At 39.8% G+C, this 72,089-nt stretch overlaps 1 protein-coding gene across 1 annotated transcript; it reads left to right on the top strand.

Annotated features, from left to right (window-relative positions):
* The first annotated feature begins 32,788 nt into the window (after positions 1-32,788).
* LOC117375569 (C1q-related factor) lies at positions 32,789-62,025 on the top strand. The gene is made up of 2 exons (XM_033971897.2): positions 32,789-33,837; positions 61,280-62,025. Exons 1-2 carry the CDS (start codon positions 33,229-33,231, stop codon positions 61,457-61,459), a joined length of 789 nt encoding a protein of 262 aa, XP_033827788.1. The 5' UTR covers positions 32,789-33,228; the 3' UTR covers positions 61,460-62,025.
* Positions 62,026-72,089: the final 10,064 nt, after the last annotated feature.

The following is a 72,089-nucleotide window of genomic DNA, read 5'->3' as shown; positions in this document are numbered from 1 at the left end:
TTTCTGTTTATTTATGTGCAAGGGCGGTGCCAGATATTTTTGGTTGGAGGTACTATGAGGGTGTTACGTTCTTCAATGTGGGTGTATTTTATAGATGAAAAACACTTCACTTTCTACCATGTTTGCTTACTGTTTAAATGTAGCTAGCCCTGGTCGTGTCTTATTCAGAAATACAATCAATTTCCAATACACATTTGAAATAAATTACTTTAAAGTGGGACTAAACACCTAAACTCCGCCCAAAATCACATTTGATATCGAGCTGCTAAACTGGGCAGTGCCTGAAGGACTAAATAAGAGAGTATGAGGAGCAGTCTGATTGGTCTAACACTTCAAACTCCACCCCTATAGCCAGGAGTTTGTAATAAGCAACACCTATCTGTAATCAGTGCAGTCCTGTGTGATGTCACCAACTGCCTGAAATATACAGTTACCACTTTTCATACATGTTTTACCACAAAGCTGCAAATTTTGAACTACAACTGTAAACAAAAAAGCATCGGTAACAGTAGCTAGTGCTATAAAAACACGATATACACAGTTTAGTTGCAAAAAAAAAAAAGTGTTGAGTGTTTAGTTCCGCTTTTAATATGTGTTTTAGGAACAAGAGCGTCTTATGTGGATTAATGACTGAATAAATGTCTGCATTAGGATATCTCGAGGCTTAAATCCTGCTCTCCATATATCGTGCCTGCAGCTTCCCTCTGGCACCGCCCTCTCGCTCTGGCACCGTCTCTGCACCTCTGTCACCACTTTCCACTTAGCATCTGCTCATTATCATCTCGGTTTTATTTCACACTGCCCCGCTCCATTCAACACCCCACCCTCCCCTCTCACCTCACCTCCGCGCCCCCCCTCCCTCCGTCCCCGTGCCCCTCTCCACCCCATGTGACATTTATCATTTAAACTCAAAAAGTGGCATAAAACTCCTCATCCAGAATTTGACCTTTACCCCTCTGCTCCTCTCCCTGGCGTCACTGTCTTCACGGCCAATTTGACTGAAAGAGCTTAACTGCGGTAACTGCGCTGACTGAAATTAGACTTGGCCATTGCATAAGTAGAGTGTAAATAAATGTTTACGATGGCACGTTAATCGTTAGCTCGTTACCTGTATGCGATGTGCTTAATGCAGGTAAGTACTAGCAGCCGCCGTGCTAAAGGTTAATGAATGCTTACTGAATGCCACATGACATCAGCTGCTTTGGGCCATTATATATTCAGCATATTCAGGGACTGGCCTACTCATGATACAGTGTACACTTTTAGTCCACCGCCGCGCGACTACAGATATCCACTGGAGACTGTATAAATATCTCATTATGTCCGCTCCGGTTGTGAAGGACTTAGGAGTTTTAAGGCAAGACCACAACTTCTCCGTTATAGGAAAAAAAAAAACTGCTCCACAGTAACTGCCAGAGATTAGATTTTTTAACTTTTATTGCTGGGAAATTCAAATGGACAAGTTCTGATATCGTTATAATGTAGAAAAGTTTGCAAACAGGGCTGTTGAGAAAAATTTGGGGGCCCGGGGGCAAGAACACTCACTTTGGCCCTCGTTTATGTAAATAAATAAGAAGAGGGTTCAGTTTTGGTGCCTTAAGACTGTGGGACCAGGAACAATCTTATCTTGGGTCGGGTCACGGGGGCAGCAGTCTAAGCAGGGACTCCCAGACTTCCCTCACCCCAGACACGCCCTCCAGCTCCTCAAGTTGGACCTCAAGGTGTTCCCAGGCCAGCTGAGAGACCCCTGAACCCATGTAGCCACTGAATTCACATCAGTGTTTAGACAGTGTATGTATAATTGTAATTTTAGGTATTTTTGCTAAGACGGAACGCTAACATCTAAAAGTTCAAGGGGCTGTCGACTCCCCTGCTTGTAATAACGAATGCTATATAGGGTGTTTGGTCTAAAAGAGTAAAAATAGTGGTAACACCGGGCAAATTTACTGTATACTATATAAAAATCACCTGTTGAATTGGACCTAGAGGAACAGTTTTTACTTCCCATCTGAATTACATGCCCCCTTTCCTTGGTTGAGCAATTACATCCACTCAGACACAGGTTGGTGGTGCAATTTCAGCTGCCACAAATGAATGCAGTCGTTGTGTCCTTAGGCAAAACACTTAACCCGCCTCGCCCTCATTGTCTATCTACACTGGTGTATGAATATGTGTGTGAATGAAAGAGTAGGTCCTTGATGTAAAGTGCTTTGAGTGCCTTGAAGGTGGAAAAACTATATATATATATATATATATAAATCTGACCATTGACCATAGATCAGATATGATAATTATAGCTAGAATGAAACACCCCTAGGAGTCCGCTGCCTGAGAATTATTGTGATGCAAACTCTGTGTCCAGCCATTACAAATACATTTACATCTTTTTTTCTGTATCATTATATTCATCATTTTCACATAATTCCAACACTACATATCAAGATTTACTAACCTAATAACTCACTTGATAATTGAAACTTGAAAACACATTCACCCACTTAGTGTATGCTGTTGTTGTGTCCTTGGGCAAGACGCAAAACCCGCCTTGCCTTTGCTACCTGTATACTCTTATGTATGCATGTATTTGAACAGGTGAGTGGGTTCTCTATAGGTCCTATATTACACAAAATTGACTCTTGTGAGCTTTAAGCCATGTTATAATGTCGTTACCTCATCGAAAACATACGTGGAGTTATGTTTTGTTCTGAAAATAGTGTAATATGGGCCCTTTAAATGTGAAGAAATTGAGCTTTATTCATGTTACGTGTCTTTCACAAATGGCGCAGAGCAATTATGCAAACTTAATATGAAAAATGCTGTGACTTTGAACTTGGATATAGTGTATAATTTCCCCTTGCCGGTACACACTGGCCCTAAAACAAAGTGGTTTAATCAGTGGGAGCGTCCTGGCACAGCGGGACCTAAATGAGCAGGTGTGGAAACTGAGGAGAGCAGCAGACGAGTATAAAGTCTACCTGACATGTCAAAGCCACAGCCATCCAACAATCACCTTGTGAGCTGTGATCGTCCCTGGGACCGTGCAGCGGAGGCAGCAGCAGGGCGGCGCTGACACATATGGCCAATTATAGGTGGAAGTGAAGAAGATGATTGGAGCTGAAAGCCTGTTCACACGGAGCGGGTGTCCAGACGCTTTGCTGCTGGAGGCCGGACCAGGAAAATCACCCAGAATTCAACACTCCCATCTCCTGTCTCTGATGCATCCGTGCTCTAGTTAAATGTAAAGATTATGTTTTTAATATAAAGGGAGTTTAAAAAGTCAAGTTTCACTTATGAATGAAAGGGACAAACTCTGAACAAAACGTTTTTCATTTAATTTATTTGATTCTTCTATTCAAAATCAACTAAATATAAGTACGACAAAACACAGGTGCACGTCCCGAGTGAAGGTGACTAAATCTGGACTAAACTATTTATTTTTTCCCCCAGCTACATTCTCTAGATCTTCTTTTTTCACTGCTCCTACTCCTACTTTTCTCACTGCTATTACTACTATTATTACTACATTAAATAAAAGCATAAAAAATCTGGACTAGTGGGACTAAACCAGGTCTAAAAGTGCCTTCATACAATGTTCAGTCTGCTCCAGCCCTGGTTCATGTCTGGTTTACCTGAGGTGTGTGTGCAAGTGTGAAGACAACATAAAGATGCGCTATGTAAATTTTTCTGGTAGTGGGTCCGCCACCTGCTGAGATGATCCACAGCATGACATTAAACTTATCTATCTCCATGGAGACCAAACCGAGTGATTTGATTTGTGGTGGAGAGGTGACCCTACACACATTCAGCGTTAAAAGTGAGTGTCAGACTTTCTATCATCAGTTGTGGAACGTACACAAAAGTAGAAAAGTACTGTACTTAAGTAAAAAATGTAGGTAGAAGTGGATACTTACTTTACTTTAATTCACTATATTTGAGGTATCTTTCATTTTTTACTCAAATTTTTTTACAGACCTGAAAAGTAAAAGTAGTTTTTATTATTGTGAGACTGCAGAAAAGCCTGAGGGCTTTATTTTTAACAAGTTCATAGTTTGAGCAAACACAAATATACAAATAAAAACAGGTAGAAAAAAAGATAATATTTTTCTTTCTGCACAAATCTTTATCAAAATCCCCACATTTGAAGCTTTTTTAGATGTCAAACTGCAAAGAATACTTGTACTTTTTACTCTTAAAATTTTCAAACAAGTACTTTTAATACTTTTGCTTTAGTAGACTTCTTCACTGATACTTTTACTGGAGTATTTTTTAGTTCCGGTATCCGGTGTGTTTCAGCATGGGGTTCACGCACCTCTAGGGCTATGGTTAAAATGTTTGCGGATTAAAGGGCCCATATTACGCCATTTTCTGATCTATGTTTTAAATTTTAATGTTGTTTCCTCATCACAAACATATCTGGAGTTGTGTTTTGTTTCATTCACGCATGTTTAACACATACATTTTCAAATTCTTCTCGCAAATGGAAAACGCTCTGTGCCACCTTGTGATGTCATGAGGTGATACAGGAAGTGCTCCGCTGTGTTTTTAAACTCCAAACGCTTTCACTAGCACCGTTTGGATGATTTCAGCCCTGTAATTGCCAATTTCTTCTAAACTAAAGGTAAAATGTAGCTGTTAACTTGAAAACTACCACTTCATGACATCACAAGGTATCTACTTTTTGCTAAAGTATCAAAACTGAGTACTTCTTCCAGCACTGTCTCCCATAAACGTTAAATTAAGATCAGAACCAACGTGGGACTAATGTATAGATCAAGACAACTGAATAAATATCTTAACCAGCAGAAATGAAGAAAAAAAGAGCTAAACTCCTTAATCTGAACAATATACGTCGTGTTATCTGGCGCCCGTGCATTATCTGTACTTGCACCGCCGTTTGAGAACCACTGTACTGGATCAATACAGGCTCTTTACTTCCCTTTATTGCGCTGCGTCCATACGGGTTAGCAGGGGAGACGCAATATTCACTTCATAAATCATGCAGTAAAAATGTCATGGGGGTAATTGTGGTTTTCTAACACCTTTAAAGGGAGGCAGTTTTTATTAGTGGGTTAACACAGCCACACGACCCTCATTCCTCCTCATTACCAGAGCATAGAAACATCATCAAAGCTTAAAGTTGTCCACTCCTCTCTGGAACTCACCGCCCAGCACACTTCACAGGCCGTACTCACGTCCCAAAAGAGCGAAGTACGTTTTTAAAATGGTCAAATCAAAATTTATCTACGTATAAATGAAAAATCTTCCAAAACTGAGCTTGTTCCAGTTTCATAAAAGATTATTACTCCTTATAATGACAATTCGCCTTAACTATATGGAAAATGAAATTGGGTACAGACCATTTAAAAAAAAATAAAAGGTAAAGTTTTGTTATATTTGTAGGATTTTCTTAAAGCAGACCTATTCTGCAAAATCAACTTTTCAGAGCTTTAAACCGTCTTATAGCTGTTTCCCCTCATTCCCATTTTCACCGCCACCGGTATATGCCCACTGTGACGTACTTACTTCATCCTTCGTGACTTTCTTAGTTTGTCGCTTAGTCATTTTAGTACAAATAAAATCTGCTACTCGCTGGTATAATGTGCAGCTATCCATAGGACGTGCCAACTCTTGTGATGATGTTTACAGCGACGTCAGGTCCCATTGGGCACCGCAGTTTTCTAACGCAGATGTCAGTGGACTTGTTTCTTTTATTAAGTCGTTTTAGATGAATATTGCAACAAAATGACTTTTCTTTCCTCTCAGATTAAGAGTTTAGTGCTTCGCTCACTCATTCTGCAAAAATCTGTTTTCAGTCCCCTGCGGTATACCGTATTTTCTGGACTATAAGTTGCTAAAAATGCATAATAATGAAGAAAAGAACATATATAACTCGCACTAGACTATAAGTCCGATTTTTGGGGGGAAATTTGACAAAATCTGAGACCAACAACCTTTTAAATTTAAAGGCAAGGTATAACAATAACAATAAAGTAGAGAACAACAGGCTGAATAGCAGTACAGCACGCTAACCTAACACATTACTATATTATATTATATTATATTATATTATATTATATTATATTTGTTCAGCTATATGAAGCATAGACAGAACTGAATACGTGTCTGGTATGTTAACATAAAATATTAAAAGATAATCAGATCAGTAAAGCATAAAAAAAACAAGCTGTCAGTGTGACAATAACAAAGATGTGAAATTATATATTTTAATAAATTCATATGTATGTTGCATCTGAGTATAAGTCGCACACCCAGCCAAACTATGAAAAAAAAGTGTAACTTATAGTCCGGAAAATACGATAATATTTTTTCTTCCTTTTTTCCTTGTAAGAAGCCATATTTGTTTGGCAAGTGAACATCTGGATATCTACTTTTGATACAAGATTTAGCGCCGGCGCAAGATGAGTCAACTTCAGGGGACAAATTTCATGATGTGGTAAATAAATAAACACTTAATTTAAATATCATTAGAGCCAATTAAATCATTGTATGTTGCCATGACAGCAGTAAACGTAGCAGTTCATGCACTTGAGTCTGAACAGTGGACTACTTTCCCTACAGAAATCAGCAGTTCATTTCATAATTTATTTAGTATTTTTTTTACATTTTGCAGCTGTTTAATGTGTTCTATTGATATTGATTTGGTTGGCTTTACTTCTCTAAACTCCAAGTATAAACAGCAGTCGTTTTAATATAACACAGCTCGGAGCAGTTGCCTCATTAAAGCACCATTTCCTCAAAGTCCTTCTCTCTCTCTTTTCTGGGTCCTCTTTAATCTACCATCAATGAATTTCAATTGGCCGATAATTTCCCACCAGGATCCCAGGAGTTACAGCATTTTTGTCACATCTTTTAGTGATTAAACAGATCGATTTCAGTTCTCCGTTGGCGATTAATCCCGCGGGGTTAGAGAGATTAGAGGAAGCAGACGTGGGGGGTTCTGATAATGGATTCACACAGCACACCTTTCGTTCATAGGGCTAATAAGAGCAGATAGACCGGCAGATCTACAGCGCTGGGAAAAGCACCTGTAGCATTATAACAAAAATGAGTGTGTTTCAGCATGGGGTTCACGCACCTCTAGGGCTATGGTTAAAATGTTTGCGGATTAAAGGGCCCATATTACGCCATTTTCTGATCTATGTTTTAAATTTTAATGTTGTTTCCGCATCACAAACATATCTGGAGTTGTGTTTTGTTTCATTCACGCATGTTTAACACATAAATTCGCAAATTCTTCTCGCAAATGGAAAACGCTCTGTGCCACCTTGTGATGTCATGAGGTGATACAGGAAGTGCTCCGCTGTGTTTTTAAACTCCAAACGCTTTCACTAGCACCGTTTGGATGATTTCAGCCCTGTAATTGCCAATTTCTTCTAAACTAAAGGTAAAATGTAGCTGTTAACTTGAAAACTACCACTTCATGACATCACAAGGTGGAACAGAGCTTTCGAGGTGTAGACAGAGTGATAATAAAAACTTACCTGAAGTGGTGAGTGAAACAAAACACAACTTCAGGTAAGTTTTTGAGGAGGTTACAACATTTTAACAGTCAATTTTGCAGAATATATGACCTTTAACATACAGATAGCTTATAACTTAAAATAATTGAAGTTATAATTGTCAGTGTACTTTTGTATTAATGGTTAAAAAATACTGGTACATAGGGGAGCTCAGAGAACACTTTGGGTGCAGCTGAGACAAAAAAGGTTGGAAAACAGTAACCACTGCACCAACTATTCTGGAGGAGGATCTGCCACCTACAGTATATCATCATGAAGTCTGGAGTGTTCCACTATATGTCAGTACAAGTACAGGCCATTTTAATACCAAAAAACTTTTAATCCAGTCCAACCCAACTTTATTTCCAATGCACTTTAAAAACAACACAGCTGACCAAAGTGCAGTACAAAACCATAATTATAAAAGACAATAAAAGCAGACAGAAATTGCAAGAATACAGACACATAAAAACTCACTGTACACTATAAAAGTCAACATTAATCACACTGAAACGCTGAAGAGAACAGGTGAGTTTTAAGAGCTGCTTTAAAAACAGAAAGTGTCTCAGCCCGTCAGCAAAAGAGCAGTCCCTTCTAAGTTTTCTCTTTGATTTACTAATGACACACTATGGAAAATCCCCAACAAAGCAATAACATTCCCATAGAGACAAGCAGATGGCAGACCCTCCACCAGAGAAGTTACGTAGTGCACCTTTAAAGGAAAACATCACATTTAACTGTGTTGTTTGTGTCTCAACGACTCTGATAAATAAAAAAGATAACACAGCATAACAACTTTATACAACTGACCATTAGGATCAGAGCTACTTTCATGAATTTACTGATATTTGATTGGTTAGAATATTTTCGACCCTGCATCAAGATGGGGAGAGTTCAAGTATCTCGGTGTCTTGTTCACGAGTGAGGGAAGGATAGTGCGTGAGATTGACAGGATCGGTGCAACGTCTAAAGTTGCTGTATCTGACTGTCGTGGTGAAGAAGGAGCTGAGTCGAAAGGCAAAGATCTTGATTTACCGCTCAATCTATGTTCCTGCCCTCACCTGTGGTCATGAGCCTTGAGTAATGACCAAAAGGGAAAGGACAAGATCACAGATACAGGCAGTCAAAATGAGTTTCCTCTGCAGGGTGGCTGGTCAGTCGCTCCTTTAGAGGTAGGGGAGGAGCTTAGAGTAGAGACGCTGGTCCTCTACGTCTAAGTGGCTCGGGGGTCTGTTCCGGATGCCAACTGGACGCCTCCCTGGAGAGGTGTTCCGGGCATGTCCCACAGGCAGGATCAAGACCCAGGACACCCTGCAGGGACTATGTCTCTCGACTGGCCTGGGAACGCCTTGGGATCCCGCCGGAAGAGCTGGATGAAGTGTGTATGAAGAGGGAAGTCCGGGACTCCCTGCTCAGACCCAGCTCTCGATAAAGCCGACAAAAATGGATGGATGAACATTTTCGAATATTGGAAATACGATTGATAAAAATAAAATAAATATTGCCCTAAATGCTCCTTTGTGTACAGCATGTTTAGATAAAAATAGTCAACATCTGCCTCACTCATAGCTGTGTGTATCTTGTGTGTATCTTGGTGCTAATCTTATAATAATCCTCTCAAGGTCCAGTCTCTTGTATGATTGATCATAGTCATTATTAGTCAACAGGACGGGTATAAACAGAGCCCTCTACTGCTACTGAAGTGTCCCAGCTGCATAGAACCAAAATAACTACACATATAACATCTAACGGCTCCACTGTTGGACATGTGACTCCTAATTTACACACACCTGCACCTTTTGTGTTATGAGGCAGAAAGTACACAGCAAAAAACAAGTTCATAAATCAATAAATCCACTTCAGTGAGATTGGAGAGAAGACACTATGGAGCCTGTAATCTGTGTAATATTAGAGTAACTGCCATCAAGTCAATACTAAAGGCTAGTATTACCATCGAACTCGAACCCATTACTGTCACTCTTTAAATATTACAACCATTCACTTATTTGTAATGATACGTAATTAACCCCATGTCAAATAAACTGTTTTTACTACAGCTGATAGTGATAGTTGAGACCTAGAGCAAAGATGTGTCTGGTTAGATCTGGTTAGACTGTATATAAATGTACGTAGCTAACCTGCTAGATGCCGTGTTCCACATAGGAAGTGAACATGGGTGCACTTCTGACTTTCCTCGCTTTCTACATAATTTCACGTAGGTAGCTGGAGGTGTTTATTCAAAGTTATACTACAGGAAATGTAAAGGTGAAGTTGTACAATTTAGAAATAATGCAATGTAAGGGAGAAGGAACAGTCTAGGCAGGTATTTTAGCTCCAACCACTAATTGGACAAGCATGAACGCATGAAATACCAAGACAAAAACAAAATCTAAGCAGATAATTTGCAGTGTGTCTCAGCCTTAAAGGAGACATGTTGTACCTTTCTAGGACTTAGTGATAAACTATGACAGGCGTAGATCATTATTTTATATATATATATATATATATATATATATATATATATATATATATATATATATATATATATATATATATATATATATATATATATATATGGGCTGAGATGTCTGATGTTTTCCCTCAGATCTGCTGTAGTTTGGGGATTACTGCTCTAAGTACTTCGATGACCATGGGCACCATTGATGCCTTCACCTTTCAGACCCTCTCCAGCTCTATCAGCACTCAAGGAAGAGCCAGAGATTGTATGTATATATACGCCCGCACCGCCTGTTTAGCAGGAAGTGGGCTCTTAGCAACGCTGTCAATCAAACCCTTTGCTAACGCTAGTGGGAGCGATCTCTGGGAAAGAAGGCGCCTGATTTGTCTGTTGTTAATGTTCATATCTTGATTTAGAGAAAAAATAGTGAAGTAAAAATACCAGTGAGGACATTTTAAGACCAATAATGACAAATCTACAGCAGTAGTTACAGAGAGAGTCAACAATTTTTCAATTTAAAGTGAAGTCAGAGTCAACGGAGCCAGAAGTGTGACAGCTAGAAGGTTAGCTATGTCCATTTACATATGCAGTCTATGTCAAAAACAAACATTTTTCGAGCACTATACAGGGTTAACACTCTTAGACATGCTAAAAAGTACACAGAGATGCTTAAAGTACATAAACATTGATTCTGCACAATATTCCCTCTGAACAGAGCAAGGACAAGTCTTCTTCTTAATCACGATGAAACCTGGTGGACACTGTTAAACCCTAACCCCTACCTCCTAACCCTACAGTGGTCCGGTTCCCTCAGCAGCTGGAGGCGAATGTGAAGCCTGTGACTCTATATGTACCACGGGAATTCTGTGTCACTGCCCTATATGAGCGACAAACATGCTCTAAATCTGCCTTAAAAGACTGGATGGAGCAATTCTGGAGGCTACAGCGGCAAAGGCGAAAAAAAAAAAACATGTTATTGAAGCTTTTTAAACACATGTATGGCCCAGAGGAGGATCAGAAGCCCCCAATCACATCCTGAGGTCAAGCGTGCCACGGGGAGGGGCAGTCAGGGTCATTGCACAAGCCGTAGACTCATTTCATTCTGAGTGTATGGACAAAACGCCTACAGTAACATATCACAGAGGAGAGAGAAAGCAGACCTAAGTCCTCCCCTGGTCTCTCGTGGGATGCTGATGAAATGTTGCATCTTTTGACTCTTTTTCCGTTGTGCTTCTTTAGTTTTTTTTTTTTATGTTTACCTCTTACTTGTAAAACTTCATCCAGGAATCTGTCTATGTGACCTACCTAAGACCTATAGCTGCTTTGCCTCAGCTATGGAAAATTACATCGCAAGGAACGGTTTTGGTCAGAAGTGATTAATGCATGTCAGTATATTATTGAAATTTAAAGCAACACCGTGTAACTTTCTGGAGGCAGCACATCACCTGCATAATTCCACTGAAACAGAAAGTTAAAACGTCAAACATTCTTCATAAAGATAGATATTATGCCATATTGTGCCAAAAAAAATCTATGGAGATGAGCAGGTTACATGTCAGGTTTGTGGAGATATAAGATCGCCTACAGTAAGAATCATAGACTGTATGTATAAATGGACATAGCTAACGTGCTAGCTGCTGCGTTCCAAATAGTTTCAATAGAAGTAATCATGGACACGCTTCCGACTCCATTGACTCCAATTCGCTTTCTATTGAAAAACCTCTCTCTGTAACTGTTGAGACAAATCAGGTGCCTTCTCTCGCGCAGGTCGCTCCCGCTAGCATTAGCAACAGGTTTGATTGAAAGCGTTGCAGGTGGGAAGGGGCATTGCCTTCAACAGCTTTGCTCCGGATTGGCTCTTTGGTTGCTATGATACTCATGGTTAGAATTCCAAATATGGAACTCGACTCCAAATTAGCCACTGTAACTGTTAGCCTCGATGAGCTACATTAGACTGGAGCCGAACACTATGGGTGACGTCACACTCCTTAGTTCACTTCTTTACACAGTCTATGTGCCATACTGTGTAATATTACAGCCAAAAGAACATTGTTTCTATGGCGATGAGCAGGTTGCCAGGTTTGTGGAGATGTAAGGTAAGGACACGTGTTTTTTTTAATGATTTTCAGTGCAGTAAAAACAGGAAAACACATGCAAAACACATTTATTTTGGTCTGAAAAGTTATGAAATGGGGCTTTAAGATTATTGATTAGAGGATTGTTCTTGTAGCTAAAATATATAATTGGCGTGGTGTCCTGGATTCAGCCAATTTATAGAGCAACAGTAGCTCAGTTGGTAAAGTGTCCACTGATATGAAGGTTGTTGGTTCAAAATTTGCGTACACTGGTGTATGAATGTGTCTGTGAGCGGTTCCTTGGCTTTGAAGTAGTACCAAGTTCACCCAAATCCACCCACACTATGATTAACTGTAACAGCAACTCAACCTATTCTTACACAGTCCATCATAACAGCTGGTCCAACATGAAATTTCACCATTAATAACCCAAGGGCATTACAGGCAGAAACAAAACACTACACATTCATTTTTAATCTTATTAGATAAAGCTGAAACAATACAGGTTAATTTATCTTTAAATCTTAGGACTAATGTTAGCAATATACATGTGATGTGTTATATGTAAAACCGTTTATTTATGATCTCAGCCGTGTGAAAGTCCGATTGCCCTGTCACACTGTTCTCCTACACAAACCATGATCAACTATTTCCTACTGTCCTGTGACCGGCAAGATTCACTACTTATCATGATGCATTGTGGGGATTTTTCATAATGTTGGAATAGCTCTGTCTGTGTAAAGATTATTGAGGAGATCTGGACACAACCTTTGTTTTGCCTTCTGCCACACCAGTTTCACTTTCCAGCTTTTTGAAATATATTTTTTTTGGACCTCGCCAACCTGAAATGGTATTGTAATTTTTCTTCATAAGGGTCAATGTAGAAGTTGCTATGGTGACGATATAGTAAATGGTAACATTTTGTTTGACCTTCAAGGCACTCAAAGCACTTTACATCCACTCAGTCATTCACACACTGGGTTAAGTGTCTTGCCCAAGGACACAATGACAGTATTCACTTGTATGAGCTGGAACTGCATCAGTGGATCTAACCGCTCAACCATTGATGTTCATGTCAAGAGCAGGATTCGAACCAGCAACCTTCAGATCAGAGGACGACCATTCCACCAACTGAGCCACTGTCATCCCGATACGAGCAAAATGAGGTCATGTGTTTATTTGAAAATACATATTACATGTGTTTAAATATTCAGTAGATAGCATTATTATTTTGGCCACAAGGCACGATTTTTTTCCTATGTTTTCATGACAAATCCCCTCTAACGGCAAAGCATGTTTTCTTGTTGTCATCCATCTGCATAGTGTAGAGAGTAGTGACAGGTCAAGAGAGGGTTATGCAAAAACAAACCCACCCCGAGGCAGAGCTGAGGCCGTCACTGTGACAGAACTGTGAAGTCACCGGATACAAAACGTTCTGCCCCACGTCCCCAGAACAAGGAGTTCCACAACAGCCCCAAAAATACCCCAGTTTAGTGACAGGACTGCCCCAACATGAGGTGGATAAAGTACTCTATTTTGTACTTAAGTTAAAGTATTTAAATACCCATTTAAAAATTGACTTTAAGAGTAAAAAGTTAAAGAGTCCCACACTGTCCCAACATGTGCAGGACATGTGCACTATCCGTTGGTTTCAGACTAATCATTAGTTTTCAGAATGATGAATTGTAGGACCATTGCCATAGCGATAAACAATTGCGCAATTTTCTGTTCTATGTTTTAGTGTTGTTTCCTCATCACAAACATCCATGGAGTTTTTTGTTTTGTTTCAATCACACAAATCCTGCATATTTGGGCTGAGTTTTTCTCTCAAACAGAAAACCACCATCTAAGTTCTTCCACCTTGTGATGTCATGTGGTGATACAAGAAGTGCTCCACTGTGTTTTTAAACTCCACACAACTTCACTAGAAAAATATGGATAATTTCAGCCCTGGAACTGCCCATCTCTACTGAACAAAAGTTAAAAGGTAGATGTTAGCTGAAAACTGGCACTTCATGACATCACAAGGTGGAATACAGCATTCTGGGCTTTGGAGATGTAGACAGGCTAATAATAAAGTGTTACTCAAACATGTGTGAATGAACTTAAACACAACTCCAGGTATGTTTTTGAGGAGGTAACAACATTATAACATGGTTTAAAGCTCACAAGAGTCAGTTTTGTGTAATATAGGATCTTAAGATCTTAAGAACAGATAAAGAGGTAAAAAGTCTACTCAAGTAAAAATTATTTAAGTACCTGTTTAAAAATGTACTTTAAGAGTAAAAATTAAAAGTATTTCACGCAACTGTTGTTCATTTGTTAAAGCGTAAATGTAGTGATATTGATTAAAAAATGACATATTTTGGTCAACAGTAACAATATGAATCAATTTCATATATTTTCTTATTCATTTTGTGTATTTATGTTTGTTGGCTCAAAGCTAAGTATACTGAGACGAGGGGGCGTTCTTGCTAATAAACTGTTAGATCTGTAAGATGAAAGCAAAAAGTAAAAGGATGTGAAATTCAATCAACAAAATAATTAACTGCCTGCTTTTTCACTTTAGTTTAAATAAATCTTTCAATGGGTCTGAAAGACGTATTGGGGATACACTGCCAGACAGCCTCTGTGCAATTTACCAGTTTAGTAACCACTTTGCAGAAGTAGGACCTGAAAATATGTCCAACTAGACCCGAGGTTAGCATCACTTCTCTCCTCTTTGTTGACCACTGGGCATTTGTAACAAAAAAATAAATAAAAATAAACCAATAAATTCTAAACCATTTGCTTTGGAGCACAGACTGTATAAAGAGGTGGACTAAGTGAGTGTGATGTCACCCACAGGATTCAGCTCCAGTCAAATAAAGCTCATCGAGGCTAAAAGTTACTGGGGCGAATTTAGAGCCAGGTACCATATTTTGGACCCGCAACCGTGAGTATTATAGCAACCAAAGAGCCAATCCAGAGTGAGACTGCTGAAGGTAATGATCCTTCTCCTGCACCACTAGTTTGGCAGGGAGCGAGTGCTTAGCAACACAATCAAACCTGTTGCTAATGCTAGTGGGAGTGGGAAAAGAAGGCACCTGATTTGTCTGTTATTAATGTTCATATCTTAATTTTATGGACAAAATAGTGAAAGATCATGTAGAGTGGGTTAAAACCAATATTTTAAGGTCAGAATGACGAATTTGACAGCAACAGTTATGGAGAGAGGAGCGACGGATTTTCAATAAAAAGTGAATTGGAGCTGATTCAATGGAGCTGGACGCACGCCCACACTTCCTATGTGGAACGCAGCGGCTAGCAGGTTAGCTATGTCCATTTATATATACAGTCTATGCTTTGGAAAAGTTGAAAAAGTTAAAATAAGGTCGATATTTCATCTTTTATGGAGATAAAATATTTTCCCAGAGCAGGAAATCCTCATTCACATCTTCTACACCATTTCAAATTTATGACAAAACCACGTATTCAAAGTTCAAATAAATAAGCTCCACATATTAACCTCAATGCCAACATCTTTACAAACTCCCTCCCTCTTCCTCCCTCTTCCTCTCTCCCTCTTTCTCATGAGTCTTGGAACGAGGCAAGTGATTTTTTTGGGAATCCAGTCCAAGGTGAATTGGGTGGCACACCTGTGACGTCAGCCCGGGCCTTTTACGGAGGCTAATTATGGGTCTAGCTCGTGGGGATTTGTGTCTCTCTGGAGCGCGTGTGGAGGGGTGAGCGGGGCTGCTGACTCCTTCAAAACCTGTCTGTCTGAAGCAGTTGGCCCTATATAAATATAAAAAACAGGTACACAGTGGCTCATAGAAAACCTGCGCTGGCGGCCTTATTTCTGTAGTGCGGTTCGTCTCCAGGTAGAGAGGGGAGAGTTTTCCCTGAGTGCAGAAGCCATTAGTCAGAATGGAAGTGATTTATGGCTTGTCTCCTTGCAGAATTTAAATTAACTGCCACGGTGTTGAGAGGGTGCAGCGGGGAGGCAGGGCTGCTTTTTGGGCATCACCCCTTTGCCCCCTCCCGCACACATCCTCCCCTCTACCCCCCTTCTCTCTCGTATTTCATTTTATTTCTCTCTTCACCTCTCTGTCTCGTCCCCTCCCTCTCTTTATATACGTGCTTCCCTCTCTCTCTTTCTCACCCTCTTTTTCTCTATATATATCTCTCGCTCTCTCTCTTTTTACCTATCTCTCAGTTTCCCTTTCCATCTTATCCTCCCTCTCTCTTCCTCTCTCACTTTCTCTCTTTTCACTTCCCTCTCTTCATATGTGTTTTTCCCTCTCTCTCTTTCCAAGCCTATCTTTCTCTATATATATCTATATCTCTCCCTCTTTCTATCTACCTCTCTGTTTTCCGGTCCTTCTTATCCTTCCCCTCTCTTTCTTTAGCTATCTCGCTTTCTCTTTTTTTCTCCCTCTCTCTGTCTATCTACCTCTCGTTTCCCTTTCCATCTTATCCTCGCTCTCTCTTTTCCTTCTCTCACTCTCTCTCTTTTTCTGCCTCTGTTTCTATCTACCTCTGTTTTACTCACCACCTTATCCTCCCTCTCTCTTTCTATCTATCTTTCCCCCCTCTTTCCTTCTTCCATCTCCCTCTCTTTCTCCCCTTCCTCCCTCTTTCATTTGTTCTTTCTTTCTTTCTCTCTCTTGCCTCTTTCTCCCTCTCTCCTTTTTCCATCTCCCTCTCACTCCCTCTCTCTTATTCTCTCTTTTCCCCCTCTCCTTTCCTCCCCCTTTCTTTCTTTCTTTCTTTCTTTCATTCTCTCTCATCTCTTTTTTCTTTTCTCTTCATCCTCCATCTCCCTATCTCTCTCCATCTCTCTCTCCCCTTCCTCCCTCTTTCACACTTTTTCTCTCACTTCTTTCTCCTTCTCCCTCCTTCTTTCATCTCCCTCTCGCTTCCTCTCTCTCCCCTCTCTCTCTCTCTCTCTCTCTCTCTCTCTCTATCTCTCTTTCTGCCCTTCCTCCACCCACCTCCTCTCTCTCCCCCTCTCTCCTTCCTCCCCTCGCTCACTCCTCGTCTCCCTCCTTCTTTCATCTCCCTCTCACGTCCTCTCCCCTCCCTCTCTTACTCTCAGTTCCTCCTCCACCCCCCTCCTCTCTCCCCCCTTCCTCTCTCTCTCTCTCTCTCTCTCCTTCTCTCAGTCCTTCTTCCACCCCCCTCCTCTCTCTCCCCCTCTCTCCTTCCTCCCCTCACTCTCTCCTCGTCTCCCTCCATCTCACCGGAGAGATTTGGACCATTTTCCAGATCCAGGTGTGTTGTCAGCTGGTCAAGCTTGCTCGCCCATCTCAGAAGACTTCATCGGGGAAATCGTGTTCTTGCCAGAGTTTTTTTTCTCTTTTTTCAGTATTTCGGGGGTAAAATAGTGTGAAGCTGACAAATATAAACAAGGTGAAGGTCAGGCGCTGGGAGGGGGCTGTCTTACTCACCGTTTGGCTCTGCTTGTGCGGGTGAAGGTTTGAACCAAAACAATAAACGCTTTTATCAAGTGTGTGAAGGAGCTCTCTGTGTGATCTGTGTTTCAAATCTACTGCATATCTAAAATACATATACACGATATTTTATTCATGTATAATAATTAGTTTTATATAAAGTGCAAAGGTCATCAATGAGAAATAAATAAGTGACAATAGCTGATCAATAAACCTTTGGGAAGCATTAATTATGGACTTCCCTCACCCCAGACACTTCCTCCAGCTCCTCCAGGCCAGCTGAGCGACATAAGCTGTGTCCCAACTCAGCAGCTACACACTTCGTCGGCTGCGTTTGAAGGACACTTACATCACTTCCTGTGCGACAAGGCCTGTCCCATTTCACGCACCCCAAGAAAACGGCCCATAAATGTGCCCCGCGTTTCCACCGAGATCGGTCATGAACGACGGGTACATCCCAGCAGACTTTGTGCCCTTCTATATCCCGTCATGTGTCACTTCTTCTATGGGAGAAAAATGGAGTCAGCAGCCGTCACGGTTGCTAGGCAACGTAACGTAAGTGCACAGATGGTTGATGTACGTTCCGTGTCATAGACCTGCCCTTTACGGTCCAATGAGACTACACGGAGGAGCACACCTCGTCGACCGGGCCCTTCGAAGTGTGCAGCCGTTGAATTGGGACACAGTCATAGTCCTGGGTCTCCTCCCCAGTGTGACATGAAGTATAGCCATGTCTCGCAATATGGCATTAACTAAAAGCAAATCTGACTAAAAACAAGTTGAAAGAGACGTAATAAGTATCATGTTATAAGCATAATCATTATCAGTGAGAACTTATGTCAGGATTCATTTATTCAAAACAACACAGACTTTGGTAATGGAAAAATGTCCATGGCAACCGTAGTTTTTTTGACGTTCCATCCCGAAATATTGCTTTCATTTTCCACAGTATGACATTAAACCTATCTATTGCCATAGAGACAAGCAGACAACTCCACTAGACCAAATTACAGGTCTAATTTATGGAGGAGAGACCCTGCTCAAGCAAAAAGCAAGATGTTTAATGCCATACTGTGGAACATTCCAGGCGAAGCGATAACATCCCCATTAAGACAAGCACCACAAATTTCACGTGGTGCACCTTTAAATGTCCACGTTAACCCAGCAATGATTTAAAAGAGCCGAGGTTTGACGAAAATCTGCCATAAGCCGCAATGTAAATATTCCGTATAGTGCGCATAAACTGTCTCCGTGGCGACGATTAATAATGAATGTGTAGGCAAATGTAGGGAAACGGCATTACTAATCACAGGCTTCTCATTATCTCAGGAAGTGCGCTCTCCGCTCCCAGATCCATATTAATGATTTTCATATTGATGATGTTTTGTAGCCATGTCCCGGGCCAGTGTGATGTACAGTAAATCAAGGCCAGTACAGTGTCACAAACGCAGCTCTGTGGACCGGAAGAAGCCCCTAAGACATTCACTGCACGCTCCCTCCCCGCGCATGAGGAACACTTCATATACATAAATACGTTGCATAATCGCGGCCGTGGCGTGATCCCTGTCGTGCGAGGCGGTCTGCAGGGTGGGCGTGTGGAGGTCAGGGCACCCATGGGACCCTCAGAGAGAAGGCAGAAGGACTGAGGATAAATGCATATGACAAGTCGCATTTATGTGACAGATATATACTTAGGGCGGGGGACATACTTTGTACAGCTTCAAGTTTCTGAGAGACGATGTGACTGGCGCAGTTTTGCTATATATGAAAATAAATATAATACTTGTTTTTTCTTAATTCTGGGCCCTCGGTAAAAAACATGTTGGGGGCTTGTACTACATATTGTCTGACGCCTCTGGGATGAAGTACTGAATTTGTTACTTAAGTAGAAGTACACATATAGAGATAAAAAGTTACATAAGTAAAAGTACCCGTTTAAAAATGTACTTTAAAGTAAAAGTTTCACACAGATTTAGATAGTTTTGTTAAAGTGTTAATATTTATGAAAAAAAAAGATACATATTTTGGTCAACAGTAGCAATACAAATCAGTTTCTTCATTTTTCTTTAATTTTGTGTATTTATTTTTATTTGCTCAAAGCTGAAGCTTGAACTCGAAAACTTTAGTCAAGATATTACTATGAAAATGGTAAAAGTAACCCCTCAAATCATATTAAAAATACTTTTTACTTTTCAGACCAGTTCAAAAATGCAGTGGAGTAGAAAGTACAGATACTGCTCTCAAATGTAGTGAAGTAAAAGTAAAACATATCCACTGCAAAATGTACTTAAGTAAAGTAGAGATAAATATAGTGATATAGAAATATAGTGAAGTAAAAGTACTTACTTACTACTCAGATACATAAAACCTCTGCTTAAGTACAACACTTTACTACTTATATTTCAGTACTTTTCACCACTGTTTGCCTTGAATGTTCCACAGTATGACATTAACTCTCTCTATCGCTATGGACACAAGATGGTAACACCAGAAAGTGACACTAAGTTACAGGTCAGATCTGTGGAGAGGTGACCCCATCCATAGCAAGAATGTCATTTTCAAGGTGTTTTTGTTCAATAAAACACATGCAATTGAATAAAAACAGGATCGATTAGTTAAAAGCCACACTGTGAAACATTCCAAGCAACACAATAACAGGTAGGTGATGGACCGTGCACCAGAAAAGTTACGTAGTCCACTTTTAATTGCCCACATTCGACCCGTGCCTGCATACACACACATACGTTTGCGCTGGCTGTTGGCTGGCTGTTCTGCAGACTCAGTGAGCTCCTGGTGCACTATGCCGTTATTTCATTAGGCATCTGCTGCTTGCATATTCACTTGACCTTCCGAGAGGTTTAGCTAAAATCCTAAGGTAGAAAAGAACACACAATCGCTAACATTATTTGGGTTTAGGGGACCTTGCATTTATAAATCTTGAGTAGTTAATTAAAACTTTTTGGAGGAGAAGGTTGAACTTGAGATGGTTTGCCATATAGATGTACATACAAACAACAACAATAACAAACAAATGCTTTAATTACACGAACATAATACACCGCGGGTTTACTGTGACCTCAAAAGCTTCTTATTCAATATATCTGTACTGAAAGAGACTCATTTTGCTCAAATCTACAGAAACAAAAATCAGGTACAGGGCCAACTTCAATCAATAACATGCAATTTTCAAGAGACTGACCAACAATGGGCCGGTCTGGATCTCGGTTTTGTTGCGTTTTCCATTCATCTAATTTTTATTTGTAAGTTTTATTCGTTTAGTAAAGAATTTGTGGACAAAGTTGGTCTATTGGGGATGATGATATCACATATTTCGAGATAGACAAAACAGATGGTTCACATTTCATTAGTCACAAGATTCTAACAAGCAGTGATTCTGTTTACTGTTCTGAAGTCAAAAGAGCGATTAGTCATTCAAAACAGGGAAAAAAAAACAATTTTAATCACTCACGGAATAAAAAAAAGTTGAGCAAAAATATAAATAACTGTGTAATCTTTCTAACAGGGGGATTAAGTCATATTTCGGCACTTTTGTTGCAAACTTAACACTCCTGGAAAAATGTATTTGTTCATATTTATACATAACATTTGAACCTCCTACAAGAACTTTATAGGCACTTTTTTTGGTAAATGGTCACGATCACGTTTTTTATATAGCGCTTTTCCACCGTCAAAGCATTTTACATTCATACACCAGAGTATTCAGACACTGCGGATGAGGTGGGTTAAGTGTCTTGCCCAATGACACAACAGTAGTATTCATCTGTGGGAGCTGGAATCGCACCACCAACCTGTGGGTCAGTGAATCAGCCTGCTCAACCAATAATCAGCGGGATTCGAACCGGCAATCTTCGGACCAATGGACAAACTATCACCCCGCAATTGAACACATTTTGATGGATTGATTATGAAGTAGGCCATTCCACAGATCTCACAGATGAATGCTGTTGTCGGGTCCTTGTGCAAGACACTTAACCCACCTCACCCCCTGTGTTTGTGTAAACTGTTATGAATATGTGTGTGAATGAGTGAGTGGTTCCTTGATATAAAGTGACTTAAAGGTGGAACAGGGTCGGTTCAGCCTATAAGGTCCCCAAAGCCACTAGAGGGCCCCCAAGAGCTCATACTGAAGAAAATAGAATATGTACAGTCAAACTAGAAACACTTTTGAATGACTGTTTTACAAGTTAGATTAAAATATTCCAGTGTTTTGGTCATATAAATAGAAACAAAATTGGACAAAGTGATGAGAGCAGAGTCACCAATAGCTGAACCCAGGTACATCTACTGCCTAGGGCCCCCTGAAAGCTAGAACCGGCCCTGAGGTGGAAAAACGTTACACAAAAATCTGACTATTTACCAAAGTAAGATTTATTTTTTTGAGGCACTCTATTAATCACCCACTACTGCCCATACTGTTTGTTGCTTCCCTTCAGAAAACCAGCGTGTCTCTCTCTCACGTTGCATTACAGTAGCAGTAGTACTATAGGAGTGCATATATTTGACTGTAGGCAGTACTCCATAGGGACACACTGCTGCTCTACAGTGGGTCTGAGGAGCAGCACAGAGCCTCTGGGGGACAGAGACCACGGAGCAGGCGGAGATTTGACAGGCGCTGCCCACCACATGAAGAGAACCAGCCCACCCCCCTCCCTCCCTCTGGACAGACCTCCCCCTACTCACAATGGAGTGTGACTATAAGACTGAAAGCTCAATACAACAGACAAGACAGCGTGCACAAAGGGGGGCTGGTTTAACAACTTGTGCAAGTATTTAAAATAAAAGTGTCATATGGTGAGCTGGTAAACATGTCCGAAACCCCTTCAACACAGACACGCCAAATAAAATGTTGAAAGATCTGAATTTTTTACACATGAGACCTAATTAACGGCAACATTAGATTATGGGTAACACAGATAAAGAGCATGTTTTCACTTAAAGCTGCACTATGTAACTTTTCTGGTGGAGACAAGCAGGTGACACCACAAGCACAAGATACAGGCAAGATCTGTGGGGAGACAACACTGCTCAGAGTATGTTTTCTAAGTTGTCTCAGTAGTGATTTAGCACTAAAAAGAATAAATGTGACTTATGGCAATGTAACATCTCCATGGAAACAAGGAAGACAAGTTACATAGTGCATATTTGAAGGGCCCATATTACGCTATTTTCTGATCTATGTTATAATGTTGTTTCCTCATCACAAACAGACCTGGAGTTGTGTTTTGTTTCATTCACACATGTTTAACACTTAAATCCTGCATATTTAGGCTGAATTCTTCTCTCAAACAGAAAACACTCTGTTCCACCTTGTGATGTCATCATGTGGTAAAACAGGAAGTGCTCTACTGTGTTAAACTTTACACCTTCGCTAGAATCATTTGGATGATTTCAGCCCTGGAATGATCAATCTCTAGTAAACTAAAATAGCTGTTGAACTTGAAAAATATCACTTCATGACATCACAAGGTGGAACAGAGCATCTTGAGGTTTGGAGATGTAGACAGACTACTGATAAAATAATAATAAAGGATTACTCAAACATGTATGAATGAAACAAAACACAACTCCAGGTATGTTTTTGAGGAAGTAATAGCATTCTAAAATGGTTTCAAGCTCACAAGGGTAAATTTTGTGTAATATAGAACCTTTAACCAAAATAGTTTACGCAATTAATATGTTTTCATTTGACAATATTGACCGTGTTGATTTTAAATACACTTCACATGGCTCACAGTACGACAGACAGTACAGCTAACATTCTGAGTTACCCAGTCTGATACCCAGCAGTTACTTAACACAATTTAACCTTGCTAAATATGAGATAATCACGAGCTCCAGAGCCAGACTCCGCCTGAAGGTATGTGAGAGGAAGATGAATTTAGAGGTCATGTGGCGAGTCTACTGTGGTCCAGCAGAGGTCAGAGGTCGTTCTCTCATTTGACCCCCGAATGGAGCAGAACAAACTAGAGCTGCATGGGCTGGGACGGGAACACAGAGCACACGAGCCTCAACTTTATGTGGATCATTCAAACAGTTAGCAGTTAGCTGAAGCTGCAGTGAATTAGTGAGCAGGAAGGAATCCCATTACTGCTTTGTCAAATATCTATGAAGGTAAATCTTGTTTCACAGAAATAATTAACTCCTCAAAGGGCAAGGCAAGGCAAATAACATTAATACTTCAGACTGACTGAGTTTTATGAACAATTAAATACAATAAAACTGAACAGAGTTTGTAAATATAGAGTAATAATGTTTGCATGCTTTCTTCTTGAGTGTAAGTACGTATTTTATTTAAAGTTTATTTAAACTGAAATAACAGTTGTGGCAAAATCATCACTGAATATTGCAATAGCATGGTGAATTACAGTATATAAGTATTGGGAACTACACAAAGAGATTATCATTTGCTGCTTCTTATATTCAGCCAGGAGAAAAACACGGCAGTAAGTTATTGAATCTAGTAAAAACTGCAGTGAGCGATACATTAGAGACACAAAACAGCCACCAACACCGTCACAAGAGCAGCTCAGGACCCCAATCTGCTGTGCATTTACATCTCAAAGACACTAACCACTGCTTTGACAATAGTGAGGTACAGATCTTAGCCAAAGAAGATAAATGGTTTGAGAGGGAAGATAAAGAGGCATTTTTTTTTGTTAGGAAAGACAATTCATCTTTGAACAGAAATGGGGGAATTAGACTTCATTTATCTCCTATTAGAGGACCCATTAGGCGCCTAAATGATTATGCAAAATATGACTCAGGCACAGCTCACATTTAGTTCAATAAACCCAGCTAACAAACTATTATACAAAGAGATGTGCTAGTTTCTGTACAGTTAGCTCCTCCCATCAGATAAATATAAGGCAATCATTATATAAGGAAACATTTTGTCCAGTTGACAGAATTAAAATTGTCTTTTGGATCTTAATCGTTGCCATCTTGTTAGATTTGTTCAAACTGGGGTATTGGGTCACAACAGTATAGTATGTAAAAGTTTTAACAAAGTTCATAGCCAGAAACAAATTATCATGACATGACATAACATTCCCAATACAGATCTCAACATGACCTTATTTGACATCAATGCAGTTGCTAACTTTAATTGAAGCTAACATTACTGCATCCGTATATAATAACAGATTACGTATGACCACAGAGAATACTCTACAAACCCTGCTCCATGGCTTGAAGTGTTGCTGTTGCAGACTTTGGTAAACAGGACAAACATGGTGGCGTAATAGAGCCGTGTGGAGCTTTAGTGAAGAGGCAGCTGGGGGTATTTCAGTGCTCTCCCTCTCCTCCCGTGTCCTTCGCTGCTCCGACTCTCACCTGGATTCCCGGAGCTTTAAAGTCTACGTCAGCACGAAATCAGTGGTGCAGAGCGGCTTAAAGCAAATACATATTAATTTCCCCCCACACAGACGGTATATAAACGAAAAACAACTTCTCCCCAGGCTCGGATGTCCTCTCCTCTACCTTTTCCTCACTTCTTCAAACAAGGCCACACAGCGTACTACGGGTACTTCTCATGAACAATGTTATGGTTCATGCAAAATGCCAGATATCTTTCATTTCAATTCATATCATCCTCCACTGTATTTTAAAAAGCTACAAAATAGATAGATAACTGTTTTGGTTTTCTATTATTGTGCAGCATAACACACACAATTGAAATGTTAAAGTTAGCTTAGGGTAAAACTTGAACTTTAACATCCACATCAAATCAATAACATCTGCAGCTTTTTACAATTTTAAAAATACTGCAAAAATCAAAGTTATACTGTCAAAACCAGACTTGAACAGACTTGCATCCACACGATAATGCAAACAGGGATGTCTCCAGTAGGTTAGACTACTGTAACGGCCTGCTCACTGGCCTCTCCAAACAAGCCTTAACACAGCTGCAGTACATCCAGAACACTGCTGCTCGGGTCCTGACTAGAACCAGGAAGTACTTCACACATGTGCCCTGTGCTCAGGTCTCTGGCTCCTGTGGTTCAGAGAATAGACTTTAAAGCAGCTCTGTCTGTGTACAAATCTCTCCATGGACCAGCACCAAAGAACATCTCCCACATGTTAGAGCCACATGAACCATCTCACACTCTGAGGACTTCAGGGACTGACCTCCTGCTGGTGAACAGAGTCAGGACTAAACATGGAGAATCAGTCTTTCAGTTTTATGCAGCTAAAACCTGGAACAGTCTTCCTGAAGATGTGAGACAGGCCTCTACTTTGACAATATTTAAATCCAAGCTCCAAACTGTTCTGTTTAGCTGTGCATATGACTGAAAGGGTTTTACTTTGCACTCTTCTCTTTGAATGTAAATTTTATGATTAGTTATGATTTCATTTGTTTGTATTGTGATTTTAACGTCTTTCCTATTCTGTAAAGCACTTTGAATTACTCCGTGTACCAATTGTGCTGTAGAGATAAACCAGCCTTGTCTTGCCTTAAGATATAAAAATAAGTGCATTTATATAACCTGAACGTCAGAATGCTACGTGTGACACATTAACAATCTGGGACGGCTCTCGCTGAAGTGATCGGGAAAAGGAGGAACAACCAGAGGAATATTTGAAGCCGAGGTACCAGTGTGAGCGGGGGGCCGGGTGGATTCTCATGAGGTTGTGAACTCAAATATTGTGAGAAACCATCTTGCTGGTAGGGTTAACTTGTGTTTCAATGAGGATGTCACCCAAGTTTCATCTGGACAAGAAGGGAGATGAGCCTGAAGCATACTAATCACTAATGTATGGTCTTTAAAAATTGGGGGGTCCCTTCTGGCTGTCGGGGCTCTGCGGATTTGCACAGTCTGCCAGTGCAAAGAAATTGTACCAAAGCATGTGCAAACACTGATAATCTTGCATTCTCCTCTCTTCCTCTTCTTTATTTTGCTGTGTACCTCCATCTTCACTCCCTCCTCAGCTCGGCAGTAGCTCAGTGGGTGCAGGCAGCAGCGGCGGTGGCTTGATCCTGGCACTTATGAAAGGAGCTCTTTGATAAGCGTCGGCCAGGGGCAACACAAGGGAAGCAATCACACTCGTGAACTACATCCACAGATGAGCCTCCTGCGCTGTTTGCCGGTGCGTTTGTGGGGTTGTTGTGTTCCTTTGACCCGCTAAACTTTCCTCTTTATGAAAAAATGCAATCCTCAGATGGGCTTTTTCTTTGCTAAGTCGTCCCGCGGTTTGTGGATTTTTCCCAGTGCACTTCTGAAAGAGTCAGAAACACAGTTGTTCTGCCAAGCTGCCTGTGTGTAACCAGGGAGAACAACAAAGTGATTAAAAGGGGTTACGGGATAGAGCTGACATCTGGAGACAGGGGCATGCAGCCATTGGTTTCCTGTACTTGTCTTCACTTCTACACACTCCGCAAAGCTTTATAAAAAGAAAATAATAATAATGATAATAATAAAACTGCTACTGCCGTTTGACATGCTGTTCTCTCTTCTAAGGTCACAATAAAATATATTTTCTTATTTGTACTGTTATGGAAATCCTTACTACAGTGTTTTATCTCATTTGTACTTTGGTATATAGGCTGGTGTGTGCGATGGGTGCTGGTCTGCAGACCTGTTAGTCTCAGCATCTTAAGGGTTCAACTATATCTTATCCATTTTAGGTACTACATAACTACACACATTACTATAGGAGGGCCATTAAAGGTTGAATCGTTATGGCTAAAACTGGAGACAATAGTTGTTTACAGTTTCAGTGTAGTTAGCTCCTCCCTTCAAATAGATATAAATCAGTGTCCACCAGCATTCTGACCAGAACTGAAGAAGCGGCTTGGATGAGCAGCCAAACGTCTACACTCCTACAACGATTTGTCCAGTTGACAGATTTAAACTTTGTCTTTTGCTACACATAACTACACCTTATTCAGCATTAATAAAACATGCAAAATACTTTTAAAAGAACAATTCAGGCTTAATAACTACTTAACTAAGGGTGTTAAGTAATTACTAAGTCATTCTTAATTAATATTACAGTATCTAAGCTGGTAGAGTGTTCGTCCACTGATCGATGTTATAATTTGATATGATGGTTTGGGAAGTGTTTGAAGTGCAGGGCAATAAAAAGTATAAAATAAACATTGGATCAATGTTTACCTGAATGATTTTATGTATTACAATGAAGATCATGCAACAGAATATGTAGTTTAAATTTTCCCAGGATTGTTACATCACAGGTAGAAACCCTGCACAGTTTTTGAGTCCATAAATCATCACTAGAATCATTTCTGCCGTCAAATCGGTTTCATTACAACTACAGGCTTTAATTAACTTTTAGTCACTTTTGCAGAACTGTCACAAAAAGCAATAATGTCCTTTGAACATTTTTTGCCAATATTTCAATTTCTCCAGGCTTGGGACAGGCAGAAAAAGAGCATAGCTATGACTGTGTTTCATTAAAGCTTATTCTGCAAAATCATAAATAATTGTTTCCCCTTCTCATTTACCCTTTCAAAGTTGTTTTTGGAGTGATTTGTGCATGTTTGAGCAATCTTTAACCTCTTATTTTCAAGACGCCATATTGCCAATCAATCCCCATTTTCACCGCCACCGTTACCCGCCCACGGTGACGTACTTACTTCATTCTTCAGTTTTATTTTCTTAATCGAAAACATTAGTATTTGACAGCGTCGCGTAGTCATTTTGGTACAAATGAAAAAAAAATATATATACACTACTCGCTAACCTATCCATCGAAGGCGCCGACAGCTCCACGGCTCTTTGTTGTGACGACGTTCCCATCGGCCACTGCAGTTTTCTAACACAGACACCAACAGAATATTGCAATTTAAAATGTGGAGAACAACTATAGACAGACACAAGCATAATATGTCGTCTTTAACACAAGCCTAATCTTTTTTTTACAACCCCTTTTAGACATCAGGTGCCAAAAAGACCAAAAAGACACAACTCAAAAAGGATGCCGGGACATTTTAAAGGTTGAAATCTCAAAACAACCTTCTTCCTCACAAATACATCTTTTGCTTTGTATAAATCCATGCCATTATTTAACCTCGCAAACTAGCTCCATCATCTTAATGCCTTCTGCCATTACAGTCATTACAAATCCTATTATGCTCCTCAAACAAAATGAGCGAGCCTTAGCCGTAATGTATATCTCATAATGCTTGTGTCCCTATCACACCTTTAGCCACTATCCCTGTTTGTCTTTATCACTGTGGTTCGTAGATTTACAGATTTGGGGCACAGTGATCTGAATGGCACTTACCGCCTCCTGCAGGTGCGAGGAACAAACAGCGCCCCCTTAAATAAACCCCCAGAACCAATTTAGGGTGTGTGTACCTGTCTGTATAAGCAAACTTCAACAAAAACTAAACACGCAAACATGCATCCGAACAGCACCTGGTGTGCCACTTATCCGAGCATGTATACTTCCCATGAACACACAGAGCGGTTATGAATTAGACAGCCAACTGGTGGTGCCATAAGTTTGTCAAATGAACTTTAATGATGACAAAGAGACAGAAATGCCCAGAAATAAGACGTGATGGTGAAAAATCGCGGTGTGTCCGGCTCATTGATCCATCTCAATCCGTCAGTAAAGCCCCAGTTTGAGGTGTGCCAGGAATAGGCCCGTCATGTAACACAACCAGGCGACACCAGCTGAATTCACTAATTAGCACGAGTTTAAACCCAGACAGAGCTGTTCATTAGAAACAGCTGACAGAAATAAATGTGTGCCGTCCCAAAAGCTGTTTGTACAAAATGTGCTCCTGACAACTTATATAAATATGCCTAGTCTCTTGTATGTGAGAAATATCTGTGCCGCAATGAGAAGCTGTGAGGTTCAAGTCCCCGGCATGATCTGTATATATGGAGATGACATATAGGTTGGTAAGGCCTGTATATAAGAAATATCTGGTCTGCAACGAGAAGATGTGAGGTTCAAGTCCCCGACATAAACTGTATATGGAGATGATTGATTTCTTCTTGTTGTAAGGTCTGGTGTGTATACAAGAAATATTTACACTGCAACGAGAAGGCGTGAGGTTCAAGTCTCTGGCATAATCTGTGTATATGGAGATGATTGGTTTCTTTTTGTTATAAGGTCTTTATACAAGAAATATCTGCACTGCAATGAGACGGTTTGAGGTTTGATGTGTATATATAGAGATGATATGTAGGTTAGCTTCTTATTGTTGTAAGGGTTGTATACAAGAAATATCTGCCCTGCAACGAGAAGGTGTGAGGTTCAATTCCCAACCATAATCTGTGTATATGGAGATGATTGGTTTCTTCTTGTTGTAAGGTCTAGTTTGTATACAAGAAATATTTACACTGCAACGAGAAAGGGTGAGGTTCAAGTCCTGGACATGATTTGTATTTATGGAGATGACATATAGGTTGATTTCTTTTTGTAATAAGGTCTATATACAAGAAATATCTACACTGCAACAAGAAGGTGTAAGGTTCAATTCCCCAACATGATCTGTATATATACTCGTATATGTATCTATATATGGAGACGATAACGATATATAATCTCGATGATCGCCAATAAAGATAATCGTCTTTATATCTCCAGAATGTGCAGAAAAACACTACTTCTCCTTGATGATCCTTTTTTGCTCATTGTTGTTTTCACTTATAACCAAGTACAGTACTGTAGCTGTTCAAATATAGCACCTATTTATAATGTTTAAAGAATAATTATTCATATTCATAACATATTTTAACTGTCATAAACTTTAATAACTATATCTATCCTATATATAATCATTAATCACAATTATTTTGGCCATGATAATCCTAACACCAAACACTGGTTTCTGCTGGATGTTATGTTTTGCTGCATCTTCTGTATAATAAAAGTATTGACTTTACTGTAGCATGCAGGTAAAAATATATTAATTCAACTCGGACAGATTTACACTATAGGCAGGCGGCACGGAGGCTAGTATTCATGCTGCACAGAAAAAAGGTTTCAGGTTTGACTCCAGGGGCAATAAGACCCATTCTGTGCGGAGTGTCTGGGTGGGTTTCCTCCTGGTACTGTGGTTTCCACCATCAACCCAAAACATGCGAAATCCTAATGCAAAGGTAGTCCTGACCAAGCCTAGCAACAAGATCTCGAGTTGGGTCCCCCCGTCTGTGGCACTGTGACTCCTGCCCCAGCAGCACTGAAGAATGGGTCAAATATAGAGAGCAAATTTCCCAAGAGAGACAGTGTAGTGCACCTTAAAGAGCCCATTTTACGCTTTTTTCTGATCTATGTTATAATATTATTTCCACATCACCAACATACCTGCTACCTTGAGTTGTGTTTTGTTTCATTCACACGCGTTTAACACACAAACCCTGCAGATTTAGGCTGAAAACACTCTGTTCCACCTTGTGATGTCATGTGGTAATACAGGAAGTGCTCCACTGTATAATAAAGGGTTACTCTAGAATGAAACAAAACAGCTCATTATAACATGGTTTAAAGCTCAGAAAAGTCAATTTTGTGTAATATGGGACCATTAAACCTTAAATTTATAAGGCAGTCCTAACCTAGTGCTGATAATCTGGATAATCTTAATGTTATGTACACAACTGTTTTTAACTTGAAACGAGTATCTCACACTAACAAAGACCTTTCCACTTATTTACTGACACTTCATGGCAGGAGTCGGTATCTTCTGGGATTTCCATATCAACTAAAGTCAATCAATAAAAGCAATAAAAGTAAACCAGCACTAATTTGCCATATGGAGCTGGTAGAACATTTGAAATACTCTCATGTGAGTATGTGTGGGAGTAAATTGGCATGATCATTTATTTATAACTCATTCGCCAACCAAATTTGTTCATCCAAGAAATCAGCGGAGACCATATATAAAATTGTATATTCCCTATTCCCCCTTATCTGTAGATCTACGTCTAATACATGATTGATGTTTTAATGCAGATATAAGGTTTATGTTCGACCAATACCACAATACCTGTTTCATAGTAATGACCCATGTGCGTCTCCCATCTAAAACTTTCCATTACTCTTTTTGGACTTTACCATTCATCACCCCCAGGAATGAAAATGTCAAAGAAATGACATCACGGAGTTATATAGATTTTTTTTTGCCCAACCTGGACCCTTAATTTGATAAAAAGAAAGTCGAAATCAATATAAAAAAACAACCTCAGTAAAAATACAAGCATTTGGATGGAAAAACGGTGATATCGACAAACAAAAAAGCAAATGGGGGTACATGGAAATATGTCTGGCCCCACACTGAAATATTGAGCATGCCGTACTTTTAATCTTAAAACCCAACCAAACCCTGTTCAACTTCACATCGCTGCAGGGGACATTTGGTTAAGTAATTAGCACCTTTCCTATTTGCTAAAGCTTTAGATGGCACTGTGATGTAGGTGTGATCGAGTGTCTTCGCATGTGTAATGTTCCATAAGGTCACATAGCACTTTTAGTTTTATAACAATCCAAATTTTTTGCTTTACTTGTTCACAACCTGCACATGAATAGTAAAGTCATGGGGATTTCAGGTATGTCTGAAATTTGTGTTTTGTTTTTTTTTTTTTTTTGTTTTTTCACAAAGTGCCATTTTAGTAGGTTCAAAGTTGGTTCTAGTTGGCCATGTACACAATCCTGAATGGACAGAAGAGCTTGTACTGTTTGTACTGAGTTCGATAGTACAACAATATAGTAAGACATATTTGGTGCCAAGTGACTTTATTAAACTAAGCACATTTTTATCTAAGTTTGCTTCAACAACTATACGCTAATGATAGGAAAATTTAGATGTTTGAGAAGATGGGAATACAGTATCTGCAGCATAAGGAATTAATTTGAATAATTTTGAAGCAATATTTAACAAAATTATGCAGTGTGTGCCCTCCTGGTTTAAAACATCACTTAATAAATAAACGCACAGAGCAATTGTATTTTTGCTTTTTGAATGGAGAAAGTCGAAGTCAAATTCGCCTATATGAGAGAGGAAAGGCTTTTAATTAAATAAAAAAAATAATATTACACAATTTTAGGTGTACACAATTTTGTTTGCATTATTTATTGCAGTACCATAAGTGTCCATTAGAGGAATCAATGTATAATTCTCCTAATAGTAGTTTGGTTGTTAGCAGCAAAGAAAGCATTGTAATGTGATGATAGTCCTTGCTCTGAGTAGACGGAGGGGGTGTGGATGTGAGAGCGGAGGGGGAGGGTGGGGGCTCGGAGCGGCTGCCATCGCTGTATAAAAAGCCCAGCCACAGAATCGGCTCCACAAACTCACTCACACACGCACACACCTCCACACGCGCTCTGACAGGGATCCGGTGGCTGCTACTTTCTCACCACTCTTTCTCTCTCCCTGTCTGTCTCTCGCCCTGCTCCTCTGGGCTCGGCTGCATCCTTCTTCTTTCTTCTTCTCACAAGTCCGTTTGCTTTGAATGCCTCCACTTGTACTTCTCCTCCTCCGCGCTGACTGACTGTACTTTTGACTGAACTCAGAAGGAGGACTCCAGCCGTCAGAGCCGTGCATGTTGTTTTCTTTGTCACTTTCACTCAACGTCACTCTTTTTCAACTTCTTGTCGGGATCCGCGGGTCCCCTCTCCTCCTGGTGGCAGGGTCCCCACTTTAACCCGTCACCATTTCCGCTCCCGGGAGAGCCACGCTGGCAGCGCAGCCCCTTCCCCGACTCAGCATCGGGAGGAAGACCCTGGTGGCGGCTGCTGTGGGGGTTATGCTGGTCCTGGTGCTGGTGGTGCTTATCCCAGTGCTTGTGAGCTCCGTGAGCACTGACGCGGGACACTACGAGATGCTGGGCACCTGCCGCATGGTGTGTGACCCCTTCATGAACAAGGGCACTCCCCCCAGCTCCACCACCTCCACTGGGCTGCAGGCCGAGGCTGAGGCTCTCAGCGACAACAGTAACGTGCTCCCGCCCTCCACTCTGCTGCAGGGGCCACAGGGCAAGCCCGGGCGGCCGGGGAAACCAGGACCCCCAGGACCTCCCGGAGAGCCCGGCCCGCCGGGACCAGCTGGGCCGCCGGGCGACAGAGGAGAGTTGGGCAGGACAGGGATCTTGGGGCTGGGGGGTAACGGAGCTATCAGCACGGCCACCTACAACACCATCCCACGGGTGGCCTTTTACGCTGGACTTAAAAACCCACACGAAGGCTACGAGATTCTCAAGTTTGACGATGTGGTCACAAACCTGGGCAACAACTATGACGGAGTGTCCGGCAAGTTCATCTGCTCCATCCCAGGCACTTACTTCTTCATCTACCACGTCCTGATGAGAGGGGGCGACGGCACCAGCATGTGGGCCGATCTCTGCAAGAACGGACAGGTCAGTCACTCTCACTTTTTCACTTTAGACTGAAGTTATAGTGATTTCATATTTGCTCTCTATTTGTTCTATACAATGCTGTGATTGTTTATCCCAAAGACGGGCTTTTCTCACTTTGAAGTAAATTTCCATTTGACATTGTGCATCATTTAACAGTCTCCAAGTTGCTGCACTCTTGTACTTTTAGCTTCAGAGAATGAAATTATCCTCCCACAAAATCTGCACCTTCTTCCGCCTCACATCTGCACATCGCTTCATGAGTCAGATTTTAATATTTTGTGAAATACATTTTTCATTTGCAAAACCACAGAGCCTCTCGCATCTGTGGTGTGTCTGAGCTCCGAGCGCACAGCTGTGGCTAACCGCGCGCCTGCAGACACTGTTACAATGCGTCCTTATCCCTCCTGCTTCTGTCCACTTTAACACGATGCTTTTTGACACACGCTCATGGACAACGCCAAGATATCCATAACACACTACCATTTCAGAAGTATTACTGTTTATAATAACTACACCTTAACTGGCCGTGATAAAGCTCGAAGAAAGATGCAAGAATGAACAGATCAGTTTATTAAGCATGAGTAACTTCTTAATTAATATCCTAATTCCTTAATCGTATAGTTACTAACCCGGAATCATTCTTAATAAACTATTTGTTCATTATGTTATTATATTAAGTCTTTCTTTGTGCTTAATTAAGTTCATAAATAGTGTAGTTTTTATAAAGTGTTGCCAGATTTTCTTACAAAGCAGGTATAAAAAAGCTAGATCCATGTTATTCAATAGAGCTTCCTATTCCCTAAGCGTGACATATTTTCATTTATATATATTTTTATTAATTAATCATATATGAAATTATATTAAAAAGAACAGCTAATGCTAAAATAACACTGTGCAATATTTTTAAATGGACTTAACTGCAAATAGTGTAGTAAATTCCGTAGTACTTTTCCCACAGCTAAACTTACCTGTGTCTGGGGTTTAGTGGTTTGGGCCAAACGATATAAAGGAGTTTTTGTTGCACTGTGGTTGTCCTGGGGAGATGCTGTCTGTCAGATCTGTGATAGTGTGGTCTATTAAAAGGTGAAGAGCTCACAAAAGTTGTTTCTTTGGATCCCTCGGCTGCTACGGTTTTCCTGGGTTAGTAAGAGGCCAGATGCCAGATAACATTTATAATCTTTCAAGTGGTCTGAAAGTACGCCTTTATAAAGAGACTGTCTAGCACTTGGGATATTAATACAAACGCTTCAAAAAAACAAAAAAAAAACAAGCGTCGGTTGAGTTAACTTGTGTAGAACGCCGAGCTGATTGGCGTCGCCCGTGCCCCTTGCCCTTGGTTTCACACTGAAGCTAACACATTCACCACAGCGCCATGCTCCGTTCCTGCCTGCTTTTTTTTTGATGCATCGTTTTAATGGCTCCCTAATTGTGTTTCGCGCTCCAGAGGCTGTTCTCACGATGGTAATGTGTGCCAGTGTTCTTTGCAGTTTCCTGATCACATGTCATAAGTGTCGTCTGCAGCAGATTTCACAAAATGTCTAGTCACAGTTTTGGGGGGGGGGGGAGTTTTTGTTGTTTTTGCCAGGACTGGATGAAGTGAATATAATTACAAGAGAACGAAGTATTCTGAAAACAAAAAGTTGGCTTGTGTTTTTTTTTTTTTTCCAGAAATAAATGACACATAAATCAAACTGCAAAGAAATATGCGCTTGCAAATCTGATAAATGCCGTTCTATCTAAATTTTTTCATGATTTTTATTATTTTTTTAAATAAATAAATACAAAATATCTATATAACTGACTACATATACATACATGAGCATTCACACACACAGTGGCTCCTTCTTTTCTGCATCACTCAAGGAAAAACGAGAACTAAAACACAACTCTTCCTCCACTAGGCCTATATATCAGCTTATAATTCAGTATATGAAAGCTCCAACTATGTATTTTGGGGTTAAGTATTTATCATGAGTACTATTTCTTTGTAAAAAGTGGGGAGTTTTGGGATATTTTTGCGATTTTTGTTTGTAATATGATAAGATCTAATCTGTGGAGGGGTGAATTAATCCCTTTTATGGCTAATTACTGGTACATTCTGCTGTTTATTTGTTGCAGCTCATGTCTTTTTAATGAAACAGTCTATTTAAAAGTGTTTACTGGGATTATCTTGCTTTATTTAAATCTTAATTAGTGGCGTAAAGTAGCTCCATAAAATGCTTCTTTATGTTTAGTTATGCAGATCTGTCAAGTTTTCACACGGCTCTTACAAACTGGACCTATATGATCTGGAACGCGCTCACAGAAGTTTGGGAGTTTTGTTTTTGCACAATAATTTAAGCATGATGCCAAATAATTGTCTAATAAAAAAAAGAAAAAAGTTTGTTGTTCCCATAGCAACAGAATCACGTGTTTTGCACTGTACATGATGATACATACAGGCAACATGACACGCACACAACACCCATATACTGTTTATTTATGGAACGTTTAATACATTTATACACAATTTATATTTTTAAATAATGAACAGTTTTCTTCTGCTTCATGATGTGCACCCAAAATGAAAAATTATAAAGAAACATCAGGGGTTTAGCATAAAATTTAGGGCCCTGGATACATCATAATCTTCTTGGTGGGCCCATGCTACAAGTTGTTTTATGAAAAATGCCCATTACAAACTTTATAAAGGGCCCCCTTCCTGCACAGTTTAAACAGTACCCTTTACCCCCCCCAGTCCGACGCCCCTGCTTACCTTTATTATTCCTATTTCCATCCCATCACAGGTATAGATCACATGATTATCTTTGCTCCTTTATGTGTTTTATGGATCATTAACATAAGCTACACCGTCCAGCTCTGATAAAAGTGTTAATAACAGTGTAAATAAACAACTGGCAGAGCTTCACGGCTTGAACCACTGCTACCCGAGGTTAATGTCTTTCCCCTTTGCAAGTTCACACCAGCACCATAACATGGCCCTAGCACCCGTTCCACCCTTTCCTCCTCACCAATATTGTTTTCGGGTGGGCGTAAAAAGCATTGATATATAATGGGGTAAGACAGAGCATATGTTGCCATAAAACTCCTTCTGTTGTGGATCCCTGGAGAAGGACAGCGAGGTACTTAAGTTCTTTCGCTCGCTCTGCCTCTCCCGAGACCCATGTAATGTTTATAAAGTAGATCCTCACCTCTTTATTTGGTGTCTTTTGAGTGTCCTATGCAAAAGCCAAAAGCATCAAGCTAGGTTTTTCCTCCTCCTCTGTCTGCGTGTGGTGTTTATTACTCCAGCTTGAACAGAAGACCCCAGAGTCTTGGGCTGTAAACGACTGTGAATAGTTATAAATGTGCGTGTGCTACATCAGTGAAGTACAGGACAGTCGTAGCGCTTTACTCCACTCATTAAGACGGTAAAAATCTATACAGGCTGGGTATATAGTGCAACGCTAGAGGAAAAGAAGACAATAGTGTGCGTTTTGTCATCTTTTGGCCCTGTGCTCGATCCTGTACTGCTATGTGTTTTCGATATACGACAATGTAACATCAAAATCTGGCTGTGATCACATGAGGAAAAAACTCAAGATTTGTCCCTGGGATTTCTCACACTTTTTTATGACACGTTTTTGTATTCGAGACGACAAAGCGGCTGGCCAGGTAAACAAACAGACAAGGCTATTTTAAGTTATTCAGATTTCAAGTCGCTCTGCATTCCCATAACACTTACTCATCATCTGCCACTGTTGAAGAACTTTTAGAAACACCAACACTTTACCGTACCAGCACCTTAAAAATGTCTTGAAAGTAGCATTTTAATGGCAGATTCACTTAAAACCATAGACTGTGTGAGTGCGACGTCACCCATGGCTCCAGTCAAATGAAGCTCGTCGAGGCTAACGGTTATAGCGGCGAATTTGGAGCCGAGTTTCATATTTGGAATTCGTGGCATGAGTATCATAGCAACCAAAGAGCCAATCAGGTGCCAGGCTGTTGAAGGTAACGCCCCTTCCTGCCTGCACCGCTGGATTAACAGGGAGAGGGTGCATAGCAACGCTGTCAATCAAACCTGTTGCTAACGCTACAGGGAGCGATCTCGGGGAAAGAAGGCGCCTGATTTGTTTGTTATTAATGTTCATATTTTGATTTACAGACACGATAGCGAAATCTTAATACCAGGATCATGCAGAGCGGGTTAATACGAAAATTTTAAGACCAAAATGACAAGTCTAACAGCAGCAGATTTCCAATGTTAAGGTGAATTGGAGCCAAAAGCGCGCCCATGTTTACTTTGTATTTGGAATGCAGTGGCTAGCAGGTTAGCTATGTCCATTTATATATACAATGTATGCTTTTAACCCAAGCTTGTGTCCTTTTTGGCATCGTCCTCCATCCAGGGCTGCTTTTAGCTTCATGGGGGGCCCTGGACAAAATTTACAATTCATCCCCCAGTTAGTCAAAATCACTCCATACAGTGTAAATAAATAAAAATAAATAAATAGGAAACAGTGCGTCTCTACCACTCTGTATGTCTAATAAAATCTAAAATGCTACACAACTGAAGGTGTTTTTCTTCAAAGTGGATGTATCGAGCATTATGGCATTTGTTTAGCCTGGATCTAGAATGCAAACGTTGACAATACTTTGCAAAGAAATGAGTCTGGTCACTGGTTTTATCCCCCTGAGGTCAGATGGGCCACAGCACTGAAGGATGGGGCAAATGCAGATCGCAAATTTTCCTTACGGGACAGTAAAGTGTATCTTAACTGTACCTTAACCTTAATAAGTGCAGGTGTTTATGACAAAGAGGATGAAAAATATTGCAAAAATGAGAGAAATTTGATTTAGTTCAAAGTGACAGGTGACCAATGAGCTCCTTGGTTTCACGCGCATCACCGAAATAAACAAATCTGATTGGACGTCTGCATTTGAGCCTGGTTCGAGCGGTATTATTCAGGACTTTTAGCGTTTATTGGCTTGTAAAGACATTTCTGGCAACTTCTGGCAGCAATGCTTTGACAGGATTAATGAATATTTAATGACACAAGCGTAAAATTCAACTCAAGATATGTTTTTGTATCACGGTTAACAGCTCCAAAAATCCCATAAGTCTTTATTTGAGTTTCATGAGCACGACACTGAAAACGTCCTAAATCCTTTTATAAATGTTCAGTGCTTATCGTAGTCATATTTTTTTTTTCTGATTTTGGCTTTTCTGCAAACAAAAACATATCCGAAGAAATAGGGAAAGTCACACAGTGTCTCTTTAATACCTTATGAAATATACCTGTGCTCAGACCAGTGACAATTAAGACATATTCATTTTGAGGCATGAGGGATGAAGTGAAGACATAGTTATTGTGCTATTGTGCCAAAGAGTCTATTTCACTGTAATTAAAAAGCTTGAACCAGATCCAGAAAGTGTTTGCGCTCCTCGTCTCCGCTCCCTTCTTAATATTGTTATTAATCCGCAAAACCGTTTCGGAGTTAATTAAAAGCAACGACTTGAGCGTCAGTCTCTCAAGAGGGCCGTGTTGAATAATCACTCTGTCTCCTCCTTTAATAAGCTGCGGCGTCCTTCGTGGATCGCGCACGTGGCCGGTCCCTCCGCTATTACCGTGGTTACGTCCCACTCGTACACACAACATAACGCCGCACCTCCTCCCCCCCAACCCCTCTCATCACCCCCCGCTGTGATCTGCCCTCCACATCTCCTCTAGACTCTTCATCAGTGAACATAAATCGTCATGATGTGGCACAGGTCAAATAAATGAAAGATTCTCACCGAGGAGTTATGTGGAGTCAATTTTGAGCATATTCTGATAAATTTAGCAAAGATTTGACGCTATTTTCTGATCTGTGTTATAATATTGTTTCCTCATCACAAACACACCTGGAGTTTTGTTTTGTTTCATTCACACATGTTTAACACACAAGCCCTGCATATTTTCGGGTTGTGTTCTTCTCTCAAACAAGAAACACTGTTCCACCTTATGATGTCATGTGGTGATACAGGAAGTGCTCCACTGTGTTTTTAAACTCCACACACCTTCACTAGAATCATTTGGATGATTTCAGACCTGGAATTGCCCATCACAACTGAGCAAAAGGTGAAAGGAGCTGTTAATTTGAAAACTAAAGCTTCATGACATCACAAGGTGGAACAGAGCATTTTGAGCTTTAGACATGTAGTCAGACTAATAATAAAGGGTGACTTAGATGTGTACGAATGAAACAAAACATAGCTCCAGGTATGTTTTTAACAACATTATAACATGGCTTAAAGCTAAAGGGTAATTTTGCGTAATATAGATAACACTTTATTTAAAATTCAATGTACCTGCTTCATTAAGTGCAATGTAAAAATGTAATATCAGTTAGTACATCATAAGGATTAATTAAGTGCAACCAAACAAACTTGGACTAAAGTAGTTAAGTTAACTGGCCACATTACCAAACTGAAATAGTTCATTAGAAATATTACAAATAATAATCATATTTTGGACATGCCCTCTCATTCAATTATTACTACTTTCTGCATTTTAGATACACACAGAAGACATCAAATATATTAAATCACATATACAGAGTTATGTAGCAAAGAAAAAATGTAAATAACTGCTAAATATTTGTTTTTTATAAATATTGTATTTAAATCCTCAAATTGGCCGCCCTTTGCTTTGTCATTTAAGGTTTTTTCTTTACTACTTACTTCCATATATCTTATTTCATATATTTGATGTCCACTGTATGTATCGAAAATGCAGAAAATAGTAAAAATAAATAAAATTAAAAAACATTGAATGAGAGGATGTGTCCAAACTTTTCACCGGAAGTGTACATCAAACATATGTGCTGCTGTTTTGGACACTCACAGACGCTTAAAGTAGCAGCTTAAAGAGGCACTGTGTGAGTTTTTAGGTGTAGGGTCTGAAACTAAGTCTCCATGGAGATTTTATAGTTTAGTCAAAACGATAGAATTGCGATTCCAGCTCCCACAGATGAATGTTGTCGTTGTGTCCTTGAGCAAGACACTTAACCCACCTCGCCCCCAGTGTGTGCGTACACTTGTGTATGAATGTGTGTGTGTATCCCTGATGTAAAGCGCTATATAAAAATGAGACCACAGACCATTTACCATCTAGAATCCAATTGCCAACAACAAAACTATAAGTAGACAGACACATGGGACGTTTCATAATATTTTCTTGCACAAAAACATGACAATTTGTTTACTATTGGCAGTTTTTCCATCATCTTCAGCCCTTAATATACACAAATGTAATGTTTATGCTATAGTCAGGTTAAGCCCACGCATTGTGCCGAGCATGTGGTGTCAATCCTAACATTAAACAGGAGCCATCTGGAACAGCCTCTGCCATGTTTGATTTCATTATCGGCAAACTGCACTTTTCTTTCAAATGCGTTAAAGACAAACATTGGTTTTATTCAAATGGATGAGATTCTCACTTTGTTGTTTAGTTGCAGTTAAACGGAGACTTGGGCGTCTAAAAGATACGTCTGGGTCAAATAGTTGTGTGATTGCATACATTTTGTGGTTTTGTAAGACATTGGAAAAAGCGTCAAGTTCGAGTCCAGGGCAACTTTATTTCATACCATTGCGAGATAGAGCACCTTGGCTATACAGGTCTTGTGTAGGTATTTTGTCCATTGAGGTAAAAACATTTGCGCATTGTTGATTTCAGTAAGGAAATTATAAAGCAGCAACTGAGTTTAATTAGAAATAATAACAGTAAGAACTCAAATGCAATTATTGTGAAAATTCTTATGTAAAGGCAAAGGAAGTTTATTTGTATAGCATAATTCATACACAAAGAAATTCAAAGTGTGTTGCAGAATAAGAAAGACATTAAAATCACAATACAAACAATACAAAAAACATAAATAATCATCATAACTTTAACCTTAAAACAGAAGTGTGCAAAATAAAAACCTTTCAGTCATATGCACAGCTAAATCGCACTGGAGTATTAGACGCACCAGCGAAAAAATGCATAATAATGAAGAAAAAAGTCATATTTCACCTATAAATCGCATCTGAGTGTAAGTCGCACCAGCCAAAAAATGTAAAATAATGAAGAAAAAAACATATTTCACCTATAAATCGCATCTGAGTGTAAGTCGCACCAGCCAAAAAATGTAAAATAATGAAGAAAAAAACATATTTCACCTATAAATCGCATCTGAGTATAAGTCGCACCCCCGGCCAAACAATGGAAAAAAAGTGCGATTTATAGCCTGGAAAATAAAGTACTTTTTGTGTGTTACGTGAGATTATCTTTGCTTCATTTACAAAGTTTGAGTTCCTTAAGCTGGACACATGCGGTGAGATGGAAATGGGTTTGGCGATGTGGAAGTAAACAAGGGATTCCCCTGGTGTTTGGTCATAGTCACATAATCATCAAAATCATCATAACGTTTGAAAAATCATGATGTTTTTTCTCAATAATAAACAAAAAATTAGAAAAAAAAATCAAATTATGACGTTTTCTGAAATCTCAAATCCGTAATCAATTTCTTACATTCATTTTGCAACTGTAAGAATGCTCAAATCCTCACAATAAAACCTCGTAACATGACTTCAAATGAAACCCAAGTCTACACACGGCTTTGATCAATGTTAAGATTCTAGTAATGTTCGGCCGTCCCATTCTTCATCGTGGTGTGACCGCTGCATAAAGCTCCTTTGTATGCCTCTGCGCTGACACAGAGAGAGTCCTGTCCCGAGAAGACGCGCTCTAAGGAAGAAGCCCCCCAACCTCACTTACTCCCTAATCCCGACCCCTCCGCGTGCTCCCTACATGCTACTCCCTAACCCCTTCTTCAACCCTTCCCGTTCGCTCTGATGTCCGCCATGACGCCTCCTCTATAATCAGCCGGAGAGGTGCGGGAGGAGGCGGACCTTTTGGCCTTGATCTGCCGTGTAATTGGACATCGAATTTGACACTCGGCCGACTGGAACATTAGAGGAGGCCTAATTAGGTGCGAAGGCTATTACGTGAAGATTGGCCCGTGTTGTTAGAAAATACCACACAGATTGGAAATGTCAGGAAGACATCAGGCTGTCATCCTCCAGCGCCGCCTGAGAAAATCTATCATTTATTGGTTAAGTTTCAAAAGTCGGAACTGCCCACCACTTGTCTGAAATGAGTCTATTACTTTAGCACATATCCCAGTGAGAGCCCTCCACATGCTGTGTGCTGGCAACGTACACACCAAGGACAGACTCTTGAAATGTCAATCTCCCAAATGAGCTCGAGTGACTGTAGGAAATATGTGAATAATGTTATGAGGGAGATTCACGTTTTAGGGACGGCAGGATGTGTGGGTTTAATGTTTTATGTCTCTTCTAAATGAGGTGTTTAAATGATGTGTTTGTTAAGCTCATGTTGAGAGAAAGTCAATATGGAATCAAAATTTTCTTTTCCCTTAATGCAATGATCAATTTTTTGTGATTCTAATGCTAATTCTAATGCACATCCTATATAGTAATAATATATATACACTACCAGCCAAATTCACAGTTTTTATTTATTATTTTTACTACTTTCTACATTTTATATACATACTGAAGACTGTAAATATATGAAATAAAATATATGGAATTATGTACCAAAGAAAAAATGTTAAATAACTCTACTAAATATTTCAGGGTGGACACTTTGAGGATTTGAATATAAAATATTTAAAACATTTTTAGTAGAGTTATTTCTTGTTTTTTATTTGCTACATAATTCCTTATATCTTACTTCATATGTTTGATGTCTTCTGGTTGTATCTAAAATGTAGAAAATAGTAAAAAAAAAAAAAAATAATAATAATAATAATAATAATAATAATAAAAAAAAAAATAAATAATAATAATAATAATAATAATAAAATAAATAATACTGAATGAGAGTGCGTGTCCAAACTCCTGGCTGGTATTGTATATGTGAAGTGTAATTATTGGAATATTTATCCATCCTACAGTAACAAAAAACACAACTACATTTATCAGCTTATATTAAAATACTAGTTAATATAGGTGCACTAGGTAACTTTTCTATAAGTGATCCGCCACTTGTCTGGAGATGCTATTGCTTTGCCTGGAATGTCCCACAGTATAACATTAAAGTTATCTTATATTTATGTAGTTACGGATGTTGCTAAAATAAAAAAAAAGGAAAAAAAAGAAAGCTTGCCTGTCCAAAGATATGACCTGTAACTTGACCTGGTCCTCCACGTGCTTGTCTCCATGAATTTAATGCTATATTGAGAAACATTCAAGGCAAAGCAATAACATCTCCAGCTATGAACATTCTAACATGGTTTAAAGCTCACAAGAGTCATTTTTGCGTAATATAGAACCTTTAAGTCAAAACGGCCATCTTTATTAGAGCTCAGATGAGGAGCAGATTAGCCTGAGCATAGATACTGACCTGAGAGACAAACTGCTCCACTCCGCAGTGCTCAGTGAAACCTCGAGTGTCGAACATGTTCTGTATTGACTCTGCGGACCGCTTCATTATAATGAGGGCCATATGGGAGCAGACAAGTGTGCCCCTGCTTCTCCTTATGCAAACTTCTCCGTCTTCCTCTGCTCTCTCCCCCTGCTCCTGACATTTAGCTGATATCCACAATTATCCTGTTCCTTCTTCAGACCAAAGCGTCCAGTCAATGGCTCCTAATGACTCACCGTCTGCTCTACATAACTCCATGTGTTTAATGCTTCCTCAAAACAACATATGGCTGTCGCGTTTGGAGTTGAAAAATGTTTTGTTTGGGAAGAAGTAGCACGATATTGTAGAAATGATACTTGTTCTGTAATGTCTGGGTAATCCCTCAATCGCCCAGGTATTTGTACTTGTTGTGTAATGTTTTGCCAAGTTTTTAGTGTGATATTATTACTCATATTTCAGATTATTAGGATTGGGATTAAGAGTTGGATAACAGTCATTCCCTCATGTTTGCTGCGGTAAAACGTAGTACAGGACTCTAGTTTATGTACTTGGATGGGACAAGATCTCGTTCCACAAGATCTTGCAAGATTAAGTTTCTGCAAGATTGTGCAAACATGCGGAAAATGATCTTTTTCCATGTGTGTCGTTTGACTTGGATAAGAATAGCCGTTCTCATGGACACAATCTCACATTTAATCTTGTGTTGTGGGAATTCTACCTTTGTGCAACACGACAATACAGGCCAAGAAGCTGTTTTCAATTCAAAATATTGTTATACTCCATTTTTGTTTATCATTAGACTTTTGACATTGTGATATCCACATATTTTTTTCCATAGACTGTATATATAAATGGACATAGCTAACCTGCTAAAGGACGCTTTCCAATCAGGAAGTGAGCAAGGCCACGCTACCAGTTTCATCGACTCTGACTGCAGTTCACTTTCTATTGAAAAACTGTCGCCCCTCTCTCCGTAACTGCTTCTGTCAGACTCTGCCGCTCTGCTGTTTTTATTTTGCTTTTTGTCTAGAAATCAAGATATGAACATTAATAACAAACAAATCAGCTGCGTTCTTTTCTCGAGTTCGCTCCTACTAGCGTTAGCAACAGGTTTGATCGACAGTAGAGCAGGCGGGCAGCAAGGGGTGTTAACTTCAACAACCTGGCTTCGGATTGGCTCTTTGGTTACTATGACTTGACTGGAGCTAAACGGTTTTGGTGACATCACACTCCCTTAGTTCACTTCTTTATAAAGTCTATGGGTCCATCCCTAAAAATGGTGCAGAGCTGTTCATTTATCCTGGCTTGGTACCGGCATGACTATAAGCAGTTTTTCCATTGACTTGATCAGCCTCTCAATCATTCTACTTCCTGAACCAAACAAACCAAGTCAATGTCTTCAAATAGTTTTAAACAGCTCTGTATTTGGCACCTCCAGAAGCAAAGGATAATATCTAGTAGCAGTAGTACACGAATAACCTAGTGTCACATTAACAAAACTCGTAAAAGTGCTCATTCACTTAAACTCTGATGTAGCACTGGAGCCTCGGGGCGACAAGGAATCACTGGTAGGGAAAAAAATACAGATACAGGTGAACAAAAGGTGTAAAAACGTCTTGGAAGAAGTGTTTTTCCAGACAATGCTCCCAGCTATGATTGGGTTCCTCTTTGTCAGAGCTCCTGGAGTAGACAGTGCAGCGGATCCATGTAATTAACTTCACATCATTGAGAAAGGAATAGCTTGGATTTCGGGTCAAAGTTGATTCGTTCACCTGTTCTGTCTTCTGGGGTTTTGATTTTGGCCTATTTGTAGCCCTGAACTACCTTTGACATCTTGAGACGAACTGCTTAGGAAGTATCCCCAACACTCAATCAGGACTGACACTTGGCTTCACCTTTGGCGTTTTGTTCATGCGGTGACAGGAGTGCGAGAGCGGCGGAGAACAACGAACAGCTGGTGTTGTTAATTCAAGAAGACATTTTCTCCGTGGCAGATGGCAAATCTCCTGTAACCATTTCATTCTGTTATCATCTTTTACACTGAAACATCAACCTGTACGACGCAGGAAGACCTATGTCGTTCGGATGCGAGGGATTTGTGTTTCCTGTTATGGAAATGTTGTGCCATCCGCCAAAGCGACTTCAAAAGTACATGGAGAAAAGAAAAGATTAGACATCAAAAAGCGTCTATTGCAGTCAAGATAGAAGTTAAATGCATTTGCTGCTCTTTATATTAAACCATTGGTATTATGTATAAAGTGAAATAAACTTTTTTGAGTTTTTGACCATGTTATAACAAAGTAAAAGAAAATTTAAATTCTGTCAACTGGACAAAAAGTTTTATAGTAAAGACGTTTCGCTGCTCATCCAAGCCACTTCTTCAGTTCTGGTCAGATTACTGGTGGACACTGGTTTATATCTGTCTGAAGAGAGGAGCTAACTAGTACTTAAATTACTTTTCGTCCAGTTGACAGAATTGAATCCTTCTTTTACTATGGATCACACCTGGACGACTGAGGGATTATAACGTCCATCGTCAAAAACATGCCTGAACAGGTTTTACATCTCATCCCTGCATGTTTGAGTAATCTAGTGATCTCTTTTGGGAACTATTTGAACTCTGCTTATAGTTAGCAGCCTGTACAAGTTGACGCTACTCATGCAATTCTCTATAACTACTGCATACAAGAGCAGGATGCAAAACAATGCCCTACAGCTTCACAAACCTTACGCCAATTGTTATGTGATATCGCTCTGAAGGGGGAGTGACTTAGTGTGAAGAGCAAAAGGAGAGGGCACTCAGAGCATCAAAAACTAAAGTGGAACGAAATAACATGTTAATACGTTATTTTCTAAAATTTAGCATTTTCAAAACAATAAAATGTAACATGGTGATCTAAATTTTGTAATAGTAGTTAAAAGTGTAATACCCCCTCTTTAAAATGTTCCTATTTTCTGTCCGTCTTGAATGTATGTAACGTATGTGTTTTTCCTCCCTTCTAGCCGACGACGATTGTGATGTTCCTAGAGGCTTGTATTTTCTGTCAGAACAATTTGACTTACAACAATGCAATGGTGGAATGTAACAAAGTAAAAGCAGTAAAGTTCACATTTTAGGTATCTGTACTTTACTTAAGTACATTTTACAGTTGGTACTTTATACTTTTACTTCACTACATTTGAGAGCAGTATTTTGTAGTTTCTGCTCCACTACATTTTGAACAGAACTGAGTATTTTTTATCATTGTTTGAGTCGCACTGAAAAGTCTGAGGGTTTATTTTTAACACGTTCATATATTGATACATATTGATTTAGTTGTTTCTGTTGAACAAAACTCAGCTGAAATCTTGAACAAAATCACTATATTTGAAGCTTCATTATGTCCCAAAATCTGTGTGAAATACTTTTACTTTATACCCTTTAAATGCACATTTAAACAGGAACTTTAATACTTTTACTTTGTAGATTTTTTCATGTGATACTTTTACTTAAGTATATTTTTGCTCCAGTATCTGTACTTTTACTTAAGTAACACAATTGAATACTTCATCCACCAATGGCAGTTTATCTTTTTTTGGGATAATATTGCAGAGCTGATTTGGCAACACAAAAAAACAGTTTACGTTTGAATCTATTGCTCATCTTTCCTGAAATCGCTTTACATATTAACCAAAGTATGACTAATTTCACTTGTCTCCGCACATTTTTAAAGTACTCTTCTCTGTCTTGAAGAAGGTCTAAAAGTATCTCATTGTCACGTTACACCGGGGCTGACGCTCTAAGCTGCTATTAGGCATGCAGTCCACGGCCGCACTGTGCAAACACAATTAGACGGCTGCACACTTTGATTTAAGGAGGGCCAATAGACTCGTCGATCCAAAATGGAGGCTCAACATCAAGCCAACAAATCCCTGTCACAGACGCCACGAGACATGCCCTTGTCACGCTCGGAGCAGACAACAACATTTACAAGTTCGCGGAAGCCGTCGAAACTCCAAATCAGTCGGCCGCATTGGGGAACATAACCCCGGGATCCAGCGCAATTGGCCCTTTACTGTAGCGAATGCGATTTATAAACAGGAAGTAAGTCGTGCGGAACTTATCTGTCATATTTTATTGTCATTATTGAAAACGGTGACATTCGGTTTTGACAGGAACAGATATACAGTATGAGAGAGGACGATTTGTTTTTTCTTTGGTTAGCGTGCCGCCGCAAATGATCTGCCTCCAAGTTAGCCCGGATTTGTACCTGAATATGGCATTAAAAGTACACTGGTTTGTGATACTATTATTATTAGTGATTGAATGGGCGACAGTTTCCTTGATGTGAAATGCTTTGAGTAACTTGAAGGTGGAAAAGTGCTGTATAAACATGCAAACACAACAAAATAACACATCCTTACACTCATTATATTGATAAAGTGTAAGATTCAGAAGTACACGGCTGTGCAATGAATCAAGTTTGAATAGAGATGTCGATCTTTAGTCAAAAGTTCTACAGCCGATCAGGAAATTCATGTGGTTTGGAGCAATTTCAGTTTAAATATTTGACCTTTTTATGACAATTTTTATTCAAGAAAATCATATTGAAATTTGTTTTGGTTTATAATAAGTGAAAAAGTCTATTCAATCACATCCTGTAATAGAAAGTCCTGGTCATGTTAAATTGATTAAATAACGTTACTAGACCGTAAGTGTCTGATGGAGTTTCTTATGCTTATTGTTTAATCAGAGCTGTGAGTTTGACAATCTGATGGACGCCAAAACATGAGAAAGCAAAGCAAATATGAAAACACTGACACCTCACTAGGACTTCAGCCACTTCTGCATCTCTCACTTTCTCCCTCTCCCTCTTTATCTATTTGTCTCTGTGTCTCTTTCTCTCTCACACTTTCTCTTTCTTCCTATTCTCCTGCTCTTTCTTTCTCTCTCTCTCTCTCTCTCTCTCCATCTGTCTTTCTCTCTGCCACCCACTGTCTTTCTCTTTCTCTCTGTCTCTCATTCGCTTACTCTTTCTCTCTCCCACTCATTTCCTTTCTTTCTCTCCCTTTGTGTCTCTTTCTCTTTCTCTCTTGCTCACTCTTAATCTCTCCCACTTTTTTCCCCTCTTTCTCCCTCTCTGTGTCTCTCTCTTTCTCTCACTGTTCTCTCTCCCACTCTCTTTTTCTCTCTCTCTCCTCCCACCCTCCCACTCTCTTTCTATCTCCCTCTCTCTTTCTATGCCTCCCCCTCTTTCTCTCTCCCTCCCATTCTCTCTCTCTCTCTCTCTCTCTCACACACACACACACACACACACACACACACACACCCACACACACACACACTGTTTGTGTTTGTCTCCCTCCATCTTTCTCTCTTTTTCTCTCTCTGTCTCTCTCACTCTTTTCTCTCCCTATATCCCTCCCCCTCTCTTCCTTCTCCCACTCTTTCTCTCTCTCAATGCCTCTTTCTCTCCCTCACTCTTTCTCTCTTACACTCTCTTTTTCTCTCACTTTTACTTTCTCTCCCTCTGTCCTTCTGTGTCTTTCCCTCTCAGTCTCTCTCTCTCTTCTCTCTCCTCCCTCTCTTTTCCCTCTCTCTCTCTCTCCCTCTGTATCACTCCTTCTCTCTCCTCTCTGTTCTCCCACTCCCTCTCTCTCGTTGCTCTCTGTGTGTGTCTCTCTCCTCCTCCTCTCTCTCGTTGCTCTCTCCCTTCTCTCTCTCGTTGCTCTCTCTGTGTATCTCTCTCCTCCTCCTCTCTCTCGTTGCTCTCTCCTCCTCCTCTCTCTTGTTGCTCTCTGTGTGTCCCTCTCTCCTCCTCCTCTCTCTCGTTGCTCTCTCCTCCTCCTCTCTCTCGTTGCTCTCTCTCTGTCCCTCTCTCCTCCCCTCTCTCTCTCTCGTTGCTCTCTGTCCCTCTCTCCTCCTCCTCTCTCTCGTTTCTCTCTGTCCCTCTCTCCTCCTCCTCTGTCTCGTTGCTCTCTTGTTCATGTTGTCAGTACACTGTGTACATATATAGTGGAGGTCACACGTGTGCACTGGTCTCCATCAGGTACATGCACACTCTGTATATTAGATTTCACCTGGACGTATCACAGACTCCATGAGGCAGAACCACAGCCCCATGTTACAGCCAGACTGAGGAAAACACAAGATAATCATGACCAAATTATTTTTTATATCGTACCATGTTGCTAAAAAAATCCCATTCCTTTGGCAATACAATACAATGAAAGAATGTCATTTTTTTTTATTTTATTATTATTTTTTTTTATTAAAGCTGCACTGTGAAACCTCTCTACTTGTTGTCTTTACTTGCCTCCACGGTGATGTGATTGATTTGATCTGTGTGTGTGAATGGCTGAGTGGTTCTTTGATGTAAAGTTCTTGGAGTGCCTTGAAGGTGGAAAAGCGCTGCATAAAAACGTGACCGTGACCATTTACAATTTGCCTGATGTTCCGCAGTGTGGCATTAAACTTATCTTATCTTGCATTTATCCATTTCCGTGTGTTTTTATTACTGTTATGGCACCTTAACTTGATGCACTGGTGTTGTCATCGTGGTTGGATCGGTAGCTCGGCCTGGTGCTGTGACCTTCTCGCATTCAGACTCGCGCTTAAAGAAGGTTCTAGATTAGTTACATAATTGGTTTGTAGAGCGGGTATAAATGTTGATAAGTTGAGTCGGCCCTGGTGGCAGTGGCCTTGTGCTGCTGGTGAACAGTATTTCCATGGTGGTTTGCGTTTCGTTAATTGAACAAGGCTGTGTCGATTATATAACGTGATGTAATGTAAATGATACTGATTGTTCTGGTCATTGTGCGTTAAGTAAAGCAGCACGAGGTACATTATTTTTAGTCTAAATGTCTTTAGGATATAATAATAATAATAATAGTAATAATAATAATAATAATAATAATAATAATAATAATAATAAGAAGAAGAAGAAGAAGAAGAAGAAGAAGAAGAAGAAGAAGAAGAAGAAGAAGAAGGATAATAGTAAGAAGAAGCAGGAGAAGAAGAAGAAGAAGAAGAAGAAGGAGGATAATAGTAAGAAGAAGCAGGAGAAGAAGAAGAAGAAGAAGAAGAAGAAGAAGAAGAAGAAGAAAGATAATAGTAAGAAGAAGCAGGAGAAGAAGAAGAAGAAGACGAAGAAGAAGAAAGATAATAGTAAGAAGAAGCAGGAGAAGAAGAAGAAGAAGAAGAAAGATAATAGTTAGAAGAAGTAGGAGAAGAAGATATAAGACTTGCATACTGCTTTTCATGACACTCAAGGACACACAGACTTTACAAAGAAGTGGACTAACTGAGGGAAACAAGCTTACTCATTTTTCTGTTATTAATGTTCATATCTAACGGACACAATAGCGAAATAAAAATACCAGGATCATATAGGGCGGGTTAATACGAACGTTTTAAGACCAAAAAGACGAGGTTAACAGCAGCATTTACACAGAGAAGAGCGAGAGTTCTTCAATAGAAAGTGAATTTGAGCCAGAGTCGATGAAGCTATTTGGAACGAAGATGTTGAGTGTGGATGAGGATCTGATGTGTTTGGGGAGGGGGCTGCAGAGGAGATAGGAGATTGGCATCACCTGATCGGAGAGCGTGGGTGGATGTGTGGTGGTGGAGTAGCTCATAGTGATCTGTAGGGACCAGATTATGGAGCTGTGTACACAACAGTGAGGAGCTTGAATTGGAATTGGAGCCAGTGGAGATCTCTATATTGTATCATCCCATTATCAATCATTGTTTCTCTAAAATTACACTAGATTTTTTGCGGCAAAACACTTTTCAAAGGTGTGGGAAAATATAGGGATAAAATCTTTACCACGAGTTTGTATTTTAGGGGGGAGTGATATGGACATAAATATATATCAAATCTCCCTATATTAATCATGTGAGATAGTGTGTTAAAATTATTATTATTATTATTATTATTATTATTATTATTATTATTATTATTATTATTATTATTATTATTATTATTATTATTATTATTATTATTATTATTTATTTTACTGTTTTAATTGTAATTTTGTTTTTTGTTTTTTGTGCGAATATTTATCATGTAAATATGTCTCTTGGCAGGCTGACGAAAACTCCCTGCGTCCTCACCGTCATAATCACTGAAATAACCACTGAAATCCACTTTCGAAATTCAAATTTATTGAGACCCACGTTGTTTTAGAGCAAATATACTTTTCATGACATTTAAAGACACATTTTTTATTAATCTCATAAACCCGACCTTAACTCCAGGTAAATCCAGACTTTGAGGATCAAGTGCTCTCTCTCTGTCGCCTCCGATAAAGTCAATATTATTATAAAGTTGCATTAAAATCCCTGGTGACAAATCCTGCACACCTTTCTCTCTTTCCCTACCATCTCTCTCCCTCACTACTTTCTCACCCTCTTTCTCCTCTTCTCTATCCTCTTTCTCCCTTTCTCTCTCGCCTTCTTCCTTCCCACATCTCCCTCTCTCTTTCTCTACCTCTTTCTTTCTCCTCACCCCTCCTCCTCTGCCTCTTCTGCCTCCCTCCTCACCCCACTTTCCCTTTCCTAATTTCTCCTCTCTCTTTCTCTCTCTCTCTTTCTGTCCCCTCTCCTTTTCTTCCTCTCCCAACAATCCACTCTCCCCTTCCTTCTACCTCCCACTCTTCCTCCCATTTTTTTCTCCTCCTCTTTCACCCTTTTCCCTCTCTCCTTCTTCCCCCCTCTCTCTCCCTCCATTTTTTACCCCCTCCCTTTCTTACCCTCTCTCCCTCTTTCTGCCCCTCCCCCCCACCTCTTTGTCCGCCAACCCCTCCCTCTTTCTCCCCCTCGCTCTTCCTGACTTTTTCAACTCCTCCTCTTCCCCCCCACCCCCTCTGTCTCCCTCCCTCCCTTGTTTCTCCCCCATCCTCCTCTCTCTTTCTCTCTCGCTCATTCTCCCCTCTCCCCTATCCCTCCACCCCCTCCCTCATTCTCCCCCTCGCTCTTCCTCCCTTTTTCTACTCCTCTTTTGCCCTCTCCCCATCACTCCCCCTCTCTCCCTCCCTTGTTTCTCCTCCTCTCCCCCCTTTGTCCCCCCTCTCTCACCCTCTTCCCCCCTCACTTTTTTACTCCCCCTCCCCCTGTCTTCCTCTCTCTCTCCTTCCCTCCCTCGCTCTGCCCCCCCATTCTCCCCCTCTCTCCCTGCCTCTTTCACCCTCCCCCTTTGCCCCCCCTCATTTCTCCACCCCCCCCCCCCCCCTGTCCTCCCCTCTCCCTCCCTCCCTCCACCCTCCCTCTTTCTCCCTCTCCTCTCCCTCCCTCCCTCCCCCTCTCCTCGAGTGCTAACCCTGTAATAATGGCGTGTTGACTTTTCCTGGCGTGGGTACAGTGCGTCAGATTAATATGCGCTGGACTGGTGGCGTTTGAAGATTAGAAGAGGAGCGAGTGTTTGCACATCGATATGAGCTCAGCCAGATTTAATCACCAGAATAAACAATCAAAACGTACACTATTTCACACATTACTGGCTCTTCCATGTCAACTGGTCTTAACACTGTATGTGACTGACATCAGCTCTTTTCTCAGCTCGTCCCTGTCCGTCGCCGATGTTAGTTCCACAGTGGCAGAGTGGTTAACACATGTCCACCTTGCTTTGGCTCTGCATATAACTATCACTATGTCTTTGAAATGTGGGAATCGAAATGAATAAACATGACAGTGGATGGTTATTTGTAATGAAAAAAACAAAAAAAAAACCCTTAACTTATACTTTACTATAGACATAAAATAAACAATAAATATTTATAGAGGCTGTAAAGGTGAGGTGTGGGAAAATATAGGGACAAAATCTTTACCACAAGTTTGTATTTTGCATAGAGGGGAGTGATATGGACATAAAGATATATTTAATCTCCCTATATTAATCATATAAGATCATATGTTTGCAATGCATCATATGTGTTTGATGGATTGTGTAAATTATTATTATTATTATTATTATTATTATTATTATTATTATTATTATTATTATTATTATTAATAATAATAATAATGCATTTTTAAATTATTATTTATTTTATTTTATTTATCTGTAAATTGTTTGAGGTTTAAGTATTGCACAGAAAAGTCAAAAGGACCATAAATGAACCCCAAAAGCATCACGTCTGTACCAGCACCACAGTTTGAGAATCATTTTTATAGAGCATATTCTCCATTTTATAATTTAGCATCAGTGTTCATTTTCTCTACTAAAAGGTTTTTGTCAATGTCATATTTTTGTTGGCTACTAAATAAAAACATTTTAAAAAGCAGCATAACTGAAAAAAGTAAAAAAAAAAACCAAACATTCAAAATACATCAAGTAAAAATACTGATATTATAAAATAAATATAAATAAATGAAAGGAGTGTGTGGAGACTAGATCTGAGTTTCACTTTTCAACGTCGGAGCCTTAAAGCAGAGCAGTGTCCACAGACTTTATGTAAGACGTCTATGCTCTATACATGTTTATATATATGTTTGTATGTACAGCCTATGCCAGCGTCCCATGAAACTATTTCAATTTCACTTTATTTTCATTTTCATTTTATTTTTGTAAAGCCCAAAATCCCAACAGCAGTCTCCTCTTAGAGCTGAACGTGAAAATTGATTTAACCAACAGAAAGTTAGAAAATCAACAATGAAACAGAAACAGACAAGTAAATTAATCAACAGAAAACAAGCAAATGGAGAAGTGTCCCACAGCGCCCCCTGTCCTTAGACCCTCCTTCCAATGCAATGTACAGTTTACCAGGGGTGTAAGGTAACAAAGTAAAAGTAGAAAAGTGCTGAACTTAAGTACATTTTTTAGGTATCTGTACTTTACTTAAGGACATTTTACAGTGGATACTTTTTACTTTTACTTCACTACATTTGAGAGCAGTATCTGTACTTTCTACTCCACCACATTATTGAACAGGACTGAAAGTAAAAAGTACTTTTCATATGATTTGAGGAGTTATTTTTACCATGTTCGTGGAAACATCCTGACTAAAGTTTTCGAGTTCAAGCTTCGGTAAAAATAAATACACACAATTCATAAGAAAAATGAAGAAACTCATTGATCATATTGTTACTGTGACCAAAATATGTATCATTTTTTTTTTATCAATATCACTACATTTAACACTAACAAATGAACAACACTTGTAGGAAATACTTTTTACACTTTGAAACAGATACTTTAACTTAAGTAGATTTTTTGTGATACTTCTACCTTTACTTAAGCCACAAACCTGAGCACTTCATCCAATATTGCAATTTACCATATATAAATGTTCAAATAAAAACAGATTTTCTTGTTGACTAAAGCTAGCATTGATTAAACTGAGTAAATTTGCATGACATTTTTATAGACTAAAAATGTCCAGGCGGTTTGAGCGTTCTGCTTTGTACCTGCAGCAACTCGGGCTCCAGTGCTACAGGTCTGGGACTCAAACAAGTATTTACAGGCGAGCGGTCAGATTGTGAAATGAGTAAATATTTAATTATTTTCTCTCTAAGGAATGTAGCAATGCATTAAACTAAACAAGTTGCTGCCGCTGTGCTAATGCCGGTCCATTTGGCTGGGCTTGTGAATAGAGCGTGGGATAAAAGGCGGCTGATTCTGGAGGAGGTCAGCTGAAGTAGTGCTTGGACTCAGACACTTTGAAAGAGGCTGTTGTTTAGACATGTTCTTAATGCTGTGTTTGCCGCATATTCCTGCACAGTGGTTCAGCTAAAGTGCCACCCAAATGGCACCTCGGATGCTTAAATGCTTTTTGCTGTTCAAACGAATGAGAGATCAGTGACCCCCCGTGTACCAGACTACACCACGAAACGCATCTCCAGAGACCTAGCTGGTTTCTATCAAGTGCTTTTAACAGATCTACACCTTGTTTACTACTGTGTGCACGGTGGAGTTAGGTGAATGGTTATTTGAAGGGCCGATGTTGTAGGTGAGATAGTTGAGTTAGGCCGACAAGTATCAAATGAGATCAATGTGGTCTGATTTAATACTTAAACAAAGCATTTAGTCACGTTTTAACGGAAGATAACGGTGGGATTTAACACGTTTTTCTCTTCCCACTCTTTTTCAAGCTTAAATTAGAAAAAAAAAAAAGTGAAATGTGCATTAAGTGTGAAGGATACATGTGTTTTTATTAATAAATAAATAATAGAAATGAAAAATGTTGAATTTTTTCTTTGACAAATGTATGGGAATATATTGTTTTAGCTGCATCTTAAAGCCCCAGTACATAACATTTTAGCCAAAATACGTACATAAAAATAAATCAAAATAAAACCAAGCATTTTTTATTATTTTTTTCCATTTGGTTGTTTTTATTTTACTGAAAAGTTTAGAAGAAAATATATACTTACTATAACTACTTGCATCTACACAAACCTGACTCTTCCTTGGCCTGGAGAGGGGGCGTCCTCCTGCTCGCTTCTGTGGAAATGTTGTTCCCTTGGCTATAATCTTGCACAGTATGGCTTAAAACGTACTGTATCTATCTCCACTTATGCTTTTAAATGTTCAGTTTCCATGGAATCACACAGGTGAGGGGGCACCTCTTGTATCTTAAATAACATGTTTCAGTGCAAAAAGGGCCCATATAAAGAGCTCATATTACACTATTTTCTGATCTGTGTTATAGTAAAGTTGTTTCCTCATCAAAAACAGCATCATAACTCGGCTTTAACCTCACAAGAATCAATTTTGCGTAATATAGGGAACCCTTTTAGTCAAAGCTTTTAGAAAAGTCAGTTCAACACATTAATAGTTAAGAATACAACTTTAAAGTGAATCGGAGTAAAATGAATAATGGGTAAAATCCCTGAATCCAACTGTAAACCGCATTCACAAAAACCTTAAAACAGGGCGAGTGTTTTTAATTAAACGTCCTTCCTATTGGCCATCGCACTCGTCTTGCGCACATGTCCGTTTGGCCATTACGCCCATCGTTTGCACACTTGGCACAAAACTGCATTATCGAGCACCCTTTGCACTGAATTGGTCCAAACTCTGATTTAAAGTGTCTGCGTCCGAGTGGACTTCAGAGACCTGATAATGAGCCACAGAAAACACTGTCCATTGATTTTGATCTGACCTTGCTGACCAGACTAAGTGACTAATTGGCTTCTTTAACCAGTGGCTTTTAAGGGATGTATATTGTCTTCTGTTTTTCTGTTTTCACTGTGAGCAGAAAAAAAATATAATGACCCTCTTGTTCGTGGTCAGTTCAGTTTCATTAAAGTTAGGCTCGATACTGTGGGTCTTATTAGGACCTTTAAGAGACGAGGAGGGTTTGATTTATGCACAAAACATGTCCAACGTACGAGTCAGATCATGTCATCAGCTCACTCAAATATGGCCCAACTGTCAATTTTATTTTATATGTTTATTTACATTAATCCATGCATAAATGAGCACTTCAAATAAATGTGCAACTTATTGTGTTTCAAGTGTCATGTGCCTGTCCTCATGAAAATGTTATTCCATGCTTGAAATGTTCCACAATATGGCATTATATATTTATTTAGATTAGTTCAAACATAAATTTGCACTATGTAACTTATATTGTTTCTATTGTCATGTGCTTGTCTCCATGGAGATGTTTTTTTTCCTTGCTTGGAATGTTCTACAGTATGGCATTATATAGTTATTTGTTTTGTTTGTTTGTATTTTTTCTGTATTTTGAACAGGGCACCCGTGAAAAGGAGAGTCTAAGTGCTCTCATTGGGTCTTCCTGTATAAAAAAAGACAAGTAAATAAAGTAAATGAATTGAGTAACAATAAAAAAATAAACGGTGGCATTTATTACATTGCAGGTGTTTCATAGCTAAAAGTACTTTTAAAAACATGTATTCATACTTTGATAGGGCTCACATCTCCACACATATGACCTGTAACTTGGCGTGGTAGCATTACCTGCTTGTTTAAAAATAAGTTCAGTTGGGAGACAAGCATGCAGCAGACCCTTCACCAGCTCAGTTCCATAGTATACCTTTAAAACTTTCTATCTTTTGTTATGAAAAAATAATAACGCTACAATGTAAAAACTTGACTCTTGACAGTTTTAAGCCATGTTGAAAAGTTACCTCATCAGAAACAGACCTGGAGTTGTGTTTTGTTTCATTCACACATGTTACCTAATCCTTTATTATTAGTCTGTCTACATCTCCAAAGCTCAAAACGCTCTGTTCCACTTTGTGATGTCATGAAGTGGTAGCTTTCAAGTTAACAGCTCATTTTCCCTTTAGTTTAGTAGAGAATTCCAGGGCTGAAATCATCCAAATGATCCTAGTGAAGGTGTATGGAGTTTAAAAACACAGTGGAGCACTTCCTGTATTACCACTTGATGACATCACAAGGTGGAACACAGTGTTTTCTGTTTGAGAGAAGAACTCAGCTTAAATATGCAGGGTTTGTGTGTTAAACATGTGTGAATGAAACAAAACACAACTCCAGGTCTGTGATGAGGAAACAACATTATAACACAGATCAGAGAATAACGTAATATGGGCTCTTTAAATTATAATTTTTATTTAGTTTTAATTTCAATTCACTGAGAATGTTGAGACTTGTTAGAGTTTGGACATGCCACTTTGTTTGAATGAATCCACAGACAACACTTGTACCACTAAATTATCCACAGGCTCGACACAGACTCTGGTTCTGTAACTACCACAATGAGCCGGACTCTTGTCAATGCTGAAGAATGTCACTGTCCAAAGATGGCGGCGAGCGGTCGAACTGGGGTCAAAGGGCGTCACTGTTGCACACGGCTCAGTCTAATTGGTCCGAGAGCCTCAGCTGTAGCCGACGGCAACCACCAAATGACCTTTATGGATGTCACTGGTGCTAGCTGCTAAGTTTGCTGACTTCACATGGGCAGTACTTGAGCTATTTTGAATTTGAAAAGGAACTATTTTACTCACTGAACACACTGGAAGTACAAACTAAAACCTTACTCAAAGTGATCTGGGAATCTACCACATTGGCCAGTTGGCAAAGTGTTAAAGTCATGCCCTGGTCTTTTTTCTTTTCAAGTGTTTTATTTTCATCAAAAGTAAACCACAAAGTTCACAGACTTGTAATATAAAACTTAAAAGTAAAATAACTTCAAAATTACTTCCACGACTTTGGCAATTCGAAAGGTGCACTGTGGAACTTTTCCGGTGGGGGTCTGGTTTTCCACCTGCATGCATCTGTGGTGGTCATAAACTGTATATGTAAATGGACATAGCTAACCTGCTAGCCAACATGATCCAAACAGGAAGTGAGCGTGGGCACAATTCCGGGTCCATCGACTCCAATTCACTTGTCGTCATTTTGGTTGTAAAATGTTCGTATTAACCCACTCTACATGATCCTGGTTATTTTTAATGTTCAAGATATGAACATTAATAACAGACAAATTAGGCGCCTTCTTTCCCCAAGCGACTGGATTGGCTCTTTGGTTGCTATGATACTCACGGTTGAAATTGCAAATAAGGAACTCGGCTCCAAATTCGCCCCATAACCGCTAACCACGATGAGCTTCATTTGACTGGAGCCAAACGCTACGGGTGACGTCACACTCATTTAGTCCACTTCTTTATACAGTTTATGGTGGAAGTGTTATTGCTTTGCTGGAATGTTCCATAGTGTGGCATTTAACATATTTATCTCGCATTATTGTTGAAAAAAAAAACCAGATCTGACCTGTAACTTGGCTTGGCGCTGAAATTTAATTCTAGCCTGAAACATTCTAGATGAAGCTTTAACATTTACATAAAGACAAGCAGAAAAGTTACACAGTACACCATTAAGTCCATCACATTTCTCATTATAGTACTCATTTTGATTTGTACAATTTAATAAACTCAGTGTACATATGGATTCAATGCATTTCACACTATCTTTTCCAATGCTTTTCCATAACATTCTCAGCTCTCCCTCTGTGAACCCCGGAGCGCTGCTTGCTGTTGACTTTTCTATTGTTAAGGACCTTTTGTTAGGGCAGAATTTGAGCGGCCGAAGTTTTGATTGAAACCATAAATCCATCTGACAGAAAAGCCCGAGGTTCGAACGACCCTGCTTGCTCCTGCTGGTCTAATACCAATTGAAGCGAAGATTTGAGCTGTTGTCCACCACAAATCATTCATTTTTGTAAAAACTAGACAACATAATGGCCCCATACGGATGAGATCCTTAAGCACACTTCTTACTGCTGTTATTCTGGCATAAAAACAAAATTTGATATATATTTTGGCACAATTTCTGTTCTCTTCATTAGCTCTGCCAAGATAATGACGTTTAATTTGTCATATTGTGTTCCGCTCTATAGTCTGTGTTTGTGTTAATGGATTTTTAATGTGTAAAATGTCTTGTAACCTTATTCTCGTCTTGTCAAGGTCTAATAGTCCAGCTGTGTGTCAGAGAAAGCAAGTAAAGAAAGTAATCATCGTCACTGCTCACATTAAGTTAGTTTATATAAAGGCTTGGTTTTTATTACATCTTTTTCTTGAGTTATGTGTTGGTTATCTACCTGGTTTTGTGAATGCATCAGTTGAAATGTAAGAATTAATATATGAGCTGAGACATTGAAGACTGGCCAATGGTCATTCAAATACAATGGATCTACAGTGCAGTACCTCACTTTCCCAGTAGGGGGCCTCTACTTGTTTGTTTTCATGGAGATGTTATTGCTTTTTCTGGAAGTATGACCTTAAATGTAGCTGTGTTCAGTATTAAAACACCTTAAAAAACATGCATTCGCTGCAAAAGTAACGTGACCTGGTAGTGTCAGTTTCTTGTCTCCATAGAGTTTAATGCCCTACTGTCAAACATGGGAGTCTATTTTTTATAGAAATGCATGCTTTGCTCCTTCCAGTTCACTAGATGGCTACACAAAATGCCTCAAAATGCCACGTTTTCGTAAGCCGGAATACGCAGCCAATGTGTGTCCAAGGCCTTACATCCTTCCGCGATCGTCCCGCTAACCTTACCATCTTTCTTTCTCTTCAGGTCCGAGCCAGCGCCATCGCTCAGGACGCAGACCAGAACTACGACTACGCCTCCAACAGCGTCATCCTGCACCTGGACGCCGGGGACGAGGTCTACATCAAACTGGACGGAGGCAAAGCTCACGGAGGCAACAACAACAAGTACAGCACCTTCTCTGGCTTCATCCTGTACGCAGACTAAGGACTGCACACTCCGGGACACGCCTCACGCTAAGACAGAACTGTGAAGTGTTTCGGGACAGTTCCAAAATTCCTCCCCCCGAACTCTTCCCCCCAACCAACCAACCGCCCCCATTGTCACTGCTTCATTTCCATCAAATCGATTGTGGAGGCTACAGATGGAAACATGGGGAAGCTGTTGTTCGGACACTGGCGTTGAGTTAGAAATTAAGATTATTTTTTTTTATATTGTTTCTGGGGTGAGTTGTGACATCTCCTTTGCCTCATTGCACAGAATTGTCAACAAAAGCTACTTAAAACCTGCACAAGCTGAAAGTGGACATTGTCACTTCAAACGGACTATAATGGTAGTGTTGTCCCAAGTCTGTGAGCCTTCTTCCTTATAGATCATCATTATTATTTTCGATACATATTACCAGAGTTTTAAAAAGAGAATATATTCGTCCCCTATTTGTGAAAATAAATATTATGTCAAATGTTATGTGTGAGACAGAGACAGGGATTTCACTGTTAGCAGCATTGGATGTTTTTCCCATTGTTTTGAATGCAAAGTCTATTCAGCACTGTACTCCCATTTTGTTTTATTTTATTTTTTAATCGAAAGAAGTTTAATATGTGTGCTCCGATCTGGCACAACATTATGACGACTGGCAGGTTAAGTTCATCAAGTTCGTTCCAAGTCCTTTTTCTGTTATAGAAACCGGTGGGTTGGAATGTGAACGTTTTAAATTGGCTTCAGACTGAGAAATTAAAGTTTTTGTGAAGAAGATGTTTGTGATGATGTATTCCTGGTTTGCAATTGTTAGTATATTTATAAATGATCCAAGGAAGGAACATTTCAATGGAACAATTAGGACACCCAGGATTGAACAATGCACAACAGTCATATCTCTAACACATATAATCAGGTGGTCATAATGTTTTGCCTGATTTGTGCACAATAGAGGCAGACATAGTCGTATCACAGCTCCTTATTCTGATTCAAGAGGTCTAAGCTCAGAGATTACACTGGTCGGGAGCAGAAGATGTCACTTTACAATGGAGTAATGGATGAGCGATTTCCTGCGTGAGTGACTCTGGCTTCACTTGATGTCATCCCTTCATTAGCTGCATCCTCAGATACACAGGCATTATGGGAATATTTACTCAACATGGCGTCCTGACAGCTTGCTGCAGATCGAATGGACTGGATGAGTGGCTGCACGTTTGTGTACTGTATGCGTGTGTACTCTAGCATGTGCCGTGCCATAGCGCCATCTTTTCTTAAACCCTCCAGAGTCCTTCTTCTGTGCTACAGCCAATGACAGATAGATATTTTACTCAGCAGCCAATGAGATTGTGTGCTCTATAAAGGGGTGGGCGGAGCCTCTGATATAGTTTCAAAACAATGGATGAGAAGAACAAACAGCTTGTAAATGAAATCGATGACTTGTTTGTCAATCTTATCTTTTGGAATTGTTGAATACATTTAAATAAATGGGATTTTTTTGAGCGACTTGTCTGATGGAAGTTATTGTCCTAAAATACAGTTTGGTATCACAGCTGGATTTCAGATGACATCACAATATTCTGTAGGTCAATCATATTTAATTCACATAGGGACAGCTAAAATTAATACTGTTAAAATGCACGTTTTTGTTGTAATTCAGTGAGCTCTTGGATGTGATAGAAATGATCAGGTTCAATGTTTGTTTTGGATATTTCAGTTGTAATCAAAAAACTGTCTCTTGCCCTCATCTGAGAGTTTGACATCATCACAGTCTACAATCTGAAAACCACTAATAGATAAAAAAGACTGCAGTATTATATCAAATCCACATTATACAAATACAAGTTTATGGCAGTGGCTCAGTGGTAAAAGTGTTTACCCACAAACTCAAATGTCAGCAGTCAGATTCCAGCTCGTACAAGTGTGTATTACCTTTGTGTTCTTTTCCCCACCTTGCCTATGTATGGCCTATATACGAATCTGCCAGTGGGTGATTAAAAAACATGCATTTGTCTTGTGTGCGGGTTGACCTCTCCACATAACATTGTGGACAATAAACAATAATATGAAAAGAGTAGACGTTCGTTTATAGAACATTTCATATAATCGTGATAATCGCCATTGTATCACCAGAATGTGCAGAAAAGAGCTACTTATCCACAGGGGAATCGAAAGGGGGGAAAAGTGGTCTGTTGTCCCGGGCCCCAGGGGAGTTAGTGGCCCAGAATTGGACCCTCTTCCTATTAATTTGTATTAGAGGGGGCCCACGTGAGGTTTCTTGCCCTGGACCTCCAAATTTCTGTCGACGGCCCAGCTCATCCATAATATTCTCCTCCAGATCATAATCATTTTCACTGATAACGAAGTACAATCATATAAAAGTTGTTTAAACATGGAACCTATTCATAACATTCAAATTATAATTATTCATATCCATAACATGTTAAAGCCGTCAACAACTTAAATCATTGTTGTGATATTATCTTCAGTCATTTTGGCCATGATAATCGCGACACAAATTTCAAAAGCGCGCCGTGTCGACTTGTGGAGTTGACTTATCTCCATAGACATACAGAAGATATGTTTAATGTCATATTGTGGAACATTCAAGACAAAGAAACGTTCATTGGGACAAGCAGGTCCTATGTCGACAGGTAAATCATGTCTTTGGGCCCTTGATGTACTTCCTCTATAGGGTTAAGGCCTCTTCAGATTCCCCTTCTCTATATTCTACAGGTAATCTTTAAGGAAACACAAGCTATCCCTCACGCAGCCATCACTTTGTCTTTCCGTAGATTCCCATCAGCCCCGCTTCGATATACCCACACAGGAGCTGAAGAGCGGAGATGGAGAGGCAGAGATTGAGCAGGAGGGGCAAGGATCCGAATGTGCTTTGACAAAGACAAATGGAGACAAGAGAGTAAAGAGTATAGGCTACAGAGAGGCATAACAGCAGGGGACGTGACGGGCGGACAGGCAGGAGCATCGGGAAGCTGCTTCGGATTCTGATTTGGGAGTAGCGGGGATTGTTTTCGGGTGAGAGTGATTCCCTGCTGGAGCCGCGAGAGGTGTCAAGCCAGATTAGCACGAGAGCGGCTGCCGGAGAAGGCTGGAGATGACTCCGATTGGACAACTGTCAAGCTGTGGACGTTCCTCACGGCGAGCGGGAATGGGATGTGACACCAGACGCTACTCCGGTCCCCGCTTCAGTTGAGAGCGACAGCTAGCATCCCGCTATGTTGTTTCACAGGCTAATGATAAGAGTACACACAAGGTCTTATGTGGAAGTGTACTTTACTACGACTTACTAGTACTCAGATATTAAGTACTGCAATGTGCAAGTTGAAGCGGACTACTGGTGACCTTTTAGATTTTAAATGTTTTGGTCTGGTGCTGAAGAGGAGGAGGTGAGTAGGGTGAGGAGGCTCATGGTTCTGCTGCTGCTGTGAAGAAAAAAAATGCAATCTTAAAAGTAGAATTTAGTTATTGAGAGTGTTTTCAAAATCTTTTTAAATGGCTGGCAGTTACTTTGATCCAAACATATTCATCTAAACCTTCACACAAATGGATCCGAGAGCAAAAATTTAAAAGACGCCATAAAATATCAACAAACACAAAAATCACAAAGTCAGAGGGCAAGAATATTTTTCATACCTCCACAACAATAAACGTTTGGTCAAACGTTTACATCAGTTAAACTAAAGGGCCCATATTATGCTGTTTTCTGATCTATGTTATAATGTTTTCCTCATGAGAAACAGACCTGGAGTTGTGTTTTGTTTCATTCACACATGTTTAACACACAAGCCCTGCATATTTGAGCTGAAAATGTAGCTGTTAACTTGAAAACTAGGTGGAAGATAGAAGGTAGACAGAATAATAATAAAGTATTACTCAAACATGTCTGAATGAAACAAAACACAACTCCATGTATGTTTTTGAGGCGGTAACAGCATTTTAACACGACTTAAAGCTAAAAAGTCAATTTTGTGTAACAAAGGACCTGTGAAATATTCATTGTACAGACTTTAACGTTCATATCTATTTGAGCTCTCGATTTTACATACGCACCTGATGGAAGTGCCCAGGACCTAAAGCAAATGGTGAGGTGACCGGTCAGGTGCTGAAGTCGGTCTAGACTTTGAAACTGTTGCTTTACATAGGACTTTGACTTGTTTTGGGATATTTTAATGCATTTGTGGAAAGTACTTTGGTTTAGTCAGGGGTGTAGTACCACATTCTAGCCCCTGGGTACAAATCATTTTGGGAAGCCCACACTTCATGTTGCTTAATGAAAAGTTCAGGGCCCCCTCTTTGCACTGGGCCTTAGGTAAACAGCACCGTTAACCCCCCAAGTCTGACGTCCCTGGGTTTAATTGTTATAAAGCCCTATACAAATAAAGTTTGATTGACTGACAGTAATTAATATGTGATCTTACGCAACACTTTCCCGCAATGGCCCTGGGGTAGTCTGACGGAAGCGAGGCTGCTAATCTGCGCAATCCCACCACCACCAATCCCACATCCATGCATAAATCGCATAGAGAAGCAATAAACAGAGAAATGTGACTATAAAGTAAACTTCTTCTCTAACTAATACAGAATCTAAATCTGTGTCTTGAGGCATAGTTTTAGCTGTACATTTGTGTTGTGTTGTAGAATTCCCTTTGCTACTTTCTGAGGAGCAAAACACACCCACTATGGAGGCAGTGGGCGCTTATTGCCAAAAGAAAAACTGAAGTGAAGTTGTTTGACGAAGTGGAGTGTGACAGGTGGCAGAATGAACTATGCAGACTCCGGTCCCATATAGTTACAGGCATGATTCTCTCAGGCGACTCAAGTGAAGCCTCCTCGTCTGTGATCCAAAAACAAGGACTATGGCATCTCTGTATGTGATCTCCTAGCAACTGACTTTCTCTTTTCTTTATTGAGAATGAAGAGACATCACATAGAAACAAGCTGAAAATTATGTGCAGTCAAAGCGTCGCAATTACAACCTGTTGGAAATATCTGTTCAAAAAGTTGTGTTGTCAAAAAATGCAGAGATTCAAATTGTTAAGATTCATCAGTGGTGGATGAAGTACTCAATTTTGTTACTTAAGTAAAACTTCAGATACTGGTGCAAAAATAATACACAAGTAAGAGTAAAAGTATCACCTGAAAAAAGCTACTTAAGTAAAAGTATTAAAGTACCTGTTTAAAAAATGTACTTAAAGAGTAAACAATAAAAGTGTTTCGCACAGATTTTGAGATCTTATAAAGCTTCAAATGTACTACTTTTACTTTGTTATGTTCCACCTTTGAGTTTCATTTAAGCTATTGATGGTGGTGGAAATAGTTATCCATCAACAAAAAAATGTAATCCAAAAAACTGGTTATGTTTTTGTGAATTGCGTGTTGGATTATACCATTTACTACACAATTCAAAATCCACAGTGTGTGTGTGTGTGTGTATAATCAGTCCAGATCATAGACTGTATAAAGAATAACTGCAAGTATCACAACAACCAAAGAGCCAATCCAGAGCGAGGCTGTTGAAGATAACGCCCCTTCCTACCTGCACCATTGGTTTAGCAGGGAGTGGGCGCTTAGCAACACTGTCAATCTGTTGCTAACACTAGTGGAAGCGACCTCGGGGAAAGAAGGAGCTTGCTTTGTCTTTTATTAATGTTCATATCTTCATTTACTGACACAATACTGAAATAAAAATACCAGGATCATGTAGAGTGAGTTAATACGAACCTTTTTAAGACCAAAATGACGAGTTTGACAGCAGCAGTTACAGAGAGAGAGGCGACAGTTTTTCAATAGAATGTGACTAGGAGCTAGAGTCGATGGAGCTGGGAGCGTGCCCATTATCACTTCCTATTTCGAACGCACTGGCTAGCAGGTTAGCTATGTCCATTTATATATACAGTCTATAGTCCAGATTTTTATCTGATGTGGCACTGATGTGTGATACTTTATTGTGCCAATAAGGATCTGTGTCAGAGACAATTGGCAGAAGTGAGTTCCACTGCTCACAGCTCTTATAGGTTCTTAGTATATATGGACTTACATATACTAAAACACAGTAATTGTGAAGGAAGAGATTGCAGACCAGGTAGAGAAAGAAGAAAGAAGTTTATCTGATCAGATGAATGAAGTTACAGACAGGAGACATGTGTTACATTTCAAGGGAGTTTTCCAGTACTTAGAGCCTGAAAAAGGTACTATCTATAAAAGGCTGGTTCTATAAGGACTTAACTCATTTTACATACTGTCTGTACAAGGTCATAAATGGATATACTGTTAGCTGTTTACAGGAAGGTAGAGTACGTCACTATAAAATGCTTACAGTCACTGAAAACATGTATTACAAGACCTCGGAAGATGAAGAGCTGTGTCATGTGACCAAAGTAGCACGTTCCAGTGTAGACATCTTAAAATAAGTACGTGTCGCATTCTTACTGAGAAACAAGTTCACCTCAATGTTTGTAACACACAGACATGGCAAATAAAACAAAAATCATGCTTTCAAACTACTTTTAAAATAATGATTTTGAGTTTTATTAGTCAAACTAGTCTCTTGGCTTTAAAATGTTGGATTCACCAAATGCTCTTCCACTTCCCTGTCTTTACTTTCAAATAGATGTTGTTTCCTGTATACTTCATCCCATCTCATGCATCTTACTAACTCCTGGCAGACTCCAGCTAACCGAGCTCTAGTGTTTTGTGGGAGTAACATCTGGATGTTTGGATCTTAATGTGCGTGCTTGGCCCTGTGGCTCTGTGGGCTGCTCCAAACACGCTGCTACAGAAGATGTTTCTCTCCACTCGTCTCTCCAGAGCTCAGAGTACAGACACCAAAACAAACAAATATCGAGTATCTTCTCTCCTCCTTCGTCTGCTGCAGTGCATTAGTGACCTTTAGAGTCCTATTTCCTCTACGCTACAGAGACGAGCCAGACCAGAACCGAAACACAAACTAAAACTAATAGGGCTAAAAAGCGGACACACTGTGGAAAGATCAAGCCATGTGCCGTTGATGAGGCAGTTTACTGGATACTAGCCGCATTAATGGGTTTCTATTATGTGGCCTAGACAAACGTATCTCTGTGCAAACTGCAGTGGACTGAGCCAAATGGGAGAATTCTGCAGAACTATGTGTAACAGTATAGGGTTTATTAGTTCGTTCCTCCTTTCTGAACTCCAACCTTTGACGTCACGCGCTGCCGGAGTCAAGTTGTCATGGATACAAGATGCGAGGCCCTGAGTGGACAACGTTTAGGCGACTCAGACTATTGTTGCAAGGTGTTAAGTTCAGTAATTGTACATCGTGGGGGTAAGTTGGAGATGGTCTTGTTGGGTCAGTAAAAAACACGCTAAAGCTAACGTGAGTTGTGTGTTGCACAGTCCTCGCCGTGTTCGGGTGGCGTGCTGCGATGAAGTTACCTCGATATGTCGCTGCTTATTCCTTCTGTCAAATGTATTTTGTGTTTTATGTTAAATGTAACCTATTGTATCTAGGTTCCTGCTGGCGGGAAGCCTCCTCTGCTTCTGTGTACCTCAACCTGTCTGTTCCCTGGTCCTGTGTCCCGTGGGGAAAGGACTCCCGCTCTCTGGAATATTCATCTTGAGGGAAGTACTACTGCAAGGTAAGATGTTGACTGTTGTAATGGTCCTAAGGAAATCTCAAGTGACCTGGGCCACTCCTGGTCAATGGACGGTCAAAATAATAAACAGGATGGCACAAGGGTTAAATAGATTTTTTTTATAATTATTAACCTTTTAAGGACTGAGCACACCTAGACTTCTTTTCTTTTTTAGCCATAAAAATCATATTAAAGGAAGTATCAGTATGTACTTTTGCCTTTTTTCACACAACTACCTCTATTTTACATATCCATCCTTATTTTTCCTCTGATGCATCAAATAACTGACTGGGAGAATCCCGGCGGCACCTGTGCTCTCATTGGTCATCTTCAAGGGACAACATAAGCACATTACTGTAATCACAGTAACATATTTAAAGAGCCCCACGCCTCTGCTTTGAGATGCTTTTTGAATTTACATGAAGCACAATTGGTTGCGTAGTTATGGTAATGGAAAGTCGCAATCGCAAATTTATCAGCGACGATAGCATCCAATGCTATACGATGTCAGAAACTACTCCAAAAAGTGTACTTAGCAGTTAAATGTACGAGTACTACCCAGCTCTGTGCAGTACTTTAATAGGAGCAACAATAACAATCAATCCCTAGTATACGAAGAGTTCTGCACTTTATAATTAGTTCCTCTATAATTTACAGACACTGACAACATAAGATCAAATGGCATTTCTAGCACTATTAATTGGATATTGTGGAAAATGCACAAACAGAGAGAGATAGCGAGACAAGGATTACCTTCAAGGAAAACACAAGGTTGTGGGTTGCAGTCGAAACTGGCAACTCACAGAAAAAGATATTTGTTTTCTTGAGCTGCAAAAATGACCTTATTGGTTGGATCCGTGGGAGGCAGTGAGTTGGCACTGTATAAGTCTAATTGCATGGATTGTGTATACATAAGTGTGGATGAAGACGGACTGATGGAGGATTTTGCGTGAGCGGACATCAGACGCTGCAGCAGAACCCGAGGCAGAGGGAGACGAGGAAAGGTGGACCGGGGCAGGAGTCAAAGAGGAGACATTACCCTGCACACTACTCCTACTCAAACTGATAGAGGATGAGTATTTTAAACATATAAGCAGCTATAGACATTGGGCGTATCAAGTGTTTACTGCGAATACGAGTAAAATTTGTATTCGCTCTAGATTTTAATGAGGAGTAATTATGTAAAGAGGACATATTGTGCGTGCGTCTGCCAAATAGTTGTAATCGACAACACCCGTGGATCATTTTGTTATAATTTGCACGTTTTAAATCGCAATATTTATATAAAACGAGTTAATAAAAGAAACAAATTCTGCGCTGACTATGACTATGTGACGCTGCTAAATCCAACACGTGTAAAGAAAATAAAACTGAAAAACGATGTAAGTACAGAGCAGTGGGAACGTGACGGTGAAAACGGGGGTTGATTGGCAATATGGCGTCTTGAATCATGCACGAAACACTCCGAAAACAACTTTAAAAGAGGTAAATGAGAAGGAAACAGCTATAGCGTGGTTAAAAGCTCTGCAAAGTCGATTTAGCACAACAGACTCTATACACCTGACCATGAATCCACAGCTGAAGATCTGGAGAAGGGTCCCTATAGTGCTGCACTGCGGTCATACACTGCTGCTGTCAGGTTTTCCCATGGGCCACTGAAGGATGGGTTGACTGTAAAGGGCAAATTTCCCTGCGGGGACAATAAGGTGCACCTTAACCTTAATATATCGTATAAATTACTACTTAAGAAGGTCCTGGAGAATGGGGTCATTAAGTGATCAACAAATATTTTATAAACGCAGAACGAGGTAAAGAAACTCAAACAATATGTGTGAGTCAAGTGAATTTTTAAAAGCTCTGTAAGTGATTTTGTATTTTGTAACTCATTTTAAGGTCTTATGCTATACAAAACTGACTCTTGTGAGGTTTTAATTGTGTTAATTAATTAAGTGTTACCTCATCAAAAACATACCCGGAGTTGTGTTTTGTTTCATTCACTAATGTTTGAGTAATCCTGATTTTTGAGTTCCAAACCTCAAAACACTCTGTTCCACCTTGTGATGTCATGTAGTGGTACTTTTCAAGTTAACAACTACTTTTTACCTTTAGCTCAGTAGAGACTAGCAATTCTAGGGCTGAAAATTATCCAAATGATTCTAGTGAAGGTGTCTGGAGTTTAATAACACAGCGGAGCACTTCCTGTATTACCTCATGACATCACAAGGTGGAACAGAGTGTTTTCTGTTTGAGAGATATGCAGGGTTTGTGTGTTAAACATGTGTGAATGTAACAAAACACAACTCTAGGTATGTTTGTAATGAGGAAACAACATTAGACATAGATCAAAAAATAAAGTTTAAAGCGGTCCAAGTTTATAAGCATTTTTCACAACTTTCAAAGATTTTAAGTGCTAACAGTGCACTTCCTGGTTCTTGGACGATAAAACTCTTTATACTTAGATGCAGGCAGCACATAGCGGTTTCATTTTGAACCTAAGAACTGCTTTTACAATATATCTGTGCTAGTGCAAAACTAATCAGGTACAGCCATTTTAAGTTCTCATCACAACTTTCAAACGTACTTAATTTATCCGGCTAATTTTATCCATCGCTCCTCACAGTGCGATCATGCTGGTTTGAGTCACCTGTGTTGGCTGGAGGCAGTGGGATCCATGGGACGTCCTGGAGGTCAGAGAGAGCGGGGAAGCGGCGCGGGGAGGGGGAGGCCTGGACATCTGTGGTTAACACATACAGACAGTGTCAGGGCTGAGATTTGGCTGTGAGGCACAAACAGACACAACAAGCACAAGTGTGAACTAAACAAAGGACTGAGGGACGTGAGATTCTTGGCAGGACAAAAGCACAGAGTGAAAGTTCATGCATGTGTAAGGGGAGATGGTAACTTTAAATTGGCCACGGTGAATACATCTGAGAGCCAACGTTTGTCTGTTCCTCTCTTTGTTGTTGTATGCAGCCAACTAGCACTGTCCTGGGTCAACCCTCCCTGCC

The sequence above is a fragment of the Periophthalmus magnuspinnatus genome, chromosome 8 (genome assembly GCF_009829125.3).
Source record: "Periophthalmus magnuspinnatus isolate fPerMag1 chromosome 8, fPerMag1.2.pri, whole genome shotgun sequence".
Taxonomy (NCBI): domain Eukaryota; kingdom Metazoa; phylum Chordata; class Actinopteri; order Gobiiformes; family Gobiidae; genus Periophthalmus; species Periophthalmus magnuspinnatus.
This window is presented reverse-complemented; position numbering and strand designations above follow the sequence as displayed.

What these genes read in the sequence shown, in the direction of transcription:
- LOC117375569 (XM_033971897.2), top strand. Translation starts at nt 33,229, where the DNA reads ATGCTGGTCCTGGTGCTGGTGGTGCTTATCCCAGTGCTTGTGAGCTCC. An exon ending in ATCTCTGCAAGAACGGACAG is followed by an intron (nt 33,838 to 61,279) that starts GTCAGTCACTCT and finishes CTTTCTCTTCAG; the next exon opens with GTCCGAGCCAGCGCCATCGC.